General features: G+C 42.5%; 1 long non-coding RNA gene across 1 annotated transcript; it reads right to left on the bottom strand.

Moving 5' to 3' along the window:
- Positions 1-19,678: 19,678 nt before the first annotated feature.
- LOC142036243 (uncharacterized) lies at positions 19,679-43,839 on the bottom strand. Its single transcript, XR_012652125.1, has 5 exons — positions 43,658-43,839; positions 42,747-43,031; positions 36,490-36,591; positions 35,865-36,100; positions 19,679-20,325 (listed from the first exon to the last, which is right to left on the bottom strand). It is a non-coding gene; the product is annotated as an uncharacterized LOC142036243 (long non-coding RNA).
- Positions 43,840-72,089: the final 28,250 nt, after the last annotated feature.

Below are 72,089 nucleotides of genomic sequence, written 5' to 3'. Positions count from 1 at the left end.
TCTGTGCAGGCCAAGTTGTGCAAAAAGCCAAAACAGAAAGCACAGCATCTCTTTGGAGACTCGTTCTCTGGCCTGTAATACGCTGTGACTTGGGAAAAGGAGCTTCTCCACGGATACTCTCTGCTGACAAAACCCTCCCCATAAGTTGCGTTCTGCATAGCATGGAGGAATCCCTAAACACAGTGCCTTGGTTCCCACACAGTGCCTGGACTAAGGGAAACAGGCTTTGTCTAACAAACACCAATGTTTACTTCTCCTCTGTCATTCTGGGCTGGAAAGATTTGGAGGGGCTGATCCGGAGGGTCCCTAACCTGTGTTGTTGGTATCTCACTCACAGCCTGCCCACACTGGGATTGCTCTGGACCAGCCTTCCATCAACGGGAAAAGACAGATATCATATCCAGGTGGACGCCACGCTTATTTTGGAGTCCTTTGAATCAATCACCATCAGGGCTCCCCTGGCCAAGTCGCACCTAAATAAATACGGTGTTAGTGAAGAACTTGGCCCCGTGGCTCTTCAGGAGCTCATGTTTTTAGATTCTGAGCTCTGTTGTCTTGGGCTTGCTGCACGAACAGAGACAAGGGTGGGTTTATGAGGATACTCCCACGAGATGCTGACGTGAAGCAGCCCCACGCTAATCAAACTCGAGATGCACATGGGGTTTGCTCTGGTGCAGCACCAAACAGGTGTGAACTCGCTTTGGTTGTCCAAGCTGGTGCCCCTTTCTGACAAGCACTGTGTTAAGAAAGCTGCCCGGAGAGCTCGGAGTTGCAACGTGTGGCATCGCATGCTGTGTACGTGCTCTGGAAGAGCAGAGGTGTTCAGAGAGCAACTGATGCAGTACCGAAAGACACACAGAAATGGGAACGCTTCTTCTTCGAGCTGGCTCTTTTCAGCTAACCACCGATAGATGTGATAAACTCCCGGTGCTGCTGCTAATAAGTAAAGGAAAGGAAGCCAATGTTCTTTTATACTCTGACACATGGTGCATTTTGGTTTCAGTCAGAGTAGCAAACCTTTCTTTCTCGTAGCAAGTATTATAAATAGGCCCACTTCTTATCAGATCCTCCTCTTAATGTTTTTCATTAGAAAACCACAGTTAATTTTAGATAATTGTTAGAGATAATCTCAAATTTGTGTGTAATGTATGCCCCAGTTCTAAGAAAAACATGACATTGGGGAAGGTACTGCCTGCCTAACAGCTTTTCATTTACAAGACTGGTATGAGATCTCTTGTTCTTGTCAAATGAATTCTAGTGTCTTAGACATTCAGACTCCTATCTCTCAAAGCAGATAAAATTTTAACTTGCTTAGTATTTATTGTCTTCTATATTTTGTAACAGCTTCTGAGCAGTGTGTTCAGGGACTGAGCACATGTCCTGCCAAACAAGAAGAAAAAGGTTTCCAAACAGTCTACGCCAGAATTTGCAATGGCATATCTGACTCTTTAAGCTTTCCTGTGGGAGTCAATTTTACTTTATTTGACAGCGGTGGCATTTGCTGCCAGAAGAATAAAGACAACAGTTGTTTAAAAAAGCACGTGTGTCACCCTGCACTATCAAACAATCTGCTCCACATTGCAAGAGATTTAAGATGAAACGCACAGATGAATTCCCAGGACCAAGGAGAAAAAGTCTTTCTAACACCAAAGGAGGAAGGAGGTTCATCTACCAATAAGAAAGGATTAAAAGCGGGCTGCAAATAGTCCATTAGGCCTTCTGGAAAGGACAAGGAGCAAAACCAAAACATGACGAAAGTTTAGAAAAAAAAAGCATTATGCGTTGCCCGTCCAGTCCAGTTTTCTGTTCAGTATAATTGCCGGATATTTTTTGAATAGCATGAAAATAAATATAAAATATAGTGGTATTTGGGCCTATAATATGCAAGACATCATAAAAATAAACAGAGCAAAAAGCAGTCTCTGATCTTCCACTTTAAGAAAGGCAATGGGGTAATAGAGGTGCAGTGTTTTCTTTGGGATGCCAGAGGATGGTCAGAGAGAAAAGTGAGGGACTTAGATACTGTGGTCTTCCTAGTCCCAAGCAAAAACATCTATTCCCTGAGCAACGTTTACTTTAACAACTAGGGCTGAATGTTGCAAATATTTGTAGCTGAATTATCTCAACATTTTGAAGACTATGTACCTTGAATGTTGTGTTTTTCTGGGAAAATTAGTGGAGAGTTGTTCTTGGCATGCAGAAATGCTAGGAAATTCTAACATCATGCACAAAATTTCAAATCTGCCTTTAGGAAAAGCCAACTTCCTTCATAAATTGGCTCCTTCTCACTGGCAAAGGTGAGTAGGGTCAGGCAAAAAAGCAAACACAAGCTTACTTTTAACTTTGTGAGGAAATTTTAAACCCCATAAATTTCAATACATTTTGCCTTTTATTGTGAAGTCCTGGCATATTTCTAATCACAAGTTTCTTAAACAAAGTTCAGCTCTGCTATTTTATACTCTCTGTTTATGATACGTGTGAATGGATGTGTATCCAAGTTTATAGCTGACAGCCCCATCAGAATGTCAGCCAGTTTAGAAGTCTGCAGATTTTTGGGGTCAGCCCCATTTTTCACTCCCTGTGGTCCACAGAAATCCATAGTTTATAGATCTTAAGATAATAGAGGGACCATGGTGTTTTCACCCAGAGTTAATTGTATTTCAAACCATCAGGCATATACTTTTTACTGTGATACACACCCATAAAAACCATCTCACTTTCATGCTTATTGGTGAGGGAGAATAAACTGAAGGTTGATAGCTTTATTCATACACAATAGCTCTGCTAATAAGCCTCATTTCTTATCTTGCTGTTCCTGTCTGGCACCTCAAATGAACAGAAACTGCTAGTAAGATCAGAAGGTATAGTGTTTTTAATAAAGTGATACATTAAACTCATTTTCACCTGTGATCAGAAGCCTTTCCATGTAGACTTAAAGAAGTTAAAAGTTAATGTATGTATGACACAGATTAGCTAGCCTGGGGTATTGTAGAACAAAACATTCTGCTTTTTAGTGCAGATTATTCTTGTGGCTGCACTAGCAAATTAACAAATGAAGGGAAAATACAAAAAACCACAATGTCATAAACACACTTCATGTTCATTAAAAAATACCTGTTAGATCATAATGTATCTACAGCAAAAATGAGTTTTAAGATTTCACAAGTAGAAACTGCTAGGTTTGCACTAACTCATTGGTTCTTGCTGTCACTGTAGTGCTTTTTAGATCAGCAAGGCTCTGCGGGATAGCTGATGTCATGAGTGTGTCCCTCATCATAAGAAAAGTCATAAAACACACAAAAAAGTCTTTATTTCCTGTTTTAAAACTAGAGGTACTTGTTTGACAGCAAGCTAAGTTTGACCAGAAAGTCCATACTAAAAATCCCCAGGGTGAAATTTAACCCTATATAGCTGATTAACCATTTAATAAACATGCTGGCAAAAAGGCCAAACCACTGTCTGCACTCTTCTGGCCAAGGACAAGGATAACGTTAGCTTGTAAGAGGCACATTTTGTTTGCTGAAGCATGCAGCAAGCTGCCAAAAGGGATCCTCTTATTGGACTGGCTATCACAGGAAGGTTTAGAACTCCCATCTCTTGCCTGCACAAAAATCCAGTAGCAAAAGATAAGTTCACATTTAAGCAGTGTTCTTTTCTTTCAAACACCTACCAAGTGACTTATCTGCAGAAATACAGGTGTGGTCTCCTTTCCCCTCTCCGCTCTTTCCCTCTTGGCCCCATGCTGAATTCAATTCCATCGTAAGGGTGATCCAAGACCACAACCTGCAGTGGGGGTCCACTGCACTGATGGCACTTAGAGGATAAAATTGATCCTCCTGGCCCCAGAAGGTATTTTTCTCCCCCAGCCTCCAGCCTTGCTTCCTATACAGTTGTGAGAGGATGCTAACGCTACCACACTCACTTGCAATTGGTTACGAGCTGCTTTCTTCATTGCATGGGGCTACAGATCAAAGAACCGTGGAAGTCTACACCCAGGTAACACTCCTGAGCAACCTACAGCTGCATGGGACAAGTCTGCATTTCATCGTCCACCTCTAGTGCAATTACAGCACAGTGATGACGATGACCAAAAAATGCATCCCACTTTCCAAGTGCAGCATAGCAGAGAGTGGTTTTGGCTTAGTTGCTCTAAACAAGACACTGATTAGCTAGTAATCAGCAAGCGATTAGCAAAGACAACTGGGTCACTTGGAGTTCAGCGTGTGCATTGTTTGCTGGGAGGCACTGAAATGCCTGTGCTCAGCATGAGCACACATGCTGAGATGATTGTCCACCGCAAACATCCATTCAACAAACTTGATTTGGGAAATCAACTTGCGTCCCATAAAATTTTAAGCATAAATATTGCAAAATAAGAATCATAATACTGGCTAGCTTTATAAAACATTATAAGATGTAGGTTGTTAATGGTTTTGATTAAACAGCTCCAGTATGTAACACATAATCAGGAACACTGTGATATAATGAAGAACCACTTTTTTTTTTTTCCCCCCAAAGATTTTTATAAACAAGCTGTACCATGTTCCATAGCCTAGCCACGATCATTCAGTATCAGATCAGGAGGTACCAAAACCTGCTGATAGCAGCTTTGCAGAAAGGGCAACTAGAGAGCAGCCCTTTCCGAGTACAGGCACACCAAGAGTCACACACAAACCCATAGCTGATCTCAGTTAGAAGGTCTTCATCAGGGGCCAGCTGAAGCCCCTTGTATTTGTAGATCTCCTGCTCCAAGCCAAAGTTTGTATTGATTTTGGTGAGTCAAAGCTACATCCTGTGAAAACCGCGAGTCCTAGTTCAGCATTTTTATTCTGTGTGCCACCTCCTAGATGTCGAGGGAACTATGAAAGAGAGTCATTTCAACCCCTTAAACAACAAGGCTAGACTTGTACCTGAGGCAATTTCATTGTCTCCACATTACCCATTGCATTTAGTTTCTGCTAGACTGAAGTGTATCTTAGTAACTCGTCACTAGATATGTCTGAAATCTTGTTCTTCATGCGTGGAGGTGGTGGAATGGATATGGTCTCACTTTGGGAGAGCGAGGGCAGGCAATCCCCAGACATTTTGGCTATCTGGAAGAAAACAGATTTTTATACCAACACATTTGTCCCTTCCTTGCTAAAACAGTGGATGCCTATTCCTGCCAAAGGAGGATTTTATTAATTGTATGAAAATGCTGTTAATTTTAGGAGTCTCCATCTTCTCTGCCAAAAGAGCTCCACGCAAGGATCATAATCTTGAAACTCAAAATCCAGCAATCCCAATACATCTGTAGAAAAAATTCTTTCTTCACATACTGCCCCTTCCTTCTCCCATTTTCTTTCCCTCTCAATAACAAAACAGAAACAGAATCATCTTGTAACTAGCACGAGCTTCGTGAGCAGTGACGCTGCATTCCCGCTTCCCCAGCACGCTCCTTCCCCTTCGCCTGCAGATAAGGAAGTCACGGTCTTTTCAGGCAAGTCACGATCTTTTCAGGCACTCTTTCCAGTTGACTTTCTCTGCAGCAGGACTCTGTGCAAGGTTAGGGCTGAGTAATGGCTGGGGTGCATGCATGTGTGTGCACACGTGCAATATATACACAAAAATACGTGCCCATATATATATATAAATAACATGATTAATAGTGCCAGAAACTCGACCCTTAAGACTCCAGCTAAGCGCTTTAATACGCTGCTCTACAGCAGGCCTCTTAACTGACTTGCATTTCCTGATAATATTAATTTGAGTGCCATTGGACTTCTATTCCTGCTTCGAACTTGGTTACTGTTGACTTTAACAAAGATTGTAATGTAAACTTTTGAAACTCATATTTTTGCCAGGTTAAAAAAAAAGCAAAAAATTCCCTGTGAATCTGACCTCTTTTTTCTTGCAATGCCTTTCAGTGGGTGTTGTAAGAAAGCAGCTATTCAGTTATTATAAGCAGTGACTGTTTTGCTAAAGCACAATATTTGAAGTAAATAGATACAGCAGAATATGTGTATGTATGTCCCAAAGTTAAGTTGAGCCTAGAAATTGGATGCACTGAATTCAACTAGAGTTAAATTAGGCTGGAACAAATATGGGCAAATCCTCCAGCCAAGAGACAAAATATTTTTTTTGTTTCCAGTCTCTAGGACACTAAAAATATCCTGTCATGGCAACACTATATAATACTTGAAGCCTGATATGCTACAAAACAAAGTCTGAAGATGCTGTCCTGAAGCCACTCCTTGCATCAGCGCTGAATTCGATCCCCAATACTTGACAAGTGTGTGTTTCATCGGGGGGTGACCCCAGCCACCCTTGGACAGGCAACTGCCCGTGCCAGAGGTGGCTTCATCCTCCAGAAGAGTCCCAGCCCAGCGCCATTAGAAGTTCCTAGGCTGTAGAAATGGTGCGTTTGAGACACTGCTGGTCCCACCCTCCCCCTCGATGTCTTTTCCTTCTCGGGGGACGAAGGGGGACAGAAAGCTAAGATGCATCACTTGTGCGTCTGTGACAGAGCACACACACAGAGCTGCTCTGCTGAGGGCAGCGGGAAGAGTTCTGATTTTGTCACATCCAGGCTGTTGTAACCGAATGTGTGTGAAGAAATGCGACATCAGATTACGAAACAGAAATGAGGCGTATGGAGATATTGCAGGAAATAAAGCAAATGGAGAGGAGAAATATCTGAAGGTTTTTTTCCTTGCCAAAATCACAGACATCCATAATGTCAGCATCACACCAGTGCCTGCTCTCAAAATAATGCGTATAGGGCCAAGGGAAAACATCGCTGTAATTATTACAGAATGATTAAAGAATCGTTACTTGAGAAGAAAGCAGGACGGGAACAGCAGGGCTTCTCATCATGACTTAATGGCAAACTGAGTTATAAAAGTGCCTCTATTAGCAAAGACAACGCTCCAGAAGTGGCAAAAAGCACCAGGAGAAAGCAGAGCAGGGCAAGAAGGTGCGACAGCAAAAGGGTGGGTGCAGGAAGCAGGTTTTTGCTGCTTTACAAAACCCACTTGATTTTCTCTTCAAATGGAAGTGGTTAAGGAAAGTAACCCAACTTCTCATTTTTTTCCAAACAAACCCACCCTTATCTAGTGTATGTGGAATGAGGACAAGGCTGATCAACACAGTAACTTCAGCACAAATCACCTTGTGCCCATGAAGAGTATCAACTAAGCTGAGATGGAAAGATATCATAAACCCTTATTGCTTGAGCAGGATGTCTACACTATTAATTGCAAGACATCTGCATCTTGTTGCCATAAAATGGGTGCGCATTTTGAAGACACCCAGGGAGGAAATGAACTCATAAAACAGGAGGATTAAAAAACAAGAGAAACTATTTAGTGGCAGCCTTTCAGGTTGGGGAGTGTCTGGGCTGTGAGATTTTGCCTCAGTCCCCTACTTTTTAAGATCACGTAGACCAGAGAGAGGAATACAGCATGCATGAAACAAGCAAGGGAAAACCAGATCACGTACTGATCCCTGCACCTCACCTCTCTTCCCAACATCTTCAATCCTCGTTCTTTTGTGGATTTCCAAACGGATTATCCTAATCTTTACAACAGAGCTGGTAGGAAACTTTCAGTCTATACGGACCACGGAGCCCTCCGTAACTTTCACCAGGTACCTTCAGGTGAGATAAAACTGTTCTTGATGTTACATCAAAGCTCTGCAAGGAACAACTGGTTTTGGCATTACATTTATTTTTATGTTTTAGCCTAATGTGCCTCTTTTTACCCTTTTGGAGGCTGACATAGGAGCATGTTAAGTTCATGGTCAGAAAACGGAGGCAAAAGAAATCAAGCAGAGCTGCTCTTGCTCCTGGCGATGCACTAACCGTGTGCTCGCTGCTGCACACAGCAAAGCAAGCCGTACTTTCAAAACTTCTTAAGAGGATTTGGATGGCTCTTTTCCCTTAATTCCAGAAAGCAGAAGTGTTTCGGGGTGGTTATGTAATGACCCCGAAGCTGACATAAGTGAAGGAAGAAACGGCAGAAGGGCAGCCACAAAGGGGAATCTTTGCCAGGCTTGAGAGAGACTGGCTTCCTACTGCACTGGGATCAATACTAAGATTTCAGCTTTTGATTACTTACAGTATTAAACAGCTTGATGCATTCTACTGGAAAATATAGCAAACACCAGGCAAAGATGATAATACATGCACGAAGCAAAAGGCAGAGCTTGCATCATTCCTCAGCCTGTTAATTCGTATTTGCCTCATGGCTTTCCTTGCCTGCTGTTGTTAAAATAATCCTAAAATTACAATTGAGCAGATCTATTAAGAAATACAGCCAGAGTATCAGTTTACACTGCGAGAGGTTCCTGTGCAAATAGAAAATGCTGGCTTCTTGGAAACTGGAAATTCCTATCTCCCAGCCTGCAACTCCATACTGACAGTCATGTGTTTCCAGCCCATCAGGGCTAATAGGCTCTACAAAACCTAAGGACTGATTATACTGGGAGCACAACACAGCACTGAGCATTATGTAGCAACTTAGCCGGTATATAATTACTTTTGAGGAAAATGCATTGCAGAACAACATCACTTCTCAAAGATTTAAGTTATTAAGGAAGATTAAGGAATTTCACTCTGGAAAATAGACTTCACTGTGACCTAATTGAAGTTTTTAACATTCTCAGGGGAACTAATAAAAATTGGTTCATGCAAATTCTCCATACTTTCAAAGAACACGAACACAAGAGAACGTTATCTAAAAAAATTAGGAAATTGAGATCAAAAAGAATTTAGGAAAAAAACCCCAAACCAACAGAATAATTTGAATGAGAGGGGACTATTCTACCAGGTCATTTAATCCATCCCCTCCTCCCCTTGAATCACAGAAGGATTGATTTCCTTATCCTTAAATAATCCCTAATAGATGGGTGTCTACTTGAGCCAATGATGACAATTCCACAACCTCTCTTGGCAGCCTGTGCTTTCAGGAGAATAAACATATTGAATAAATTATTAAAAAAGGCCACCGTGGGCAAGGAGAATCAATGAAATCAAGGAAGAACTTGTTAATATAGAGTGGGGGATGAAAGACAGGGAGTAAAAATAAGCTCATTAGATGAATGAAAGATGAAAATGGCAGAAAAGGAACAGAATCTTGTGGTGCGTTTTTTTTATTCTTGTAGTACTGTTTTCACTTACTATTTAAAGAAATTACACAGAAAGAACACCTACACATTTCTCCAAGCATGAAGCAATTTCAAGAACGATCACATGAAAACTGCAGCCAGTGTAGCCTCTGACAAAAGAAAATGAACAAAAGAAATGCCCAGCAGTACATACAGGAACAACTTTCTTACAAACTGAAACCAACACATTTGCAAGAGACAATTTCAGGTAGATTCATAACGCATTCACACACAGGAAAGCATACACAGAAATAAACCACATTAATAAAGTACTTACACGTGAGAGTTAGATTTTCAAGGACACGAGGTACAAATACATAAAGCCCCTCATCCTGCAAGCGCGCATATATTTAACTTCACACATAAGAGCAGTCCTGGTCAACTCATTGGGATCATTCACCTCCACAGAGTGTTTGCCAGATGAAGTCCCCACACCGTGCACAGCTCCTCACCCTGTGGCCACCCCACCAGTTAACTCTGGGAATTTTTTGCTGGTGTCCTTGGTGCAAGACTGTCAACAGAAAACCAAAACCATCACCTAAATACTTCTTGCAGAGACACAGTTGTGATTTCGCATTTTAATTGGGGCTGCAGGTAAATGAAGTGGGTGCCATTACCACCCCTTGCTGCTGGGCAGGAGAGCAGGAGATGGCTTGCCTGTCTTACCAGAAGAAAACCTCCTTAGATTTTTTCACGGCTTTCCCAGGACTGACTCGAGTGTGAAACCATTCAGAAGCTGCAGGACAGCAGGAAAACTCCAGAGGTGGCAGAGTGGGGCTGCTGGAGCCTTCGGAGTTGCTCAGACACGTTGCAAGCAGCGCTCTGTGCTCCAGAGCACAGATCTCTGGGTGTAATTCAGATTCTTCACGTGAACTTTTACATTGGGGTGTCACTGGCTGATGCACTTGCACCAAAATGCCTGGAGACAATTTTTTGTTTTTCTAGAATGGTGTCAAAAGTCACAGCTCCTCCTCTCTTCCCTATCCTTAAAGTGCTCGTGGGGGGTTATCATTAGACATACGTGAGTCTCTGGAGAGGAAAGAGAAGGTTGTGGCTTGATTGCTTTTCTTTGGATGGATTGACTAACTGCTCATGGTTATGTTTGACATTTGGATTATTTTCCTTCATGCATTTTTGGGTTTTGGATTTTGAGTGGGGTTAGAGCACTTCTGATTGATAGACATTTAACAGAGACTGAAAAACACAACAAATAGGAAAGTGGAAAAAATCTTCACTGCCTACAAAGTCCTAAATAAACATGCTGTGATTAAAGAGGGGCAGATGTAACCATCAAACACTTAATTTTTTTTTAGACCCTTTCCAGATTTCTCAGATACTCATATACCATGTCTGCAGTAGGTGTTCACTCACTTGTATACCTGAAACATCAGATCACTTTAATTCTTACTGTCACTCTCCGTTTCCCAGCAATAATGTTTATTTTTCATTAGCATTACTTCTATAACTTCCCTATTTATTCAGGCTATTATGCATAGCACCTCATCATATTCTCTTTACGGATTGTCCATGCAAGGCATTTAAGTGACCGGCAAACTATAATTATAACTGTATAAGCACATTCTGTCACTTTTACTACAAACATTATTGATTCACACAATTACAAGATTGTACCTGCTTTAATTTTAAATGTAGCAAAATTTTCCTTAAAAAGAAAGAACAACTCTGATTTAGGAACTTTTGTGCTAAGTTTAGAATGTATTTGATCAGGCTTTAGCTGTTTGTTCATGTGCAGCCCTTGCTGAGGTGAGTTTATGTCTATGCAATGGATGCAGACCAACTTTTTTGTTCCTGACAGGTAAAACTATACTTCCCTAGGCATTAAGTGCTTTCTCTCTCATGCAGTTTTATAATTTTGTGAACGCCTTTGCTTTTGAGATGTGAATTCTAGTTCTGCCTTGAAATGTATTTTGCACTGCACTTGGACTGGTTAATAAAATCCAAATGACCTCATTTCAGCTTAGGAGACATTGTGGGAAAAAGATGACAATTAAGACATAAAGATTTTGTTTTTCTGCATTTATGTTTTCTTTTTCTCCTAAGAAATATTTAAGTGAAATTGAATTTAACTTAACTTGAGGTTTGTTTAAGCTCAACAGTCATTGGTTTATTGCAGTTACTTTCAGAGAATTTTTATCTTAAAAATCTTTGGCATTAAACCAGAAAACATTCTAACTTTCTTCTCCTTCGTCTTTAAGCTTATGACTTGCTTGTGCAATTGTTGCATGAAAGTAATTCTACATTTTTTTTCTCTTATAGGAAAACAGATGGAGAAGAATTTATCTGCAGTTGGGATTTGCTGCATATAATTTATTTCACAGGATCAAGTAAAAGATAACTGTGAGCTCACACTAGCCAAGCTTCCAGGACGCTGTCACTTCCAAATTATATATTTTTTTTTTGAGATTATAGTTATGGAGACACATGGGTAGAAAGCCATTGAGGCATTTTTCAGATTTCCATGAGAGCTTAATGCTTCTCTGCAGCTATACAGTACATTCCTGGTGCTCCCTCTTGACTGGGTGGCTCCCACGAATAGAAATATATTTCATATTCTGCCTCCTAGCTTTCTGAAGCACTTGGTATAGCAGAAACAGTCTACACACCTAAAAGAGCTGCTCACTTTTCCACGGTGGGCACAAGTTGTGTCACTTTGCCATATGCTCAGATTATGTGAACAGGATGGAAATCATTCTGACATGAGCTTATTACAGAGCCCCATTCCTCAGTGGAAATTTTCTGGTATGTCCTATTGTTTTAGCATTACATTTTATTATTTTTTCGTTAATACGGTAGGAAAATCACATTGCTTCCAGAACACGTTGATGCTAGTCAGGACGCTCTTGAGGCTAACAATGAGTCAGGACTCTGGACTCCTACCAAGCTTTTCTTCCATTGAGCTGTGCTCTTTTTTCTTCCTCCTCAAGGAACTAGCTTTTATTGGCCTCTTTAGCTTTGGATTAACTTACATCATACATTTCATAGTATATATATATTCCAGTAAAAGAATACACAGAGTACCATGCAAATTAACCTCCTAATCAAATTAAAAGGTTGACTGACATATATAGAGCAGTGTGGAAAAGAGGTTCCACACGGTAACGTGATGGTTCGCCTTACCTGCCTTGCAAATCAGGCATCTACAGTGCACTTAAGGGAGTGATAAAGCCAAATTACGCTTGTGAGTCAAACGCTGAAGGAGTCGTGACAGGAAGCTGTGCAGTGAGCAGCCTTTCACTTCCCAATGTGTTTTAACATCGTCAGGCGCGGCACTACGTTAGGGAGGACACGCAGCAGGTCTAAAGGGAGAGCAGGAAAGGTCGTATCCGCTAGGAAAGGAAATAAAAGTGGGTTTCTGTCAAAGGCACAAAGGGACATAAAGGTTCAACTCCTGTTAATTTCCAAAGTACCTTTAAAAACCTCCCTAGGAAAGGTCTAGGAAAGCAGCCACAACCAGGCAATGGATTGCGGAGAGCGGCAGCTGCTGGTGAGCCTTGCCTGCGATTTTGGAGTGTGGGCATCCATGTGCACCTCTTCTCTCCTGGTGGGAAGCTCTCCTACACAAACAGGGTCTGCATTAGGCAAAGGTGTAGGATGAAATAGTGGCAGCATATGTGTTATGGCAGTTTAAAGCCTCTCGATACCACTTTGGTGCCAACAGTGCTGTGATAATTCCTCTCTCCTCCACACCTTCAATTGTTTCACTTCTCAGCAACATATTTTAGCCCTATGGCTCCATTGGCTTTTTTTTTTGCTTTTTTTCCTTCTGTTCCTAAGCATGGGGTCATTGACTGCCTTAATCAAATCTCACACCATAATGAAAAGTAAAAGGCATAATGTAGCATTTAACAGACTGACTATCCCCCGTGCTGACTGGCATATGATTTTTCTCAAAGAATGAATCTTCAGTAAGACCTGAATGGTTCAGTTCAGGAAGAAAGAGAGGCCAAATAGTCTTTCTAATCACAAACCTTTGCCCCATGGGGTCTGAATTCTTGCTTTAAGGACCACATCAGAAGATTTATGAAGTCTGCTGCTTTGTTCCCATTTTTAGGAACCACTCCAAGTCACACTGAAGTCAATAGGAGTCCTTTCATTGACATGATCGGGCTTTGGAGCAGGTCCATAGAGAATGTCACTTTTCTATGATAAAAAGAGAACAGCGCTGAACACTCTCAGCATTTCCACTGATGCTCACGTAGAGTGGAAAGTGTTTCTTTCTGGATGAGTGATCATCCTGCACAGTCTGTAGAAACACTAACCAGACGCAGCACTTGCCCAGTTCATCATCCCAGTTACTCAGAGCAAGGCAGTACAACACTACAGACACAAGCTTTAAGTACACTTTAAGATAAACTTGAATAACCACTGAAATTCTCAGTTTCTCAGCTAGACCCTCACAATGCAGAGCCCAAAGGGACCTAAGAGAAGGCAGCTTCCACTTGGTCAAACCACCAGAGTCTTTATAAAATGAAGCGCTCAAGAATTCATTACAAATTACTGCCATGTTTACCTGGATTTTTATATTCTTTTGTGGCCCAAATATAGCTGACAAAAAAGATTGTGTTAGTGTGTGCCAGTTTGCTAGGTGTGAAAATCAGATCTGTGTAATGCCCCAAAACTCTAGATCCCAGGACCCCAGAAACACGTCAGATGTGATACCTGTGGCATAAGGAGCAAAGCAGATGTATTTGTTGTGTTTTATAACAAACCCTTCAACGCGAGCTCATTGTCATAATTACCAATGTCTTCATTCACTAAATGACAAAAAGTCACCTGTTTCCTACCAAACTTTTTAGTAATGTGAATGCAACTAACATTGCTTCAACTGGGCAGTAGCTTCTGCCTGAACGTGCAGACACTGAAGAGCTCACCCTCTTCACCAGAGGAATCCCAGGCAAAGAAACTCCTTTGGTTATAGCCCAGAAATATTTTGTGTCCTTAGAAGGGGAACCCCAAGTTGGCCAGAAACGAAGCTAGTTGAATTACTGGTGCTTTTACCAACATAATAAAGAACAGAAGATCTTCTTCACTCATGGAGCATCGTGTTACAACAGCAGCAGCTGGGTTCATCTCTTTCTCCAGCGGACAGCAAGCGATTCCACCCTTCTCATTTCAGTGGGGTTTGGGGGTCCAAGACACCCTGGTTTTCACCACACATTGATAAAAAAGATGTCGTTACGAAGAACGTTAACTAATATACAGGGAAGAAAAGAAACAAAGTCGTCCATGGGAACACTGGATTGAATTATCTTGTTCACTCCCAGCTATAGCATGCCATCAGTATTTATTTACTTGCAAGTGGAAGGTGTGCCATTTCAAATACTCTCCCTCTGATGGATGCAGGGCTCTGCTGGATCATGCTGTTTAATTCTCTCTTTGGGGCTGTTTGTCTTTGGTTTTCAACTGTCTTATCATGATATATGTGTATTGTGCATACCATGGCGTGTCAGGCTAGATCAGACTACAACTTGTCACACACAGCAACAAATTAAGGCAGTATGAGTGAGCTGCAGATACATATCACATAGCATTGGGAAGTTAATAAAACTTAGTTTGGTGGAAAATATTTTGGTGTGTAGCAAACATCCTTTGGATCATGCTTCCTTCTCGCGTGGCTGGTTGGAATCTTTTTTTTTTTTCATGTGTACAGTTTGAAACTTAAAAGGTAATTATGCTATTTAGAGGTATATGTTTAAATTTATGTTTTTGTTGTTCCCACTGTTCCCTTAACAGACTAATTGGTTAAAGTCATCTTTGCAAAATTATTCCAACTCATTTTTATTTTATCACTTATTTTGCATTATTAGAAGAAGCTATTAACAGAAGATGGGAAAGCTCTTGGTAATTACGGAAGCTATCTGGGTATTTATTTAAAGGAAGTTATGTTCACAAGAGGAAGAAGAACATTTTAGGCTAATATAAGAACCACTGAAAATTTTAGCCCAGATGTCCGTTTCAAATTCACCCAGGCATTTCTTTCCTTTGCTGCCCGCCATACACACTTCCACAATCTGGGTCATAAGCATTGAAAGCTGCAAAGAAAATACTTCCCCTTTCAGCCCCCATCCTTCCTCCTTAAGCCAGATGTGTTGCTGAGAGCTTGGCAAACCTGGAGGAGAAAAAGGGTCTTGAACTCAGGGCACCAAAGGGGCCAGCCAGGACGCCGGGGCTCTGCGCCGGGCTCTGCCCGTCACCCTGTTTGACTTCTTCTAGTTTGTTTAGGCATCAGTTCAGGGAGACTCAAAGCCACGTGGCTGACTCCCAGCACAGGTAGTTTCACAGGAGTCAACTGAAAACAATAGGGCTGTTAAAGTGTTGGGAGTCGGAGCTGTACGAACGTGTTCCCTTCAGTCTGGTGGCTGAACGGCAAACTGAAAAAGTGATTCAGGTGAGGTTGAACCCAAAACACACAATGTGTTGGTGGAACAGACATAAAAGCCCCCCCCCCCCCAAGTTTAATTTTGGATCAACTCATATTGCTTTGATTGATCTAGAATGGAAGTTTTCATATTGTTTTTAGCCCAAAATTTAAGCAACAAACAGTTCTAGCTGAAAAAAATCCTCCATTTCAAAACATCGAAAGGAAACTTAATGCAGTGACAACTCTTTCTCTTACTGAGAAGTCTAATATTCTATTTATCATATTACTTTCAAAATAATAATGAACAAAAAAGGTTAACTTTGAAAAGTAAGTGGTTTAAGACAGGTCAAAATGACATAGATTTTTTTGAAAATACTGAAATGAAACATTTAAACTTTCCCGAGAAAAGAAATTCCCGATTTTCTTTCTGACAAAACTCTTCATTACATTCAACCTGAATTTGTGAATAGTTTTCCACTTCAAATTGCACTTTTGGCAAACTTAGTCTATCCTGGAAAGATTCCACCAGCTCTGTTGAAACTGGCACATGCTCACATACTTCACTGAATAAGAGATTTCATCCTGTAAAATGGGGATAAGAATAAAACTTCCCCACTGATGGAGAAAAATCTATAGGTTGAGCCGTTAATGCCTGTGAGATATAAATGTCTAAGGCAGACACCAAAGGTTTTGGCTTCCCGAGGTATAACACTTCACAGAGAAAGGAATTCTTTTTGTCTTAATGGGAACTAGATTAGGTCTTCAAAATCTTAACTAGTTAGATGAATAAAGAGCTAAAAGATAACACAAACTTAAGCGCTTTAAAATTATGATATAGAAGGCTTCTAATTTACAGTATTACAATGTAGCTGTTCAGTTTAGTTTGAAGTGATAAATGGACACGGGCAGTCCGCACGTGGCTACGGCAGTGAGGCACATAGGGATTCCCACTGCAGGCATAACACGGGGACCGTGTCCCTTGTCCCGCTGCAAACCACCAGGATAATGCCCCCTACCACTGTCTTCCTTGTCCTCTTCTCTTCCTTACTGGGAGGGGATTTCAGCACGAAAGCCAGTGATCAGAATGTTTTGGGTGGAATTTTCCCGTTTCATTATATGTGACATGTTCGAGACTGAGTTTTGCTGCAGACGCGTAGCCTATGGCGGTGGGCAGGAGAGATGAGGCTTCACTGAAATGTGGAGCAAACGTACGCATAAAGAAGATGGATAAAACATTAAAATGACAGCTTGCTGAGGTGGCTTTTTGTTGGAGTGGCTTTAGAATGATCACAAAGTGATGTGCAGTAGTTGACATCGCTTGCGCCGACGTGGTGAAACAAAATCGATGCTTAGTTTGCCCCACTAGACGAGGATTTGCTACAGGCACAAAATTTCCCAACCGGGCCACAACAGGTGTGCCAACAAAACGATGAACGTACAAAAAGATGTGTCTATGTGTTAGGCTTGAATCAAACTTCTACTCAAACTTTGTCGAGAGGTTTGATCAATGAGATGTGCTCTGCGGCTCAAGTCCATTGTTAATTTTAAAATGCTTTTGCACCCCATGCGATGTGACAGCATAGATACAGAAAATGATGTCAGAGTTTATAAAAAACCCTCAGAGCCAGAAGAAGTGTAAGTGTTTGGGGCAAAATTCCGGCATCAGTAAACTCAATGGCAATACTCCCACTCCCTTCTGCAGTGCCGGAATGTCACCCTTTACCTATAGAAAAGTCAGCAGATACGCAATAATATGAATATCCGCTACACTGGGGTTTATTTTGTAAAAGTTTTGGGTTTAACTTCTGAACATAATTTCCAATGAGCTTTTGTTTAGCTCACTAAGGTCAATTAACGTAATTCCGGAACTTCTGGATCAAGTTTTGTGTAGATCATTCTCTCTAATGCATCCGTCTGTCATGAACTACTCACATCTTCTATTTTCACTTAATTCCCTTTGAAGTTACCTGTATGCCTAAAGTTAAGCCTCTTTTTAAAATCTTTACAGATTCAGGGACATAGTTTTTGTAATTCTCCATTCAGCTGGTGTGGTAAGAGTAATAAAAAAGGGCTGTGATGTATGTAGAATTACATGGTGTGCTCTTCCTCCGAGCTGCTGCATTTCTATAGCAGTACAAAAAAATCCTGTCTGCAGGGAATGTTGTTGTGGTTAAAAATCTATATTTTCCTTTTCTCCATTTGTTCTACAAAACTGAACTAACAGGCACAACAAACATACATACAAATGTGCATACAAATATTTAAGAACAGCAATCATACTGGGGAGGAAAAATATGCACTTGTTTTAAGCACTATAAAAGTATTTCTTTCAAAGACTAAAAATGGAAAATATTCATTTGTTAATTACCACAGGATGTGCAAATATAGGAAGGGGTTTTTTCAATGTGCTTTTAGAACTTATACGAGAAATGTTGTCATTTAATTCACATACAGTACGAAATGTTAGATTTACATTCCTATTGGTTCCAACAAGATTATTTTATCATCTACAGAAAGAAATAATAAATACCTATAAATATAATAAAACCTGCTTGCATAACATGTTATTTTTTAAAAGAAAAAGATAACTTATCCTAACTGCTGCCAAATATTTAAGTCATCTCTGTTTCTAGCATTCACTCAAAGCTCAAGGACTTCAGCTGGGAAAGCTCTTGCGAGCAGCACAAGCGAACACATCCGCACCCGGGTCAGTCTCCCCACGGGAGTGAGACGATACCCACTTTCTGCAGCTGCAAGTATTGATGAAGAGGAAAAAAAAAGGTTTAAATGACAGATGCCAACTTCCCCATCTTTCATCTCGACGGACAATAGGGAAAATTAATCCTCCTCTTTTTACAACTTCCAGTGAAAATTTCCCCAGCTCTTCCCACGCTTTATGTGCATCGCTGGTATGTCGAGGACCTCCTGTTTACCCACAGGCAAGTGTGACACTGCGTTTAACACGGCCTCGGTGGAAAAGTGCACCTTTTGCTCATTTTACAGTTAGGTAGCAAAAAAAGCACAGCTTTCCCTGTTTTGCACGCAAAAGCAAGGCTTCGTGCACACACTGAACCAGGGAGGGAACCCGAGGTGGCCTGGCTGCCGTGTCCACGTGGGGCAGGGGGGACACCCACCTTCTCCCACGCTTTTACCAAACTTGTCCCCCGCTCCTCCCTGTACCGATGCTTTTGAGCACCGGCTTGGAAAGGCCTCATCTGGTGCCTTGCAGAGGCAGTCAGGGCTCTTGTAAATAAATAATAGGCGCTCTGCTTTTCTAGCTCGGGTTATCCTACAGTAGCAGTTGCGATGTAAATCTTCTCCATCACTACTCCTCCTTTTTCAGCCTGCGTTTTTGAAACCCAGTGCTTTATTCTGCTCTTCCAGAATTGCCTGTAACAGCCGAGCCAAGACAGCCCTTTCCAAACGGGCAGTGAAAGAGTTAACAATGCCCTTTCATGCAAAACCACAAACAACTGGGGGGGAAGAAAAGAAAAAGAAGGAGAAAAAAGAGTTTTTAACTGAGAAATGGAAAGGATCCAAATTCTAACCGAGAGTAAAAGCACAGAGAGAGTATGAAACGCACAAATCATCCCAGGGTTCGGAGTTGATAAAGTTATTAAAAAAGAAAAAAGGATGGGGGGGGGGGAGAAAAAAACCCTTTGTTTCTGCCCTATACCTTGAGGCTGTGGGAGCAGAGCAGGAGAGAGAGCAGAACGAGTCAGACAGGAGCCCAGCGCAGAGCCCCATCCATCCCCGCGGGGCTCCGCAGCGGGAGCCGGGCACGGGCTGGTGCTCCCCAGCTCCTCTCTGCTGAGCTCTTGGCATGAGCTGGGTCGGGTTTGCTTGCATAAACTCGGCACTTCTTTGGATTTTTTTTTTTTTTTTTTTTTTAAATTATTATTATTAGCAAGTGGGAGAAGAGAGGCTTTTGATACAGGCGGGCTGGAGCCTGGATCCGGCCGGAGCGCAGGGTGGGGTTTGGAAGGCTATTGGGCCATCCGCTTAGCAACAGCATGGAAAGGGCCAACCCCAGCATTTTTACAGTTGGGCCACCTTCCAAGGATGGGTGCCAAATGCTCCGCTCCTCTGCCAAGAAAACAAACAAGGGCACTTTTAAAAACTCCAGAGTTAAAGAGGTTTTTTTTTTTCCTTCTTTTTTCTTCTCTCCTCCACAAACGCTCCTCGCTGGCAGTTAATGATCTCTTTCCCTTTATTGCAGAAGTTCAAGCTTCAGGGAATTGTCACTTCTGCAGGTTTCAGGAGTCGCTTCCACTTTCCCCGTCTGTGGCAGTCTCCCATCTCTGCAGGCTGGAGCAGGCGCTGGAGTTCAGTCAGCCGATTTCTCTTCAGATGCTGCAGGTTCCCTCTTTTCTTCCTTAACGGTAGAAATCTCTGCCATCCGCATTAGCATTGAAATCTGCTTGCTATTGCCATGCATTTATATAACTTACATAATTTACTACCTATGTCACTCTCTCATCTTTTACCTCTTCATTCATTTCAAGCCTGCTAAAGAAGTGGAATAAGAAGCACAGAAACTTAAAGAGGCAAAAAGTGGCTCATAGCTAGAAACCTTTTTTTCTGCAGAGAAAGAAGAAAGAATTTTGCAATTCTCGCTTCCTTTTATTAAGGACATATTTTTACATTATATTTTTAATGCAGTCTTTCTTATATATTAGTCTTTGTGATTGCTGAAGTTGGGGTAGAGCCAAACGTTTGCTAAGAAGAAATATGGACTATGGTTTTTACCAGCTGAGAAACGTGTAGGTCCATATTGTGACGCCAAACCTCTTCTTTTCCTGTGAAGGAGAAAAGCAGAGAAGTCAGAGCCCATTTTCAAGAAGCACCAAGTGTCTTCAGGTCCCTGTGGCTTAGCGCCTGCCCAGAGAGAGCTCTCGCCTTGGACCTTGGCTCCTATGCACTGGAGGAAAAAAATGAAATTGAGATTTCCGTTGCTGCTGTTGTTGTTGTTGCTGTAAGATGCTTTGGTACGAGGTGAAGCCAAACAGTATTTCTTAGGAAATATTAAACACTACACAGGGACAGGCCTAAAGAGGCCAACACTGCAGCCCTTTTCTCATGCCAGTCATTCCATTAATTTCAGAGACACTGCTCACATGAGTGAGGCTAGCAGGGTCAGGCCTTTATTTGCACACAGTAGCACCTCCGAAGGTTAAAGGATGTCATTTGCAGTCATGATCCTGTTTCACTTCCTACCTCTACCTCTGATTTACTGGGAAACCTCGAGTAAATCACTTAACCTCTCTCAGACCAAGTTTAGCCAAGTGCAAGAACATTCTGAGCCTCCAAGAATATTTGTGAAGTGTTTTGAGGTCCTTGGAGGAAAGATGTACTTGCAAATTAACCGTGTGGCTGCTTTTATGGAAATAAATCTAAGTTTCTGCATTTAAGCACATGTCCCTGCTGTATCCCAATCTCACGTCTGCATAAGAGTGGTTATGCACCAGAATCTACTTGGACTTCATAGGAAAACATGCAGGAAAATGGCTTCAAAGGGCACCTTACTCAATCGCAGCCAGGTCCCTTGATCCAGAGAGCTGGGCTTTGGGCATGCTATATGGTGCACTTCATTCTCAAAACAGTTTTATCTGATATATTGAGGGATATGTTTCTGCAGCTGCATGCTTCAGCTGAAACTGTAGTTCGCTGATGTGGCAGCCATAGTCCATGCACTATTTGCTTTCTCAAACTACCCAAACATCCGTTGTTACAAAAACTGGGCTGGAGAAGATTTTTTTGAATAGCAAAGAGCCAAGATGATGGGAACCCGTGTGGTTGTGGCTGTGTTCCCTGTCCTAGGCAGAACTAGGAAATATAGGAACAACAACAGGAACCATACAAAAAAAGAGTTTGGGTAAAGGTTCACTGTGGGGAGAAAAGGGAAGGGGCTTCCTTTTTATCTGTACTGGTTCTGCTTATCTTTTACTAGAGGTTGTTTTTAGTGATGAGGAAGCAGAATAAGAAATCCATTTGTTTTTCTCATGACACGGCAAAATCCACAACCTAATAACTCAGAATAACATCCCTTCTGCCCTAAAGAAATAATCTGACAAAATTAAACCAAGACTTTATCCAGAGATTGCCCAATTCAATAGTAAATTTCCACTGAAACTGAAAAGGCTTCGGATAAAGCCTTCATGTGGGAATCCAGCAAATTGAAGCAACACCATAAATGCTTGATATTAATTCAGGACTAGGGTCTTAATTATTTTTCATTCATTACTTAGGCGAGCAAAGTGCTACATATTTTGATGGGAATTTACGGGACTACAAAACAGGACAAAATATTGTGGCACAGAAGGACAGCTGGATCAACCTGTAGGCCTTGAGCCAAGAGTCAGCCGATAGGCATTGAAGCACCATTTATCACCATGCTTTCCCCCAGAACGGCTTCCCCTCCTGTGCTGCTGGCTCCAGCGTGTTCAAAATAACACCACCACCCTCTACAGCACGTTTTACAACCACCTGAAATTGTATTTTATTTAAGGGGTACATACATTGTGTTGGTAATTCCTATATACCCATAATTGGTTTTATAACACCTGGTTACAGTAGGCAGTATAATTTGCCAAGAACTTGATATGAATGCATTTCATAACATGCTTTATATAATCCATTATTAGAGAACATTGCTGCATCTGTAATTATGTTTGCAAATGCATTTTATTGAGTTCTACATAAAAGTATGCAGTACTGAAACCAGCTCTTAGGCTGCAGAAGTATATATATACTTTGCTTCCTTCCACATATTTCTTTTTTTCTGTATAGTCAACACTACAAAGGGGAAAGTGCAAAATTTAGCCCAAATTTCCTATCAGATGCCAGCCCCTGATCCAAGCATCCTTGAACCTGGGGACAGTTCAGACCTTCACCGGAATCCTGTCATTTTTATCTGCTTTAGTTCTACACACCAAAAGTGTTTATGTGAGTTCTGGCTTCAGGCTGATCAAATCTTTCAGTGTCTCCTCTGCTGCTGACACCACTGTGAGAGGCACAAACTACATTTGGTACAGGCGTACCTTTACCTGCAGAACCCACACAGGTAACTGAGCTGGAATCGACTACAGCTGGTGCTGGAAATGTTAAATATAGTCTGATTTCCTAGCCTCTTTTTGGCAAGGTATGAGCCAGAGAGAATCTAGGTTGACTGTCACATTCCAGATGGACTTTGAGTGACCAGCAGCTTTGGGAGGGGAGCTGCCTTCGCTGCTCCTGATGATTCCCATTTGGCTAAGTGTAAGCAGTGGAGCCCAGCCTCTTGCCTACAGATTTCCAAGAAAACCTCTCCTTTGCGTTGCTTATTTGCAGGAGTCAGGCAGTTCAGACAGCAGCAGCATCTTTTCTCATACTGCCTTTCCAACAAATGCCCTTTCAGTCGGGGTTGATTATTTCATCTGAAGCTGAAGTCCAAGACCATCACCAGCCCTTACGTATACCGAGCAAACATACTACCATGCTAGCCTGTTGTGAGACAGGTATCTGTTGTGCACTTGAAAAATACAGAACATGTGAGTTTTGGTGCACTTTTTTCTCGTGCATGGAAATACGGTAGAAATGTGGTAAAAAGCTCCGACAAGGTAAATTAATTATAGTTCAAGCCTTTTTCCATTTATGGTGAGCTTTCTCCTTCTTTCCCAGCCCCCCAAGGAATTGCACTGTAAAACACTCTCTCTAATAGGTTTTATCTCATTCTGCCTTGCCTCCATTTTCTCCAGCTCCTCTAGTGAATATTTGTCTTTCCTACCTGCTGCCCAGTTAAATCAGCCTCGGAGGCAGTGACATATGCCAGATCGCGGGGGCTGTCACTTTAATTCCCCGTGCTCATATTTTTCTCCTCCTAGCAGGGCGCTGGGGGCAGATGTTTGGAGAAGGGACCCCTTTGCTGCCTGGCACACTGAAGTCCTGACGTTAGCTGCTAATTATGGGAGTCGAAATCCTGGCCCCGCTTGCAGTACCCAGAGTTAAACAGCCGGCTTCTCCCGAGCGCAGTTGAGTGCAGGTTCTAGACGTTAGACATGAAACCTTACGCTCCACCACGGAGTGCTTCAGGAGCAATTTCTTCCAGTTTCAACTCAACTGTCCTGTCTAATTCCTGCCTGAAGGCAACGGCCTCCCCAAGGCGTGCGTGCTAATGCTGGTTGGCTCCCATCCTTCAGCCTTCCACAAAAAAGCTATTTTCCCATCTGGGAGAAGGCATAAAGAGACCCAAGAAGCTGTGGCCTCCACCCCTGCATTGCACAGATCATGATAGGCTCCAAAGCACCGATGACTCCTGATCGCTCCACTGCAGCACAGCTTGCCCAGGGAAAATGTTGGTGAGACCTCACGAGGGACGATGGCTGGATGGGTAGCACATCCCTTGTAGCTCCCTGCAACGGGCAGCGGTTGATCTGGGGCCACATCACATTGCAGATAAGCCAACAGGTTCATATTCTGCACCTTCTCTCCTCCTCAGAAGGAAAGGGAGTGGATGTCCCCTGCCCCTTTAACACAGATCTGCTGCTCAAATCCACCTAACTCAGGTTTTGAAGAGCCTATGAGATTTTTACCCTACGGGATATATCTCAAAGCCTTCTGAAATCAATGGAAATATCTCCACTGACTTCACATGGCTTCCACGGGAAAGTTGACTTTAAAAATCCCACTGGGCCAAAACTGCAGTCCCCACCTGGCTTCTTAGAGGTGTCAGTAATTTTTCTGCCGATCTGACTATGAGAACCTATTCTTCTGCCGGCAGCTTTTCTCAGGAGTAGAGCGAAACCCTAAAGCTTCTGATGGTTTGCTAAAAATCCCCAGCTACACAAACCTTCTCTCATCTCTGGCACCATATGGAGCACCCTAATCTAAGTCTTCCTCAGGGCAGTGGAAATTTAAGGCCTAACCAGATGAAAGCTTGATAGAACAAAATAACCATGTTTTCTTAGTGGGCTACATTTTGGCGTTTAAACAGAAGTTTATTGGGAAAATACTGGAAGGGAGAAAACAATCAAATCACTGATGAATGCAGGCACAATGGCAAAAGCAGCCAAACTGTAGCTCCTGCCTGGTGGGATAGAATAAAATGGACCATGGCCTGTCATTACCCTGCTGTCCCCCTCCACCCAGATCAGGAGAGACCCTGACACACTGCTGTCCTAAAAAAAAAAAAAGAAAACAAAAAACCAAAACTTTGGTGTTCCTTTCCAGAAAGATACAGTTTCCAACACCACACCTTTCTTTTCCAGCTAGAACTTAACACCATCTCTAAACAGACAATGATATAACACACATTTCCAAGAGCGAGTGTCCAGGGAGTGATAAATTGAAGGTTTGGGGTTTAGTTACATTAATAATGCATACAGAAATGCTATTTGAAAATAAGAAAATGATACAATTTATGCTGTGCAGTTTGGGGGGCAGGAGTGGAAAGAATTACATTCCCTTTGTAGCACCAGGTCAAGGTGACTCCCCGCGTAAGCTGGCACAACCCCACCGGCAACCTCCTACGCACCTACCTAGCGTTGCTCCAGCTCCTCTCCCCAGCTTAGTCATTTCTCCAAGCATATTGTAGGGGGAGAGCTGGGAGAGATAAGGCACAGGATTGCCTATCCCCTCCCTAGGATGGCCTGGCCTGGGGCATGACACGGGGGCTCTTTCCACTCCTTTCGTCCCGTCTCTTGATCAGAGCAAAGGATTTCGGTGGGGAAACTGTGCCTAAGGATGTAGTTGTAAATCATGGAAGCAACGGCTGGAGCAGCGCCTTTCATTTGTTATTACTCAAAAGAAAGCAAGCAAACTGTTTCTACTGAACTTCAACGAGCAGACAAACTTGACACAAAAGCAGCGTGCGAACATTCGCACTGCAGCATGAGTTTGCTCCAGCTGTACCGGTACAAGATGGCAGACCACGGGCGTTTGAATCCTGCACGGTTAGGGAATGCATGCCTGACTCTGCTCGCTGGCTCTGCCTTATTTTATGAGGGCTTGATTCACCCGGCGAACGAAGAGCCCTAGCACGAAGGCAGCCGGGAAATGAACCCAGAGAACGCTGCACCCTTTGCAAGAAGGACTGCTCACACGTACAATTGCTTTTACTGGGGGCTGTCGTGACAGAAAACTGCGCTGATGCACTTGGGGATACTTTCTATGAGACCGGAATGGAGCATTGCTTAACAAAGCAAGGCTACAGGCTTCCCAGCATACCACTGCGCTGGCAATTAAATAAGCCTCTGAGCCACATGTGACTGTGCCTTAAGAAATTAGTGTGATTCAGAATGATTTGGGTAGAGGAAAATATTCCCTGCTTGGGCTCCTCAGTGCATGGAGGGTGGGAGAGGAGAGTTTCCCAGTCCTTGTGCAAAGGTGAACTCTGCCCAGAAAGAAGAAATTCAAGCCCACTGCAGCCACCTAAGGGCATTCCACCAACCAAAATGGAAAATTAATTAAGAGAGTGAATCATTTTCTGAGACTTATTCAGTTTTGTTCAGCTTTAGCGTTCGTCTTTTCTGTCAGTAGAGAAGCTCTTGATCCAACACGGTGTTTATAGCCACGTTTCCATAGAGCCCTGGCGTGCAGAGCCAGCTTGTGCGAATGACCTGCAAGACCTGTTTATAGACCTCCATTACAGAGCCTCTCATTTTCTTGGATGATTATCGTAGGTGTCAAATAAAGCCAGATTACCTGTTTTATGTCTCAGAATGATAAGCAAGCCAAAGCAAGTCATTTGGCTCATGTAGTTATACAGGTATACCTAGATATATGCATACATACATTATTTCAAACACTCAAGGCAATCTTACAGCCTTTCTTGTTGAGATTTCGAAATCTTTTCATTTTACCAAAATGTCCCTCTCGGTAAGGCGATGCTGGAATTTCGGCTTCGCTGGCTGAGCTGCAGAGCTACTTTGCAAGAGTTACCAGCGGATGGCCTGGGCACAGCGGAGTGGTGTCACGGGGGCAAGGAGCCCTTCTCCCAGAAGACTGGTGGAGTCCTCGCCGATGGAACTCCCAGCCGCGACACGGCTTGGCTCAATGGCGGTGCCTGCGATGGCAACAGGAGGTGAAGCATGTGCTGACAGAGCTCATTGCTGGGAAGCTTATGAACGATTCCTGGCACTACAGTTGGCAGTGGCCAGCGTTACCAGTCCTACCATTGCATAACATCTGCGCTTTGCCACAATCGCCAAAAGAATCAAGAAAGAAGAGCATGCTAACGCTTGTTGGAGAATAAACTCGGCAGTCACTCTAATATCACACACTTTTCCAGCTCGCGGCTCCACCTCCTTCTCCTTCCCTGCCTGGGACGAGTGGGCTCCTGCACCGGTCCCCGGAGGCCCCACCTTCCCGGGCGTGGTGGGACCCAGCCCTGCTCCCCTGGGCAGAGATGTGCTCAGGCTTTGGGATGCGCTGACTCAGTGATGCACGGCTGATTGCGAGCGGCAGTTTCAGTCAGCCAGCCAGCTCCGGCTAGTGTATAATATGCATTTACCAACAAACAGACACAACCACAAGCTTCTTTTATAAATGGATTCCAGAGCTGGACGGCAGAGAGCTGGCTCGGGCTGAAGACTCACACAGGGCAAATGAGGGTACGTGGGAGGCCTGCGCAACGATGGCCTTTGCGCTCCCACAGCTTGGGTCAGCTAAATTCTCAGCGAAGCCCCATTCCTCAGCATAATCGAGAGATGCTCGGAGGCTGCTCTAATTAAAAACGATTGCCGTGGCCCTGGGGAGGCTGTTCCATGACATGGACTTTGGTCGGACCTAGGGAAGCTCTAGGAAAAACCCCTTTCTCTTCCACCTATTCTAATATATTCATTTACGCCCTCAAAGGATCCGCTCCTCAAAGGTACACCCTAGAAGCCAACAGGTTCAAGTCCCTGCAGGACGAGCCCTGGACCAAAGTAGCCCTTGCGAGAGTCTCAAGTCCTCACTCGAGAGCAGCTCACTCTCCTTCCCAAAAAACGACGTTCCAGCTGACATGCTGCTCCTCTCAAACGATGAGGCAATGTCCCCTGAGAAGAGAGGGTGTCTCTCACATAGACAAGCTATTCCCAGACCGCTGGGCCTGATCCAAAATCAATTGAAGTACATGGCGAGTCTTTCCACTGATTCCAAAGAGGTTTGAATTAGGCCCAAACGTCAAAGCCAACACCATAAACTCTGCCTGGGAGCCAATACGCAGCCAAGTACCAATTCCTCAGCATCGGTGTCATGTGCTTACAGCGAGATACCCTGCTTATTCAGCAGGATGCTTGCCTTCTGCACCGGCTCCTCATTTCCCAGGGGATTTAGCTCCCTTTACTGCATTGCAGTTCTCAAGTCTTCAGGTGATAAAAACATGCATAACAGCACCAAGGTCCACAGCCACAAGGAAAGGTCACAGCACTCGCCGCCAAGCAGAGGTGCGGGGGGAGAGGACAAAAATCAACAAACTTCCTGTACATAAGGAACGGGGTCTCCCAGCTCTCGGCCAATTATGTTAAATAGTGGAAAATCTTTATTCCCCCACAACCAAATGGAGCAAAATGATGACACAATGGCCTCAGTGCTTTAATCAGCAGGACAAGTCAAGCCTTTTATTCCTTTGTATATTCCAGTCAATGGAAAGTTATTGCTTAATTAACCCCCTTGAATGAATACCTGATAATTAATAAACCCATATACTGTACCCCAAGGCTCTGAGTTTAAGAAATCTCTTCTGTTCAAGTATGAAAAAAGAAAACATGCTGAACTAATGGGAAATAATTCTGGTAGAAGGCAAACCAATTAGGATTAGTGAATTCCATTTCATTTAAAGTTCCAAGATAGAGAAGTAATTTATCTAGTAAATTAATAGTGTTAGTGACTTTCCTAATATATTAGCAAGTCTTTCGTATCATATTAGTGAAAACCAAGCTGGCTAATACAATAAAAGACTTATTATAAAGGTATGAAGGTTACTAATGTGATAAGATTTTTGCATCCAATTAGTATTAAAAGAACGCTGCTCTAAAATGGACTTTTATATTTATTTATATGATTACCCAGGCTACTGTAGAGACCACAACTTTTATCTAAGCAAATTACTAATTCTCCTCCCAAATTTGGAGCTACTGTATGTTACGTTCCTCATTCAAAACTGCATGTGTGTCTGTATCTGCAGATCTGCATGGACAACTGACCCAGATTATTTGGTCTGGCTGCATTGTGTTTAGCACAACACTACAGTGGTTTTGCATTCTCCTAACCTTGGATCAGCTAGAGACTGGTCTAATCAGATACAGCAGCCTAAAGGCAAAACAATTACACTGAAATTATCATATGGAATCAAGCCAATGCTCCATCTTGTCTGGTATCCTGTCTTCATCAGTTACTAGATCCTCCCACCCTTCTCTGGAGCAAGGTGAAAAATACCTGCTGCACCGAGCTGATGGAATAACTTACTTGTACAGGCATTTCTTCAGAGCCTAACCAGGTACTGGCTTCCTGAATGAAACAGCAAGGTTTATGTCCTTTTTAAAATCCTGAATTACAAACCTTATTATTATAATACAAACCCGTGTAACTATCCCTACCTAAGGCTATGCTACTATGCCAGTGAGTTCCAGAGATGACTTTTCAATGGCATGAAAAAGTATCTGCTTTGGTTAATTTTAAAATGTGCTGCCTTTTCCACTGTATTATCAGATATTGTATGAACACAGCTTTTTTTTCCATGAAAGATCTCAGCTACCTCCTAATGCCTTTGCTGTGGGTACAGTAGCAAAAGAGCAGATTTGCCTTCAGTGCCCACTGCAAAATAGGTTGCACATGGCGGCACACAAAACCAGAAAAGACAAGAACCAAAAAGAGGTTTTGCTACATTTATTTGACCCATTGTTGTACAAATGGGTAACATTTTTGGATCTGCATATAGTTAACCTTATTTATTCTTATCGACAGTTCTGGAGTATCTGCCTATAAATATGGCTTTGCAGTGTGTTTATGCACAGTCTTGGGAAAGAAAGTTTTGAGATCATCACAAAATCCCTTCTTATGGGGTTGGCTGTAGAATTGTACAGAATCAGAAATGTACACATGGGTACGTAGAAATCAATTGTATTAGAGAATATAATTGGTGCTATTTTTCATCTTTAAAGTTCCTGCAAGAGTAGTTTCCTTAGGTATATCAAATTAGTAAAGTAGAAACAGATGCAGTCCATTGTCCATCATTCAGGTCGAGGTATGGGTGATAAAGACTGATCACAGTCAGGGGATGTTAATGTGAGAAGATATATTCCTGCACATTCCTCCGAAATCGGAGCTGTGACTGATCTGATTCATCTCGTATCCTTAAATCACTGGAAATTGTCATAGTCTGGATTGCAGACTTATGTCCTACTATTTCACCCCCGTGAAAAGCACAGCATCTTACACATCAGCCTGGAATTTTGCCTAACTTTGCAATACTTACACCTCCGTACCTCCAAGCCAGAGATAATACAGAGCAATCTCAGGTGTGTGCAGGAAAAAGGTGAGCTATATGTCAGGGTTTATACTGATACATGAGTATAAGGAGTTGAAAAGATTAGGATAAATTCCACCTGAGAAGATATCATGCACTTATTTTCTTCAGCCTCCTCGCATAAATTCAGACGAAGGGAATTCCTGGTGAAGTGCAAGGTCAGTCTTTTAAGAACACTGAAAACTGCACGTTTTGCTGCAAGAGTCAGCCTGAGACATCACTGAGACAATTGCTACAGTTAAATTTAATACAGAACCTCTACCTCCCTGAGTGTAGGAAGAATAATTATGCAAGCATAGCAACAGGTATATTTAACTTCATAACTAATGTATTGCCCTTGTGGGGGTGAGAAAGGATCCCACATCATTAAACCATTCTCTAAGCATATAGCTAGCCAAATTTGTGTGCCTCTTTTTGAAATGTCATATCACAGTCACATCTAGATGGAGACCATAGCAAAAAAAAAAAAAAAAGAGTTATTTAAATTATTTCAAGGGTGGAGGCAAAAAGGAGGAAACAGGGACAGTGGAGGAGAGTGAAGAAGTCAGAGAGAAAAACAGGAACGGAGAAGTAAACAGAAGCAGAGAGACAAGCACAAACAAGCACGTTAGGTCCCTTTTAGACGTACGTAGAGACCTTAAGAGGGAGAAGGCATGAGGTAGGGATGGAGGCTCGGGCCAAGGTAACTGAGAGCTGGTGCGCCAGGGTTTGAGCCAAGCCACGGAGCAGACAGCAAAGGAGCAGCGGAGCTGCTGGAAGAGCAACTGCAGAAGGAGGAAGATTACTGGAGAGCAAGGAGTTATGGATGCTGGAGGAAGAAAAACAATGGCTGTCAAACCAGCACATAAAACAAGACAGCTGAAGAGAGAAGTCGTGGGAACAACCTATACCAGGGTGGCTGTGGGGGCTGGGGAAAGAGAGAACAGTCATAGGAAATCAGATGATGATTTGATAAGGGAAATTCAGATTCAGAGGTCAAAGGGGAAAAAGTTGTTGGTGAAAAATAGGTCAAGGGAGCAGCCTGCCTTCGTTATTTTGCTTTTCAAACCTTTAACAGTTGCTAATGACAGACAGTGCACAAAATGACATTTGTATTACCCTCCAACACTGATGTAAAAATAGGCATAATCCTGTTTTTGTGATGATTAATGCAGTGTGAAAAAGATAATTAAACGAGGCCTGGTGTACTTTTGCTTTCTATGCCTCACTGCTACCTTCTGTGGCTCCTGCTCAATCTCCTTGAAAATCTATTAGGCTCTGCTACCACCATTTTATCACTTTTCCTGCGTTAAGTTAGACATGCCCTCCCCGAGCTTTAGACAGGGAGCAATTCCTCAGAGGAGGCAGAGCCGAGCGAGAGCCGCGGTGTGCCAGCATGCTGTCTGCCACCTCCTACTCATGTGATTACCTGACCCTTACATAAATTCTAGCACATAAAGTTTTTACTGGTAATGCTTACTCTTAATTAGCTAGTTCATGTAGTAGTAGCAACTTTTACCCCTTCGCCCGGTTAGAAAAACCTCTGGCAGCCGAGTTCACCATTGAAAGTGATGCACTTTACCAGCTCGCAGTCCGAAATCTCATTTCTGAGAAGCATGGGAGGGGAACACGGGACAGAGGTGTTCTGAAAACATTAAAAATACCCTGTAGAAAATATCTGCATATTTGTAGAAAATAATTTTTTTTAAAGTTCTGCTTTGGAATTTTATCTCTATATTTTTTTATTACCCCAAAAAAATTAAAAATTGAAAAAGGCACCAAATGTCTGAAAAAAGTCTTTCATAATTATTTTCTTTGCTGATGGCCTAGACATTTGCTGGATTTGATCCGAAACAAACTGCAGACAAATGCCAGCCTACTCCTGACATTGTCAGAAATGGATTTTCTTCCTTTGTGCTGCCCCATACATAATCAAATGCAGATTCAAAATACATAATGGTCTGCTAGTTTAGAATTATTGCTTGATCCTATGGCTGTGGAAAAGCAGTGGAGTCAGCCAGTGTTTCTTCGGGGTGCATCAGCGGCAGAGGCAGGACTAGAACTGAAGACACTGCAATACCTCCCTCTTCTCCTTCCAGCTCCCAAAGCAATAAAACGTCTCTATGCTAAATTAGACTATTGATCAGTGGCTACCATTCCTAATGGACATCCTGTCTGTCATGTCTGGGATTAGGATGTTCTTTCTACTGCTGGATAATCTTAGTACTGTACAATTGCTCTTTCTCTGCTAATGACTGACTATAAGAAGAAATATTTCCTGGTTGCGTTTGGTTTTTGTAAAATCTCATCATGCAGGCTCACGTAAGAGGTGCTAGCAACACCGATTTGTGATCTAATGCTATCTGATCACATTCAATCTAACTACCAGGTATGTGTTTTATTTTCTATGAAGGGATGTTACATCATTAAACCACCATCTGCAACGTGTTATAAGATACTTTGATAATTCAAGCTATCAAATCATAATATTCATTAGAAAGAAAAAAAAAAAAAGAAAAAAAAAAAAAAGCCAAACCTTTCTTCCTGTTCTGGTGATGGTCAAATGATAAGCATGAGCTGAAAGTCACATCCGCCGAACTTCTGAAAAAGTACCACAGCCTGAACATCTGCATCAAATACAGCCTATGTGGGTAAGCCTTCAGCTGGGGTAGCCCCAACACAACCAAACTCAAGCTCTCTGTGACTACATGAGAAATAGGGCAAGAGACTCCCTTCCCTGTGACCCAACACCCACACATGCTCTCACACGACCAGATGAACATATGCCACGTGCTCAGCAAATCCTGAGTTTTAGCCCAAAGTGGGCGTGCAGCGAGTGATGATGTGACAAGAGAGTTCACAGAGCAATTTCCCCAGCTCTTGGCCACGTCTGAGGGCTGCCGGGCAAGGAAGATTACGGCAATGGCAAAAGATAGCCTCAATACTTCTCTACCCCTTCCCGACAACATCATTTTAGGGCAGTTCTCACAGATTCTTTATCTTTTGGACAGGGAAGAAGATTGCGTATTGATGAATGTTTTGGTACTTCAGCTCTAATCCTGAACTGAATATATCATTATGGCCAGACTGAGGGCAATTTTAATCCAGTTCATTGAAATCTCCAAAATTTGCACACAACTTTTGTGTGGGCACGCACCTATTCTCTTTTCACCCATCTTTTTCCTAGTCTGAAAACACCCGTTAGCAAGTCAGGCTCCCAGGCTCCATCCCAGTAGCTAACTTGCGTGTCACAGGTTAGCAAAGGGAAAAAAGAACCATGTCTCTGGGAAATGTACCCTAAACTGTAGCGTGCTAAATGTCAAGCAGTGGTGGTGAATTAGCAGCCCTGGCACAAAGCTGGAATAGTGGACATATTTGAGAGAGCTGCGAGTGCTCTCTCTGCCTTCTCTAAGTCCACAACCAGCATCCAAATGGATGTCAAGAGAGGGTCGTTTTTTCTTTAAGTGTAAGCTGTTTTCTATCATATTGTGGCCTGCAACTCAGCATACAAGATGTACTATGGCATTATGAGATAGTGACAGCTGCTGAAGAAATGCTGTGTTCTAAACATGCAATGATGCAGTGAACTGGCAAATCCATATGGCTGGAAAAATGATGAGGAGGAAGAAGAAAAAATTGTTTCGGAGTTTTTGAACAAAATAGATACTCAGTAGTTTGCTTCAGCTTACATGCCCTAATCACAGCTTTTTTCTTTAATGGAAAAAAGGCTTATATACACATATATACAAAAATAAATATATATATTTAAAAAAAATATATATATATAGTATTATCCTAGGGATGATTTACATGTGGCTGGAGAAGCAGAGGTGATATTTTCATATACTACCATATTTCTGCTTCTTATTTCTTTGAGCTCTTTGGCTGAACAACCAGCGTCCTGAATTGTCACAGCACTAACTAACTCCTTCATGCAGCCCCCTAAAACCTATGTGCAGCTCCCCCCTCCCTTTGTCTGTGCAGATGGGTAAGCTCTGCACATATACAGCAGGGAAAGGTCAATCACTCACTTTTGCAGTGTCATCAGTCAGGGGGGATTCTCTGTATGTCAGAATAAATGAGCGTGGACAGGACGGACGGAGGACGTCACTGAGGGAGACCCCAAACCACATGGAAATGTTTATACAGCTTATATATGTCCTCATAATTGATGGATCTCAGCAAGCATACCCATCCATTGCTTTTAAAAATGCTGATAAATCCAAGTCCACGACACATGTTTCTTAGGAAAGCAAGTACTATGGCTTTTTAAAAAACTGAAGGAGGAAATGGAAGCTTGCAGTCATATCAATCCCCATTTTCAAACCTGGTTGCCACAGTTTGCTTTCCATTTCTGAACATAAGTTCCTAACGAAGGTGGCACAGCTTCACGCGCATCGTGTGTTAATGGTGGCAATCCAGCCCTTTCTCAGTCCAGCCATTTGTGCTTGGGGCCCAAGTACAAGATTAAAAATCCCCATTTTGTCACACAGGTTTGAACTTGCAGCCCAAAAGCAGATGGAAACAGAAGCTGAAGCTCGTGAGTCTGCTCTTCTGTGTGGCACTTTTCCATCCACCTTTAATCAATGACGTCTGAGAAATGAGGGCTCAATGAGTATGCAGTCCAGCACTGGCAACATTTCCCAATGCTCCATAATCATCCTCAGATTTTTATGGAGAGTTTTCTCCCCAGTGATTTTTTTTCCTTGTCATTTAGTGCCACTATTTCAGATTTCCTCTTGCTGAACTGCTGGAGTGTCATCAGTGCATCTATATAGAGTATGAGAATATATTTGGAAAGCTTATTTCCAAGGGCCATTGGAGATGACTAACATTTTTACACTGCACAAAAGAAGAGAAAATAAATTTAGGAGTAGCAAATAGAGCCACTGTGTTATTTCCTTCCCTGTAAATAAATAACTGTAACACTTATATTCCAATCGTGGAGCTGGGTATCCAGCATCTTTGTGGGGAAGGCACATTTCAAACAGCCATAAACGTTCACCCAAGACATTGACAATGAAGGCTTAAGACAGCACAAATTATAGGGAACATGAAAGAGGCCCTGCTTCCCTTGAAGACACCACCTGTTTAAGCACCTGGGAAAAATTATTCATAGCACTTTACCACTACACAGACAATAAAGATCCTATGGAAATGTCTTTGTTTAAAATCAACATTTATGGCCCAGATTTCATAGAAGGCTATGTAAATGTTAACTGATGCAACAAATGCAAAATGACATCTTTAAAAACATGGTCCCTGCGCATCAGGCTCCAGCACAAGTCAAACCATTTCAGCTTTAGAATCTCATACGTTAGGAGCTGAGACCTGAAACCAGAATTTTCTTCCTTCTCATCTTCAGTCTGGGTTGCTTCACCTCAGTACATATTTATATAATGAATTTTCCCCTGCACAGAACTGTCCTCCTCAGCTGAATAACTATTAACTGGGAAACAGGAGCAGAACCCATTGGCATTCATCCTAACACTGCTACTCGGTTCTGTGTCCTCGCCCAAGCCACGAGAGATCTGATCCTATAAGAGCAACCAAAACCTCTGTAGTTGGCCTTTTGCTATGCAGATGGATAATCTCTACATGCACCAGGGAAAGGGGGACAGGAGACAGACATCAATTGCATGAGAACCCAGGCAATGTGCGTCCTTATGGCCGTACCTAGGAAACACGTTCAAGCCTTCATCGCTGTGCGTTGTGCCTGATTTACCTATCTGCAGAATGGGAGCCACAGTATTTCACATCATGCTTGATCACGGTTATAATTTAAAACCCTTATGGTGCTTCCACAGAAGTTTAAAATATTATGTTTAACAAGTAGTGCATAATTTAATTTTGAACTATAAATTTTACAGTTACCTTACACTGCTTTGACTTGTTTCTGAATCCAGTTTGAAGATCTCCTGAAACCAATTAATGGGCGTTCTCCAGCAATCTCCTATTGACTCTTTTGTTGCTGGCACCTTCTGTGAATACACATTTCATCAAGGTGAGGAAAGCTTTCAGGTGTATTTGGTCTAAGTCACCACACGGCAGATGTAGCGCATTGTCCAGATGTGTTTGGAAGGTGTCCCGCTGCAGAGGACTGCACACACCTGAGGAGTAAAGGACCCAGGCAGTACTGAGCGGCGGCAGGAGGAATGGAGTCAAGGCACTTCTAACCCTTCCCTGAATCATTTTAGCATCCAACTAGAATTTATCCCTTATACACAGGGAACAGCACCGTGGGGTCAAATGCGGGTAAAGATTTCTTGTCTGCTTGACCGCCGTCATCATGGTACCTTAGACCCGGCCATACAGCATGTGATGGTACTACAGTAGAGTTCACACTTTCCGTAACACTTCTTTTTAGTCACGCAGGAAGCCTGGTAACTCTTCTCTGCTTTCTAAGCTGAGGAAAATACCAGGAACTGTCCTCTCCCCAGCCCCCACTTTCTTTAGAGAAACCCCAACAGTCTTCACAGAAATAGGAAATGACTGTTACCTCCAGGCTTGTGGGTTTTTAGGTTCTAGCCTTCTTTCTTTCCTGTTTAAAAAGTTGACTCTTCCTTCCATTTCTCTCTGTTTGCCTCTCCGTCTTCCAACTCTATTTGCATTCAAATAGAATATATTTGAATATATATTAGAATATACATATTAGAATATATATATTAGAATTATATATATATATATTAAAATATTTGAATCTCCTCTTTTTTTTTTTTTTGGTCCCACTTCTAACCCAAGAGTGCTTCAGTCACCACAAAAGAGATACCAACAGCTAAGACCTCAAAAGAGCCAAAGCAAGGAGTACAGTCAAGTTTCGGTACTTTTATTACCAAAGAAATTTGCTATCGTACCCCTCACAAACATTGCTTCTCCAGAAGATGAAAAGCTGATCAAGGGACAAGGAAAATCTTTCTCTTGGCTAGAGCAAGACTCTGGCCTTTGAGAACAGGTTGAGTGGGTTTGTAGCGGGGCTGAGGAGTTTGTCCCTGGTTTGCTGGAGGATGCAGGGAGGTCACAGGCTCGCGGAGCTCTTGCTACAAAAGCTGCTCCCTTGCCATGTTATAAAGGAGGACTACGTGGCTTCACCAGAGCAGTATTCACAGGGTTAGGCTGCTCATACAAGGAGAAAGTTCCCCTTCACAGTGCCTGCTGTCATTATTTTACACTATGGGAAAGGGACCAAAAAGAGTAATCAAGGCATAAGAAGTTGCAGCATTTTGATTTTTTTTTTCATTACTTTTTTCACTGAGTAAAAACAAGTGCTTAAAATACTATCTAAGAAATCACGCAACCGTTTAATATTACTTGCAGTGGAAGATTTTCATAGTATTTGGTTGAGGATACAATCTGCCCCAGCAACTGTTGTGGCTGGTTATTTTTCCAAGTGAATGAAAACACAGAAACAAGCAGAAGTTATTGCAACCACTGCTGCCTCATTTACCTCTGCTGTCAGGTTGCTACTGGTACAAGTGCTCAGTTTTATACAGGAAATACAATTGCAGGTGCAAAACTTCAAGCTCATGTTTACACCCACCAGCGGGAGGCTCACCTTCTTAAACGCATCTGTCTATGTGCAAAGCGCTGTGGAAATTGCCATAATAATGATACCTTCTCCAGCGCATACATAAATATTACGATGTCCCTTCTGCAGAGAGGAAAGTGCAGGAGTAAAAGTACATAACTTCACGTCACAGCAACGGAACAAAAAAGCCAGGGTTTCCAGGAGTTCCTGCTCCTTAAGACCAAGTCTGCTTCTCCACTTAAACTTGCTTTTAAAAATAATTAAAAGTATTGAGAAACTTTATAAAAACCCACAAGAAGCTTCAGTGAATCTCCTTCATATTTGTTTGTTCTACAGTTGCCAGAAGGTCTTTCGGTCTCCTTGTCATTTTGCACTATATGACCTAAGTAACACTGATATTTATTGCTCATTTTCATTTAGCTCTTTGAAGACCAATCCACTTAATGATCAGAAACCTCACACAATTTAGCAGATAACATCACTGCAGAGACTTGTTGGGAAGCTTTAATAAGTAAAATGAATACTAAGAGGTGGGCTGGGGTGATTGCTGTGTTTTAATCCTAGATGATAAGAATCAGAGTCATACCTGCCCATTCTTGCTCTGCAATTACAGAGACAGAGCAGTTCAAGTGGACACAAATTTTAGGGGATGTTGTTACAGTGACTACCTCAAGCACTTCTAAGATACACATTATGATAATAACGCCTGCCCTTAGTGTCACTTGCATTTACCCACACACAGTTTCTCATGCAGTAGGTGAATCCTGTTACCTCTGATCTGCAGATGGGAAAACCACAGTGACCCCAGTCCCGGCAAGCCCCAGGCAGCCCCAGCCAGGCAGGGCACACGCTGCCAGCAGCCTGGCACCGGTACCCTCCCTCCATCCTCCCCCAGCACCAGTTTGGGGACTGGAGCGCTTTGGGGCAGGTCATTGCATAGGCCACGGCCGGTAGGCAGCTGGCACGGCAGCTAAGGGAACCTGAACAAGGGTGGCTCTTCTGGATATGAAATACTCACTTAGAGTACGAAAGGGAGCATCACGGAGTATGAAAGGGAATCTAATAGAGTTTCACTGCCCGTACACACAGGCAGTGAAACTCAGTAACTTGTTCAAGGTCGTGCAGGAAATCTGTAGGGGAGCAAAGAGGAGAATCTGGTTCCTCCCAGTCCTTAGTTCGTGCCCCAACAGCTGGACGCGGCTCCGCGATATATGGAAATACACCTTTAGTCCCACTGCAAAATGCTTCAAATTACAAACTTCCTACTGTCCTCCAAGAGCGTTCTATTTGTGGAAACGTTAAAAAAACAGTCTCTATATAATAACCATGGAAAGTTGTTTTCTTGTAAAATTGTAAATAAAGCAGTATTTATATTATTGTTATAATCTCTCTGGTCCTCAGTGACAGGGTGACCTCCGTTGGTGTACGGAAATGGAGCAATTAATGAGTAATGGACCGTTTCCTGATATGCATATGCTGCAGCCCATCTTTTGTTCCCAGATCTTCAGGGACTATCTCTTATCACAGGTCTTTTCCCCTATGGAGAAACACTCGGAGGTTGCTTTAGGTAACACAGCAATGGGTAATTTTCAAAGCCAGCTTAAATTAAAGAGTCTTTTCAGCAGTTTTCAGTATGCCATTAGTGGATGACTGCATAGGTAAATGAATTGACTCACCCTCAAAAAGTTTTAGGGTTAGAAATTCTTGGGTTTCAGACCTCTCGTCACGAAATGAAGCAACAGGCACCACCACCTCATTGTCATGAGCGCCTTCAAGTCTCATTTGAAACCACTGAGTTCTGTTCCATAACCTGCGGTCTTTGCAGGAAACATCACTTTGAGGGCTGAATTGTGATTCGTTACCTATCAGAAAAGGCCAAATCCTAGGGGTTTTTGTTCGGTTTTGGGGATGTTCACCTTTACATACAAAGAGATGGCATTGGAACAACAGGTCTCTGTGCATAAGGCAAGGTTTTGTGGATGTGCAGTTCTTCAGTGAGCATAAAACAAAGTAAAACCAGATTGAAAACTTTCATTACCCAGCAATGCAAGTCACAACAGTGGGGTTAAATCTGTTTCTGTTTAGACAATATCTGGAACAGTGTTTTATTATACAGCCTGTAAAGCACTGCCTGTGCATGGGTGGAAAGTACATTGTCTCCTTAAATAAAGAACTGGGGCAGGATTGTTTGGCACTTTCTTTTTTCTTCTTCTTTTTTCTTTGACCATAAATACAAAGTAACCATTTCTCCATAACATTGAACTCTTTGTGGCCTTCCTAGAAACAATTAAAGTATCCAAAAATAAACATCTACTTAGAATAAATATTAACTCAGAGACCTTTAAAATATGAAGAAAATGGTCTCTGCAATATCATCTCTTCCCTGATAATGCAAAAGCCACCCCACGGGGTTTAAAACTGAGGGATTTCAAGGCTTCAGGGTGTCTCATGATGCTCGCTCTGAGCAGGCTGAATGCCAGGCTTTGTGAACGGCTCTGTCTTAAAAGACAGAGTCCTAATCGCTTTCAAGTTTTCTAATTCTTCACATTCCTTCCTAGCAAAATAACTGCCTGCCTTATAATGGCAGAAACATTTGGAGACTAAAAGAAACAAACAAAAAATAATCAATTTTCAAGGTCCACTTGCAGACGGAGGAACTGTTTATGAAACATTTACTGTTCAGTTGCAGGAGAAAATCTCATCTTAATGGCAAAAGGGGAAGCACGGAAATACTGGAGAGAGTTTTGCGGGGGTGGGTGTGGGCATAGAAACTCTCCTACTCTACAATTCAGATGACTGACTTTTCCAGCAAGTAGATCCCACCCGTGCCTCACCCAAGGACACGGGAATTTTCAGCTCTGTGGAGCGAGGAGTGGGTGCTACCACCTCTCACACAAAGCCGAACGTGTTTGCTGCCCTCAAAGGGGTCAGTTGAGCTTGTAAAAACATCCCCGGCTTCAAACTGGCCAAACCCCGACCGCATGAACAGAGCTCACCCCGCTGTCCAAGTGCTTCTCCCGGGACAGTTTTGGTTTCCGAACCAAAAATCTCCTGCTGGGTTGTGACTCACCATATTTTACAGATTTCCCACTGAGAGAGGACAAGAAACTGAAATTTCAAGCCAATCTTTCTACACGAGGCCCGTTCTCAGCTTTCCCCCGCATTTTGCACAAAACTTGGCATGGCTCTTGCAGCAGTGGCTTGTTCACATGGCCCCGCACCACTCCCGGCTCCGCTTGCCCTGTACTCCTCATCGCACAAGACTGTCGCAATGTGGAAACGCTTCTGATTAAAACCTCATGGATTCATCAGACTCCACTGCCCATACTTCTGATCACAGCCAGTCATTTGTCTAAAATGATCTATCTCCTGCCCATGAGGTTAGAGGTTGGGTGTTTTGTTAGCCTTATCGCCTCTCGGATCTGGTTTTGATCTTTATCTTCTATGGTAATACTCTAAGAATTAAAAAAAAAAAAACAACAAAACAACAGCTTTTATTGCCTTAATTTAAAAGTAAGACTTGCTTTTCAATTCCAGTTAAATAATTCATTTAAATCTTGCCAGAGATGTTGAAAAACTAATGTGTACAGATGAGAAGCAACCTTTCTAAAAATATGAATGGAAAACATCCAGTCTTTCCTGTTATGTTTATAGTTTTTCCCTTACAGCATAATATTAAAATTACCAGCTCTTATGTGGTATAATTTGGTTACATCCCCTAAAGACACATGAAAGTAGTCCCAAAGGAACTATTTACTTCAGTGAGAATAGAAGGTGCTGAGTACATCACTCGGGAACATTTTTTTTTTGGTCATTAGCGTGTGGGAATATTGGTTTATTGCCTAAATCTCCCCAGACCTCCCTTCCATACACATCAAGATGGAGCCAGGTGGGGGTGGCCCAGCTCACGTGCCACTCTTACATGGAGGTTTCATGTCTCTAGGTCTTCGGGTCCATCACCTTTGCACACATGGAGGAAACAAGTCGTGAGAGCAAAAATATAGTTGTCTCCAGACTAGCGATGCGGTGAGAGGACTTACACAAATGTAGTACATCCATGAGTGAGCAAAGGTTTGGCAAGAGCCGGGCTGCCCTGCTGCTCTACGCTTGGGTTACCCCACTTGGCTGTGGGCAACAGTTTCTGATGTGCAACAAGAGGAAGAATCCAGAATAAACACATTAAGCATCTTAAATTTGCAAGGCCCTGATACAGTACAACAGATAAGTTCGGTGCTTAATTTTAAACATACAAATAATACCACCGATTTCACTTTAACAAAATTATGTTGCATGCTTAACATTAAGCTTATGCTTAAGCGCCTGACTGATTAATTCTCTCCCTGTGTACTTTAACTCAAGTTTGTTTGGAGTCACTTGATGCCATCTTACACAGCTGCACAAGAGCACATCTTCTCTAAAACAATACACTGGAACCAGTGTCCACACACTGGGAAGCTAGCAGGTAAGTGTCTGAGGAATTGTTTCCCCATTAAATATGACCCCCAATTTCTATCACTACATTTATGGACAGTTTATCACCCAAGAAGCTGAACCTGCAGTTCTCAAGATATCACAGTTTCTGGATGTAACCTCACTGCTCACAGGGTATGGGCCGCATTTCCAGCCCTTAACGGAGAGGCATATACAGCAAGCGTATTTCTGAAAATTTGTGTACACTCCTGCTACAGTTGTTAAACCAAATAGTCAGAGCTAAAAGAGTTATTTTGTCTAGCTGGGTATTACATGTTACACTTTCATGGTCTTCACATTTTAACGGTAAGTTTTGTCAGCTTCATAAATTGGTCCATCATGGGTAGGCAGAAGCCTTGTAGAAAGCAGAAGCTCTTTTGTATTGTCTTCAGGCTTTTGCTGCTACATCTGCATAGATTTGAAATGGGACATGGTACGGCAGAAGTGTGAGCAGATTGTTCTTTATAGATTCTCTCCAACGAGGAGTCAAGGAATTAATTCTCAGTGCAATCACGTGGGTTTTGGTGGGTTGCGCTGCTTTGATGGGGACAAGTTATTCCTAGTGATTCTTTCATTATTTAACATACATCACTTTCCTAGTAATTTTGCTTTAAGGTCACTTCACATTTGTGACTGCACGAGGAACTGGTTTCTAAGTAGTGCCACACTTTTCAAACCACCACCATTACAGAATTTGCACAAGTACCACCAATAACTAGTTTTTGACTTGCACGACCCATGCGAGGGAGTAAGAATCTTACCTACAGCCCGATACGAGCCTGATGAACAAACGTCCCATGTCCAGGGATAAGTCCCATCTCTGTCACCCAGCTTGCTGCTACAGATGAACTGATACAGATGAGCTGCAGATCCTTTCCTCTTGCTGAAGAGAAGAAATTGCGACCCGTGTGGCGATTCTCCTCTTGCCGCGTGGAACCCCTTACCCAGAGCTCGGTAGAAAGGCTCAACCTAATCCTCATAGCTGTTTTTGAAGAGTCACTTATAAAATCCAACAATTAGCTGAAGCAGCTAATTGCTGATATTCCCTTAAATAAAAAGAAAACAAAATGCTTTAATGATCTGTGTTGCGCACTGCTATAAATGTGTATTCAAATAAAGCATATATCTTATTGAACACATCCAATACCGGGCCTTCCAGTTTCAGTATAAATAATTAGACCTGTCTCTCTTTAGGCAAATTATCAGTAGGGAAAGCTTTAAAAATATTTTCTTGTGAAATACAGTGCTATTTCTTTAAATAAAGGGCTCTGGCAGTTCTGTGAGGCAGTTAGCTTAGCACCATTAATACAGAATACAGTCTATCAGCATTTAGTGAACTCTCCATGACCCTGGTGGAAAGTAACTCCTTTAGCTTATACTTATGAAAAATATTATTAAAAAATGCTGTTGAAATGTAAGCATCATTTATAGTCAGTGTTAAACCGGAGTGATATTGCCAGCTCCATCAAGCATTTCAGCAAAGATGGGGACCACTCATCTTCTTTTCTCGGGGATGTAGGGGAACTCTGGGAGCTGGAAATGGGAGCTTCCCAAAACATCTCAGTTGTCTCCTGCTACGTGCATTCATGGGTTTCTCTTTTATTTGCTATGTATTTCACCTTTCAGCAGAAATCTCTCAAAATTGGCCTCTATGGTAAGTTTTTAAATTCACCTGCTTTGCAACAGAGCAACAAATGTGCGCTGTGCGCATGAGGACGTCCTAATGTGCCAAGACATGGACTTTGAAGGTCACGGCTCCTCCCTTGGAGAAGGGCATCTTGGTCAGGAAGGATCTGGGAGAGGAAGCCCAGGGCTGTGTCTGCTCTTCCTGCCTCGCAGAGGAGGAAATTTCAATACTTCTCTGCCAACAAAAGACAGTAAATGACTTCTTTTGGTCATTCGGACACACAGATCTTTGGCTTGCTGAACTAGTATCGGCAGTACTATCCACAGGATTACACTTGTGTGTAACGGCTGTCCACCAAGTAGTACACGAGGTCACGCAAGAATATAAGCCCTTCATAGAAGCAATTTGAGGTGACTTTTTGGCACGAAGTGTAGTTATCTAGGTCCAGATCCATAGCACTACAAGTGCCCAACTCAGATGCCTGTGTTAGGGTATTTGTTATCTTGGGCTCCTTTTTGAGCCAAAGGATGGACAGGCACCCGTAGAGGACAAATGCACTTCCCTGGGGTATCTCTGGGAGTGCCTATCTCTCCCACCTGAATATATAAGGGAGCTGATGTGCCTAATGTAGCCTCCTAATTTAGACATTTCATTTAATCCAGGCCTTAGTCCAAGTTTTGGCAGCTGTGAACTGAACTCAAGGAGCTCTCGCAAGCTTCTTATTTGTGTGACGTTCAGGAGGTACAACTGGCGACAGGGGCTGAGCCCTCAGCCCACAGCTTCGGTGCTTTTGTGGATTGAGCGCGCAAGGATTGCCCGTCTGAACCCTCTATGTCAGAAAAAAGGGGTTTTCCACATTTGGAAGAGGGCCATCACTGGAAGCTGAACCTGGCCAGACCAGTTAGCAACATTTTCATGATAAACAAAGCCGTGCGTTGCTTGGGCCACTGACTGATTATAATAGCTATGAAATTACCCAATTTAGTTCACCACGTCAATAAAATTTATACAAAAATACCACCAGAATCTTGGCTAGCATATGGATAACTGTACGAGAGTTACCCAAGCCAATGTGACAACCATTTAAGAGGACTAACCTCTGTCATACGGTTTTCATTTCATGTGCATGCTATACAAACACAACCACCACAAATATGCATTACAGGCTGCCTGGGACTCACTACTGAGGTGAATTAGCACTGTAGTCTGACCTGTTGAAAAGCTTAACCTTTAACCTGCCAGGCAATGGCGGTTGCAATTTGCAAGCCATTCTTGTGTTGAGTGGCTGAAAACATACTTATTTACTTGTATAAAGCCATAAATGAAATGGGCTGGGTGAGCTCAGCTTACTTCCCAGTTCACAGACCATGTCGCAAAACACTACCACATGTTCAGCAAGTAATTCAGTGTGAGGACTGAACGCTACTGCACTGTGACCCAAATTCACTCTTCAGAGAAAGAAGAGTTTCTTCTAATCTGGAGTGAAAAAGAGAAAATTCAAAGTGACTTTCTTTTTAAGTAACTTCCCACTATGCTTCCAAGAAAAAGAAATTCAAAGAAATTGTTTGAAAATAAGTCATTTACCCTCATGAAAAATCTGCGTAAGCTTATAGTTTGAGAAACTGAAATCCTGCGCAGAACCGCACTGCACTTATCATTAGAAGTACACGTTTCTTCTCGCTGCCCACTGGTGAGTCTCAGCTCTGTAGGGCGAAGCACTCATTCGCTCGCTTTTCCACCTCATCTGCAAAGGCTGCCAGTGGTGCTATTTAGGATTAACTGTAGAGACGGAGTTGGGAGGTGGACAGAAATGTAATTTCCTACTCGCAGGTTTTGCAAGATTTATCACTTATCAGTTTTGTGAAAGATGCATCGTTTCGGGATGTGAAGCTCTCCCATGCTACACCTGCTCTTGTCTATCAAATGAAGCCAAATCAGTAGATAACCCAGGTTTAGCAAACTGGATGTTTTGTAATGGAGATAGCTGGATAATAACTATTTCTAGATCAAAGTCAGTGACTAGGCGTTGCTCTGGGCTTGTTGGCTTTTCTGTCTGACTGTATAACCACAGGTAGGCTTGAGTTGCAAAATTCAGATCAGGATGCAAACTCCATAATTTGGGAAGTGTTTAGTTGCACAGACCTGGTATGGTTCACGGAGAAGTGAGACAGGAATCAGGATGCTCAGAACCAGGTCTGCATATGAATTATGGCCAGCCTGACCACATGGTGCAGTCCTGGTCCATCTTCAATCCCAGAGGAGTTTTCTGATCAGCCTAAAGCCACATTTTGAGGTTTTCCCCCCCCCTGCACTTACACCGACACGTTTGCACAGACAAAACCCCATACCTATTACAAAATTCTTTCATTAAAGCAGGTATTTCCGATTTTTGTTTTCTATTTTGATCTTGTTTGATTATTCCCTTTCATGTCCTACAACAACAAAAGAAAAAAAACACCCCTACGATATATATTTACTATACTTCAGCAAAGACATAGACCAAAAGGTTTACTTCTCTCTTACTTCAGAAGCTTTACATTATCCAGAAAAAGCTCAAAAGCCCTAGATGAGCCAGGAAGGCTTGGGGAGGGATGTGAGGGAACTCCACACTATATGTATATCGCTGCTCTTCACTGCTTTTATATACACACCATAGGCAGCTGCAGCCCTACAAGTTTTAGGTTAAAATGGGACACAAACCCTGGGATATATCAAAGAACATGAAAAGATGACACAGCAAGCAACAGGGATAGAAGAGAATGGAGCAGAACCTGGATGTCCAGGCTTGGTTTACTACAGCTGGAGGCACTATGGAGCGTCCATAGCCCATGCTGGTACTGAGATCCTGCTTTCATGTATTTTCTGAAATTGGGGTAAAATAATAACAGTAGTAGCAATAATAATAGTGATAATAAAAATAGCACCATCATTCCGGGCTGTGTGACAACTTACTTTCTGAATATTGGTGAGAAGCGCAAGATTTGTTTTTAGAAGAAATTTTAATGAAAAACCCAGGGTCTAAAATTGCAGTTTGCAGCAAAACTAATCTTGGATGGGATCCATGTCACATTCTTCCACCATATTTAAAAGTTGGTTTCCGTGGTGAATATCAGCATTTGAAACAATATTACTGTTAATGGTAGGGTCATATTTGTTGATTATGAAGAAGGAAGCAGATTTCCTTCAAAGAGAGGAACCAGTATCCCCCACTGGTCGAGAGCTTGCTACGATAGCTCTGCAGTCAGAGCCTGGCAATAACTACGCCTTGGGTTTTGCGGTCATTTTGGATTGGTGTGAACATGATAAATGACACGTTTTAATTTGAACTATTGCTCAGCAGGCCTGTTCAGGTAGGCAATAATTCACTCGAGCAGGCAATAAACCTGAACAGGTAATAGCCCACACTTTGAAGTATGCCAGCAAACTCTTTAGCAACAAAATAAATATGTACATGAACTTCCGCCATAAATTGTCTTTGGTGAGGCAGACCTAGTAAGAGTTTCAGAGCTGGCTTTTCAGGTACTCATGAGGAGCAGAGTGAGTCAGTGGGCAGATCCTACTACTGCGTTAATTCTTTGAAGCTGGACTAACAAACTGGTCCAACATCCACTGAAGTTAGTAGGAGTCTTCTGTTCAATGAAGGCAGAGTGACTAAGCTGGTAGGGCAGTTTGGTCCTTTTACTAATGTAAGTAAATTGCCTTCCCATGAAACCACGGACTTATAAATAAGCCTATTCCTATGCGGTTGAGCAAACTCCAAAAACGCAGCAACAATGTGCGGAGTAGCTTTGCTACAGCTCGGAAGAGATACAGGAGGGTTCAAACGGCTGATTCTCAATGCTCAGGAAACCTGCTGGCGAAACCATGTTTGCACAGCACTTTTCTTCACAGCATTCCTTTAACTGCTTTTGAACGAGGCTGTTTGTCGGCCATTACATTACTTTTATATTACAAATACAACATTTTCAACCTTTGGGCAAATGCATGCATTGTTTTAGTTACTTACACCACTATGTTTTGTGCAAATTACTCCAGACTTGCTGGTAACGTTTCCATCGCTGTGGGATGCTGTTGTAGAGGAAAGCAGAGGTGCCTTGGTTTCCTTTTCTTTTGGCTGCCAGTCGGTCTTATTTTTATAGGTCGGGACCTATAGTGTTATCACTGATCACCCCAATGCATGCTAACTTGTGATAGGAGAGGAAAAATAATTCAAAGAGTAACGTGACACAAGCCAACTTGTTTGAGGTTGGTGTCTGTGAAACTCTTTTGCCTTCTCCTTTATAATAAACAAGGGAAAGAATTCAAAGCCAGAAGAAAAAACAGCAACAGATTGAATGGAAAAAGACAGTTTATCGTCAACTAGAGATGGCTGTGAGACCCGACTGTTCTGCTGCCCAGCCATGCTTTCAAACCAGACACCCATAGCAGAGGTATTTTGAGATACTTCAGACTCTGAGACTGTGTCTAGCACAGGATGATCCCTCACTTGTTTGCAGAAATGTCTCTATCAAATCACCCTGGAGGACAGGGCAGCACGTGCCACCATCCTCTGGCTGTTGGGAGGAACCTTTCCACGGCAATTCACCGTGCAGGGCACAATGTTGTTTGCCTCGTCATTGACAATCATTTACCTTTAGAAACACACAGAACATGAATTTCTGTGCTGGGCTTTGAATCCAGATTTGCATTCTTTCCTTGCCTGAAGTTGCCTAGCTCTGTCATTCTGGTTTGAACCATCCCAAGAACAAGATCCAGCAGCTTCCTTCAGATGCGAATCTGGACCTGAAAGCCTTCCTTCTCCCTTCCCACACCATCTGGGAGCTGGGATTTTCCATCTTTTGTTAAAATAGTTACTTACAAAAGAAGGAAAGGGTTGAGGGCAGTTCACCACGTTTATTTCACTTGGTATGTGTTTGCCTTTGCTTTAACACAGGCTGTTTTCACGCCAAATGACAGTTCTATTTGTTCCCCCACCCCCTTTTTTTGTGTAGCTTATGTAGAACATCTGGTTTTAAAAGTGTCGCAATTTCTAAACATATTCTAATGCTCTTGGGATCAGAATATCAACAACTGTCTATTGCGGTAAACCGCATGTCTGGAAAACATTCCTGCAAACTGAGTTCTTAAATAAACATAAAGCATCTATAACACATAATGCAAAGCAACATTCACTCGTAAACTCAATATTTAGACCAGATGAGGTGCAAAATACAGTTTTTCTGGACTGAGCCATCACGATTTACAATAACACTGACGGGCTTTCCGTTGTATACAAGAGAGGGCAGAGCTGTGGCATGCAGATTGGAGCCTTTCCTTAAGTGCTCATTCTGCACTTAAGACCCATCTTGTGAGATTTTCTTACTTTGGTTGGAGAAGGAAGACCAGGAGTATGTCCTCTAAAAAATTTCTACTGTTATTAGAAAGTGGGAATCTAAAAGGGAACTGTAAAGGACCACAGATTAGAAATGCCTGTATCTGATAAGCCTGACCATCTTGTGTAATATCTGCATCTATGCTAATTATCTGCATACATGTGTCTGAAATCCAGAGGCAATTCAGAGATTAAATAAACTGAATAAGATGGTGAAAGGAAAATTGCAGTAAATTGGTCTGAGTGGGAAGCTTTTGTTATTTTCAATCACTATTATTATTTATAGGGTGTGGAAAGCGGAACCATAAGCAACTTTATAGAGATATGCAGTCATACTTTAAAAAAAATGGTTTCACTTTGAAAACCCCCTCCACACTGGTTTCAGAAGCATTTGCTCTACACTTAATGAGGAATAGTACCAAAGCGAATAATCACTTCAAATCAGTTTCCAGGAGTATTGGTGGCTGATGAAGTTTGCTGACTGGAAATGGAAAGGCTGAAAACTCATTAAACTATTGCTAAATGCTATAAATGTATTTTGATTATTCTTCCAGATTGTTATTTCTTAAAAATATTACCTTCCTCCCCCTACAAAGAGCACCAAATACTTTCTCCCAACTAATTCTTTAAGAATTTCCACTCTAAACTTAATGCAAAAATGTTTTATAAGGAGAAGAAATGAATATATATGCTCAGGGTGATGTAATTACATCTGAAGGTTACTGAGAAGTCTACCGAATCTACCTCCTGCAGCATCTCAAAGTTAAGGTTTATCAAGAGAAAATTGAAAAATTAAGTCAAGCCTTATCATTTCATTCCCTAATATTAAAAAGGGTTGGATCTTTTTTTTGATGATTAACATCTGGAGTTATGTAAGGTAAGATAAGGGTATTAGAACATCTCACTTCCCTGTATAAAGAAGATCTGAACAGTATGGAAATGAGGGCCTCCACCCTAATACCCCATTATGCAACTGAGAAAATGTTTTGGCCCCAAATCTGCACAGATCAGGATGAAAACACCTCCCCTGCTTGTTCACCACTGGAAATATGTACCACGGGCTGGACCTAAGTGATTACTGGGGGATGGATCCTGCTTGCTTTGAAGACTGAAGACCTCTTTTGAGGTTGGCAAAATTTTTAGGTCTTACAAGGATAAAAGCTTAGGTTCTTTTTTTTTTTTTTCCCCCTCTTCCATAATAAATTCAAGGGTTTGCATTGCTAGTGTGGGTTAGTGGGCTGACCTGGTGTAGCTGAAACTGATTCTCCCTCAAAGCTCAAACAAATGGTTTCTAGAAAGCAGAGCCGTTTTCAGTTTACTGGAAGCAAGTAAAATTTTAACACATCAACCAGAGTGAAAAAGGCCGAGCATTTAGCCGAACATATATCAAGCTTGAAACAACTGTGCTCTAACGCAAAGCAGATTTGTGCTAACCTGCAGGGACTTCTCAGTCACGGCACTCCCTTGGGATTTACCGGTGTGGTGCGCTTTGGGACAACCAAACAGCTCAGCCTCTTGCTTCTGCGAGTGACGCTGGAGGAGCCACGCTCTTAGCAATGACAATTAGCTGGCTGGTGTCATCCATACAAAACAACTGCTTTTTGCCAAGTCTAATCGCTCTACTAGGCACCTCACCTTCTTGAATGAGAGGTCCTCATTCAAGCATGTAGTTTATTCAAAAACACATGCTGCATTCATTATAGCTGAATATTAACGAACACCTTGAATTCTTGGAGCATTATTGGTATCAGGTCTCTTGGCTGCCGCTAGGACAGAATGCCTTATGGGAAGCTTGATGCCCGGCCAGGACTCAGATTACAAAGCATACACATCTTTCTTTCAATATACCGAAGAATCCACTCAACCTTACATATCATCAAAATACTTCCTAAACATATGTGTTTTTCCAAAATGTTTATGTTGCGATTGGAATGACTCTGGAAAATTCCAGCTTTCCTCTTCCAGAAGCTGGAAAACAGGGATTACTCTACTGAAGGTTTTAAAAGGCATAATTGTTTCAAGTAATTTTTTTCTCAGGCTTTTAGCAGTTTTGATAAAATCCTGTAAGAAACCATAAAGAATAAGCTCAGACAAGGACACTTTAGAGCTCAGGTTGCATTGTGTCCTCCTGTTCGCTATTCATCTGAGGTAACGACTAGCGTATTGCCACAAACTCATAACTAGTCGCATTTTCCAGGAATCTGATCTATCCATATGTTTGCGTTACCTTCGCCACTTGAAAACTTTGCAAATTGTTGTGTCTCATCATATAACATTCCTGTGGAGCACAAAAAAGTTTTTCATATTTTTTAAAGGCTGTCAAACTGTCGTAAGGTGTAAATAAAGCGACAGAGGAAGTCTGTGGTTGCGTGACAGCAGAAGGTGGATCACCTGAATACCAGTTCAACATCCTGCCGCCGAGATCACCCTTGCTCTACACACAAAACCACATCTTACTGAGAGACGCTTATTATATTAACATATTTCTTAAAACTGCATCCAATATAATATCGCATTTCTTCAAATACCCTGTTTCTTCAAAGTATTGTGTCATTGGCATCTTCCGTTGAGTAAGCTGGAAATAAATGTTTCTGTTATTACTCCTAAGGCGCAATATTTATTATTTATTCTAAAGGGTCGTGGACATAGACATCTCACACAACCTGGGGCCAGGGTTCTCCCCGTTTCTGTTCCATCCCGTTTCAATTCATTCCCCTGACCTCAAGGATTATCTTGTAGCCTCTGCAAAGAAACCAAACAGGCCCACCAGTAATCCCTCTGGGGTAGCTGTGACCCTCTGAAATAACGATGGAGAGCACTCAAATGAGACGCCCCTTGTGTGTCCCTAGAAGAAGGGGGCAGCACTTCTGACTAGTTCAGATGCTCGCTGTCATGTAAATTCTGCAGTGGAAAGTCTCTCATCCAATTTCCTGGTGTCACTCCAGAGTTTGCATTTGAAGGGAGCCATTTCACAAACTACAACACGTAAAAGCTGGCTAGGATCAACCCAACCCTGCTATTTAACTGAAATGTGCCTTGAGATATAAGTGAGCAGGGGAGGTGCTTCTTTAAAGAAACCAACCCATGGATTTTGGAGAGGATTAGGCACAAATATCCTTCTGCTTTTATAAATATTGACAAAAGGAAACAGGAAGATAGGTCTGTCCATAAAGAGGAGGTCTATTAACCATAATGCTGCTCTATTCGAGTGATAGTTTTATCTTTGTATTAAAACAAAAAGGGTAAGGCTAGATACTACTTTTTTTATACTGATAGTTCCAAACCTCATAAAATATTAGTATCTGTATCAGCTATAAAAATTAACAGCTCCAGATCCTTCAGTGTTGTGCTCTTCAATTTTATTTTATCACCAGTTTTTCAGTTGTCTGTGTGTGTACGTGTGTGCGTGCACACACGCACACATGTCCATTCCTTTCTAAGCTGTTTGGCTGTTGATGAATAGGCTTATAATTGCTCAGTAAGGCTGTCTGGTAGGGTTTGCAAGTGGCACTCCTGATTCCTTTACATCAGAGGTCACTATTGTACAGTGAGATCCTGATAGGAGATAGTGATAACAAGATGCAAAAAAAAAACCAAAACAAAAAACCAGAAGAAAACTCTGGTTTTGATGGCGTGGATTGTTCCCCAGTTAAATAACTTTCTAGGCGCAAAACTAAAAAATTCTGTCAGGCATGTCAGTCCCAAACTGCCCTTTTAAAATGTTTGGGAGCCAATGTAAACACTAAACTCAGTATGATGTTTGTATTCACTTACCCAATCTAACTTTTATTAACAAGTAATCCATCAAATTTCAATGCCTATAAAATCCTCTGAGTCACAAGCCCCTCTGGAAGTCTGTATCTCGAAAACAAAAATTGCAATTACTGGCATTATTTTTTGATGCAGAATCAAATTTAAACTGGTTTTACAAACTGCAGAATTATCTGCATTTCTACTGTCTAAAGGCATCAGATTCCCTTAAAGCTCATATACAGTGTAAATACATAGGAACTACAGGAGGCAGCCAGTACATATGGAACAGATAAAGGCCACATAGTTTATTGAACCTTGTGGCCTGCTGATGTAACAAAATAAGCTTTGCAATGAGCAGTCAGATCTTAACATCAGGTCGCTCTTTCGCTAGAGTGTAATAGATGATAGCTCTCAGAGGGCCAGATTTGGATCCCCATATTTATCAGGAGTCTTACTTCAGGCTCTGGCCCTCAGTACGCTGAATGAGGGATTTAGAAACATTCATTCGTAATATTTTCTTTTCTCTGAGCAAAGTGTGGTGAGAGGCAGCTGGAAGGTTTCATGTTCCAGCAGTTGAGGGGAGAGAGATCCTGAGACCAGCTATATGAAATCTTTCCAGTACTGGTGAGTCCTCCTCTTCCAAACAGGTAAACAGCATTTTGTTGGGGTAAAAGCAACTTGGACTGAACTGTCTCATCACTGCAATAACGCTTTGCTGAAATTTTAAACCAACTAGAGGAGCCAAAGCAAGCAATGTGTGCTATTGCCTTTACCTGCTAGCAGCAAGGAGTTTGTCACTTATGAGAGATACCCAGTTTTCTGTTTCTCTTGCTTTTTTTTTTCCTTAAACTCAGCCTTCCCAGCATTCGAAGTCTAATCACTCTGGGTTCATTACTAATGAAATCAGCCCGTGAGAGTCTGGTGTAAGGGTAAGGGAGAAAGTCCTCGCACACCTTAAATCTGGTGCTAATGGAAATACCCTAAATGCTGCTGCAGACCACAGCACAGCAAGGCTTTGAGGGAAAGTCTAAAGGTATCTCAAGAAGCCAAAGAGCTGTTCCGGTGTGTTTGGGGACTCTTACCTCCTCAGGTGGAAAGAATTCAGCCTCCAGGGGTACAATCCCAACGCTTGTGCCCCAAGCAAACATCCTATGGTCTCTGTGTGTCTGTACAGAGACACTCCTGATTATAAACTGTGGCAGTGAGTTTTGGCTCATAAGGACTGCTTGTTTGCTGGTAGCACATCTATTAAAACACAGAGACTTTGTTGCCTGAGGAGACATTTTTGGAATGGAGACTACGGAGCTGTGAGAAGAACGGGTGACTATTTACTCTTCTGCATTTCCAGCAGTTCTTCCTGCATGTTTTTCTTCCCATGTTTATTCCCATTCTTCTGTTAGGAATTAACTAATACCTTCAAACCCCAGTTTCTAGGAAAATTTAGGCTGGAAGGAACCTCTGGAGAAATACTATTTTGTTCCAGCATCTCAGAGGCCTATCCTGTATTCTGTCCCCATGAGGCACCTACATCCTCCAAGACACTACAAAAGAGCAGGTTAATGTCATTCTTACTATACAAATCCTTTCACAAATATGCATTTGTTAAACATCCATCTTCTGTTCAGTGAAGAACAGAGCATATTCCTAACCTGTTCCTGCTCTGGAGTTGCACTTCTGGTTTACCAGACCACACTCATACATCCATACTGCCCACTGAAACAAAGTGACCAAACCACAGGACAAATTAAATGTAAGTACATTTGAATCCATTCATAATATAGCAGATATCTCCAGAGAGCACCTTCTAATCTGTTTTCAGAAATCTGCAGGGAATGAGAAGTACATTTCAAGATCATGCACAAACTGAAAGCTCTGAAAAACTTGCAAATACTAAAATCGACGTAGATGGCTCTTGTGGGTAGATAACACTACGAAAGAAAAGGCAGCTGCTCACCGGCAGTCACCTAAGGTAAGCAGGGCTGAATGAAAAGGATTCCCAGCCCTGGCAGCCAAAGAAACACAATGAGTCAAACAAGATCTAATGCAGCTCGGGAGTCAAGCAGGTCAGTCTCAAGCCCAGATGAGAATGAAGGGGGTCACGGTCACCAGTGGCATAAGCAGATAAAAAGATCCAACAACAGCACGGAGACATGCCCCCACTGAGTAAACAGAGGAAGGTCACGCAGCTCACAGCTCTCCTGCAGCTCGCAGGGAAGCTGTCTCAGTGCCCTAGACTGGCAAAGAAACCACCAAAGCCCTGACGAAAAGATTACTGCCTGGTGGTGTTCTCCAAATTATCTCCAAAATGTTCTCTCGTCCCGATAAACTGAGAAGAAAATGTGATCTTTTGCCTACAAAGACAAAAGAGGAGCAAACATTCACAATACAATAATGTGTTGATTCACAAATAATAGGAACTTGATTTCATTTTCCACCTCCTTAACATTTTCTGCATTGTGTGGGTAGCAGTCAAGAGCCAATTGTTTCTAAAGTCAGTGTATCTGTTTTGGTTTAGGAGATGAGACTTAAATGGTTCTGGATCAACTGTTATTTTTATCTGTGGGTTTTGGTTTTTTCCAATAACATATGACCTATGAAAATGTCTTCCTAGAACTGTTGAGATACACACGTAGACCAACCATAAAGCTTTCATAAGAGCTTGTGGTCTAACCATGGGGAGCATTGGTTCAGTCCTGATTACCTTTTACCTTTCAAAGGTTAATACACTTCATTCCATTTTGCTCATTATGTTGTGGACCTCTTAAAAGAAAGTCTAAAAGCAAAGGTCCTTTGTGATTCTTGCTCCTAGAATGTAATTTTCCGTGGGCAGATCTCAGCGTAATTCTTCACGTGAGAGAAACGAAGATCTATGCTCGGGGAACAGATATTGGGGAAAAAAAGACCTACAAGAGCATTCTCATCATTCGAAGACATACTGTTATATATTTGATTTTTAAAAAAAATCTGATCCTCCATACTATAGTTCATACACTTTTAAACGAGGTTATATATTTCCCACAGAGCCCTGTGATGATACACTCCCTATTAAGCCTTCATTCTACATCCTGTTCTCTATTTCCATGGCTCCCTTGGATTTGCATTTCAGTGATGCACTTTGGGATCCTCAAGATGAAGCATACTACTGAAATGTTAAAATAGTTTCATAGTCTTTATTTAATATGTTTTTACCATTAAAGGACAGGAATTATATGAGAAGTTTGCAGCCTAACGCATAAGAAAACAATTATTTAGATAAAGGAGATCTGCACGGCTTATTTATTTCTTGTTCTTCAACCTATTACATGACATCATTTTAATATAAAAGTACTTTGTAATTATGATGCCTTTACTGATAATTCTTTGTTGTACACCACTGGATTTTCCTTATCTGAGCCCAGAGATCTTTTGAGAGATTTTATACTCACACCTTAATGAAGTCCCACAAAAAGTCTTTCAACCTTCCCAACCCCTTGCTTTGCTTTTGTGTGTTCGGGACAGCATTTTCTGTAGTTTCCACGTTTTAAGCTTTAATCTTTGCCTAGAGGGCAGCAAAACAGCATCTCCCGAGAACTCCAATACCTAAATCTGCTTCCCTTATTCAGCGAAGGACCACAGTCTCTTCTTCAGTACGTCTAACGCTGTGCTGGAAGGTACAGCCAAAACGTAACCCGTCTTCGCCAGAGTGGCTTGGCATGGGCACGGTGTGGTTAGCCCCGTCTGTCTCCCCACTGACCTAACAAACCGAGCTGGGACCTGCCAGGAAGGAGCCTCCACTAGCCATCCCCAAAGGGTTTTGTCAAACCTGCTGCCAGCGACCCACCAGCTATGAGGTAGTGTCTCCAACTGCTGGGCTGGAGATTGCAGGACTAACTCAATTATTTAATGATGGGGGAGACTTTACTGCTGAGACGAGAACTTGCTGCTCTAGTTTCTGGGCCTAAATGGGGACCGTGAAGAAATGCTGGAAGCCAGACAAGCACACAACTGTTCAGTTGCAAAACCTAAACGTCTGTAAGATTTTCTTCCAGTGAGGTATGCAGCTGAGACACTGCTTCATGGATCAAAAGTCACCTGGCTAGTGGAACGAGAACACAGATAGGCAAGCAGCCTGGGTGTTCTTTCCTTTTTAACTGAAAAAAATTACATATATTCAAAACCAAACAACCTCCAGAAATCTCTCTCCAGATCTCTCGAAGCTCTGAGGAAAGACACATGCCCAATGGGACTTACCCTTCCGTTACCCACCAAAGTATTTGAATTCCACAAGAAAATGCACTTGAAGCAAAAGTGAAGTATTTCCTAGATTAGAGCAGATAACACTGAAGTTGAACATGTTGGACTCAACGGGAACAGGAATGCCCCAACACAGAAAAATATCTGAATAACTGAGCAGTAGGGCTAATAAATCTGGCTTCTCATGGCTTTGGGTGTCTTAACTGGCTCCTCTGATGCCTCGTGAGGGCTCCTGCTGTAGTTTCATCCATTGGGGAAGGCGTGACTGGAGTCTTTCTCTTCCACCTTGCTATCTATTTTCATAAAACTGTATAGGCACATTTTCCCCACGGCACCCCCCCTTTTTTTTTGCCTTCTGTTAAAATTGAGCAAAAGGATTAAAAGTTAGCCAGGGAGGATAAAGATGGACAAAAACAGGATATGATAATAGTCTCTCCCCTCTAGAAAATGAGAAAATGTGCCAGAAAAAAACTAATTACTATTGAAGTTAGCTATTCGGAGATATGAGGGCAGAACACATGCAGGAGTGTCATCCCCTCAGTATTTGGAATTACTTAATCTTGCTGGGAGACAGTAACAAAAATAATAATAAAGACTCACAGCTAGGGTCAATCCCTAGCAGATATTGGCAAATGTTTTCAAGTGTCAGTGCAGAAGGGATAACCCCTGCTTGCAGCCAGAAGAGAGTCACCACTTTCTATCCAGCACTCCCTCTGTCCTGTTTCTTGTGCACAGGTCCGGTTATGGTGAGTCACAAACCATTCTGATTTTCTTTGGGGATGTTTGAACCCCCTCAAAAAGCACAGAAAGCTATCGCAGACCTCAACCAAAATTTACCGGAATTTGAAATTTGCCTGAACTGGTTTGTCTGAGTTCTCTGTTTACACCGATACTGAAAATTCACGGCACAGTCATACCCACACTCACAGGTTGCTCTGAATAACAAATGCAACCTTCCCTTTTATCTCTGGCGAAAATGGAGAAGCAAAGCAAGACAGCTTGTAAAAAACATTTTATATGCAAGACAGATTAGAACATTAGTGGTGTAATAAAGTAAATAAGATGGCAATTGACCTGAGACATGTGGGGTTTACCCCAATTTTTTGTTTATAGTTGAAGGTCATAAGCTATACAAACCTCTATTGATCAGAGTCCTCTTTGTTTAAACAGAACCTACTGTATTTATTTGTGCTGTTCCTCTAAAGTCAAACAAAAGGGGACAGTTTTAAGTAAATCTCTGCATGACACTGCTGCCATGTGGTTCATTCACTCAGTATACAGATGTTTTCAATCTGTACAGTTTGTCTTTCATATCCATATGAGATGAAGCAGGCTTGATTTAGGCTGGGAATGATGCCAAAGAGAGAAGAGACATCATTAACCCTTAATAAACGACTTATGAAGTATCCCTGGTTTATTCATTAAAAGGACTCCATGAAGGATTACCATAACACCTTACGAGCGGTAAGAACCCTTTACTTGTCCATAATACTATGCGACAGGTATTTATATGGAAAATAAAATGCTTGGTGTGGGAGATCCTCCCCTTTCATTCCCTTGCACACTAGTATACAGGCTAAAAATAAGCATCTACCCAAACTTAGCAGTCAGATAACGAACATTGTCAAGAAGTAGAAGGACAGAATTCATTTGGGTTTCACTTTGCAACTGATGCGCTGTGAAATCAGGACTCTGTGTCCTGGGCATCACACGAGTCTTTACAGAATTGGTTCTTGCTTTACCATGTTAGTACATATGACGTGTATATACTTAATACATACTCTGGGCATTTACTCAATACATACTATGTATAAGAGGCAAGATGGTGCTTCTTATTACACGCCTGTGGAACCTAGACAGCAGATTAAGAGACTTTCCCAAGATCACGTGAGAAGGATGTAGCAGAGCCAGGAACCAAACCGAGCTGCTCCAAAACGCAGCCCAGTGAGTTCCTCACGCGACCAACCCTCCTATATTGCTTCCGCTCTGCTTTCCTCAACATCCCTTTCTCCTAACAAACTGTTACAGCTCTTGACAAACATTAGACGTGTGTTACGCGCAGCACTGGGCTCATACTGGATACAGGAATATTAGAAGCAGCTACTGGCTTGGAAGCATTTGGGGAAACAAAGGACACAGCTTTTTTTTCAGACAGTTTACAGGGCTTTGCACGCTGAGTCTATTCTTACTGTATTATTCGGCAAACAATCTGTTGCATCACTACAAAGAAGAAACTGCTGATCTAATGCAACTAATAGACAATCTCATTCAATCAGTTTCTTCCTTTATTAAAACACGCAAAACACAGTAGCGAGTTTAAACCCGCTGTGCCAATAGTAACATCTCTTGATTTTAGCAGGGAACAGTGTGGCTTGGCAAGAAAAAAAAAAAGAAAAAAAATCAGAATTGATTTGTTTTTTCCTTCTACTCCAGCTCAGTTAGAAGGCAGGAATTCACCACACTGCTTAGCTTAAAAAAAAAAATCAGAACTGAAGGCCACTGCTCAGAAGTGTGGGCTGAAAAGGCTGCTCCGTGCAAGAAAGCCTTGTCCCTACAGATTTTATAGCCAGTCCTATGCAGTTAGCAGGAGAAAAAGCCTAAGAAGTTGGAAGATATTCTGCCCCATTTCAGGTTGTGTTTGAAGAAGGGGCTATACATAGTCACATGTATGTTCAATTATTCATTTTCCAGGAGGTGTTTGAGTCAGGGAGAGCAGGCTCAGCACATACCATAAAAATACTTCTGCTCCTTATTCTCAAGATCTGCACTACAGGTCAAACAAGCTACACTCAGTCATGGGACATTAAGTCCCTGGATCTTGAACTCCAGCTGACTGCCTCACCCAAGCTTTTGGGCTAAACGAGCATCTCCCCAGCCTAGATGCTAAACGAAGAAGTCAGCAGGTCAGGCTTCTCTTAACCCCGCTGCCAAGAGAGCTCCTCTCAGGACAGCTTTTGCACAGCCCAAACCCTCCCTAGACAACTGCGCAAGCAAGGAATCACTCAAACACAGGGGTTTTTTTCCACCTCCTTCCCTACCATAAAAACCTAACTCCCCCCCCAGCGCTAATCCCAGTGCTAGAGACACAGCCCTTTTCTAGCTGACTGGGGGGAATTACTTAATTCGGCGCAGCTGGCCCAGCCCAGCTCCCCACGCAGTGCAGGCAGCCAGTGCACGCAGCTGGGAGCCCTGGGCTCAGCCCGCTTTAACCCCCTCCCTCACGGCTGCGGTCGGAGGGGAGCCCCGGCGGAGGGGCACCGAAGGGGAATTGGGGTGCCCGGAGTGGGAAAGCACCTGCTTGGCTGCCATCGGACCGGTTGAACACCTCCGCGTTTAATTGCGGGTGCTAAGCGTGGAGAGAGGGGGGGGCACGTTGCTTCTGCTAGGTCAGACCTCGAAGCTGCCTGGTCCGGTCGTGTCCCCAGATCTGCTCGTGGCCTCTCTGGGAGGTTTCAATTTGCAGCTGGGTGGGAGCCTGGACCCCTCGCAAAGCCAAAAATCAAGAGGTTCACAGGACAGTGATGGATGAGAACTGGAAATACCCAAACCTGAAGGTGGGCGCTTGAAAACAGGTCTCTAAGGAAGGGCTCTGACCCTTGGGCTGTGATATAAAACAGGACACTCATCATCTCTGTGTCATGGTCCTGAAAGTCTTGGACTCTGCTCCGTTCCTTGGAGGAACAGGGTTTGGTGACCCTGCCAGGGAGCGACCAGCATCTCCACATCAAGTGTTCTTCTTTGTTGAAGACAAAATAGGGTGAATCGCAAATGAAGTCAAGTGAAAAATGGTGATTTGCTCCAATTCAAAAACCAAGTCAAGAGCAAAACCAGCCCAGAGCCCAAGTCTGCCGAGTCCCAGTCTTATTCACCAGCTTACACCGCCCCAGCTATGCAACCTCAACCAGATGGAATAGACCTTTTTGGAGAGACAAACTCCCCTTAAAGAAAATAAGAAAAGCAGACTGGTTTATCCATGGTACTTTAACAGAAAGCTTCTTCAGTAAGACTATTTTAAATTCAACTACTCATTTAAATATGGGGCAAGAATCGGGGACTTAGGGGGAGAGAGGGAGCCACAGCTACTGGCCCCTTTTTAGGTTTTAAACCAAACCAGAGACAACAGTCAAACTTGGGACAATCCTGGGTAAACCACAAAAGATGGCAGCACTTCTCATCATCCTAAAACAACAACATTTTTCCAAGTTTTTTCAATCAAAAATGCTAGCAAGGCCACCCTGGAATTTGCTACCATTTTTCCTTACCCAAAGCTATTTTTCAACACAAGTATTGAGTTTACATATTAATATACCACTAAAAACAGGATGAAGAGATTGGAATGTTGGAGTTACTGATTTGTTTGGGATTTTCTAAGAAAAAATAAAATAATTCTGTTCCACCAGTTTTCTTATTTTTTTTCTTTCTTTTCCTTTTTCCCATTAAGTGACTGTTTCAAATTAATAGAAAGAGGATGCAGCATTTCTTGGGTTTTATTTTATGGGTTTTCCCAGCATATGGAATCTTTTTAAACATGAGAAGCTGTGGGTAATATGTTATTATATGCATATTTTAAGTTAACCATTCTTTATATCTTTCTCAAAAGAAAAAGATTTACCATATTTATGTCTGAGAAATATGTTTATTTGGAAGATTTACTCCAACTCTACTTATTTCCTTTACAGGGATGTCAACTGGAAAACTATACTAGCATTTTTTATAATTAAAATTAGGGTGGAGCAGAAAGCAATCATTGCTTGTTGCTTTTCTAGATCATGGAAGCTTTCCATAAATCAGACTTGACAGGTTCAAAACGTTATTTTCTGAGCTTTGTTCCTTTGCCAATAAGGCCATTTTTAGGGTGGTGACAGAAATCCTGACCTGTAATGCCAGAGAGCCCACTGGCACATCTGAGAGATCACAGGAACCCACATTTCCAAAAGTGGTTACTAAACTGAAATACAGCTATCTGGTGAAGGGGGAAAGGAACAAGGAGAGCATTTTTAAACACCAAACTGGCCGAAGGTGATGCCCATTGAAAGCTCCAGGTCTCCCAGGAGCTGCTGAGCACTGCTGAAGAGCAAGAGTCATGGGTGAGCTGAAAAGTGAAAGCAGCTAAAATCAGCAGCCACAGTATGAAAATAGGAAGAAAATGTGTAGGTGACCCTGTTCACCTCTCCTTAAAATAGATGTCAAAACAGGACGTATTACTGGACTGCCATGAACATTAACAAATATTTCTAAAAGCTTCATTAGCAATACTTTGCCTATATACGTTGCCAGCCATAGGTGGTATCCATAAACCTGAGGAAACATCCACCGAATCTAGCACCTCAGCTGATACCGGGCCCAGCTGAAATCTAAGTACACACTTTACTTTTCTCCTTCCCTACTAACCTAAAGTACTTGGATAAGAAACGTGCTACCTCTCAAAATGGGTTTCTCCAAATACAGTTAAAAAAATTACATTCAACTGACAGAAACTAAAGGGAAAAGTAGTTTTATGTAAGACGTGCCTGTTGTAAAGAAAATGTCACTTTTGGCTCAGGAAAGACATTTTAATTACATGGGAAAAATTATATGAAGTTGTTACTAAACGATAACTGGGGAGGCAGGTTTTGGGATTCCAATTTGCGTGACTTTGGGATTTTCTCTGGGTATGTGTTTAGTTTTTCTGTGTATCAGAACTGGCAAGCCATACCGAACATAACATTTATCTCCTCTCTGTGCTGTAATTCAGTGTTGATCTGAGATTTCACAGGAGGGTGACACCAAACTAACAAGGAAGGCTATGATACCTGTTCACGTGGACTGCCCCTTCCTGAACTGCCCGACCCTTGGGGCAAAGGCATAATTCAATTCTGAATTATTGTAGGAAACGGAGCGATTGTGCTCCCCAGGTAAAGAAGTGAACCACAGATGAAGAGTGACCACAGCCTGAAGATATTGGAAAAAAAGGGGGGGGAGTTATATGAGCTCCCAGGGTCGATGCAGGGTGGCAGGACCAGGAAAGCTGATGTCTGGGGGGGGTGGCAGGCAGAGCTGGAGCCTCCAGCATGGAGGGCTCTAAATTTGGCAACTTCTGAGCACCCAGCTGGCCTGTGGGAGCCGTGTGCCAAGCTCGCCGACTCCAAGTTAAACCTAGACTTGCTTCTCCAGACCTTGTTCTGGACTACTGGTCTAAGTGATAAACGCAAGTGGGTCTAACCAGCAGCCTTGGCACTACTCTCCAGTTCTGCACGGGCTCTCCACCACCTCCATTTCACGATGCCACCCACAACACCCCCCTACAGATGTCCTCAGGAGCTGGGCTCCAGCGAGGAGGGCTTCCACATTCTGCTCTTTCAAAGGCAAACCGAGCTCAGCAGGGGGGGTATCACCAAACTGCAACATCAGGTTAAGGCACCACGGATATACCCATATGGCATTTGACACGCCTGGCTCGGCCACGCAAGGAAAGGGGAAAGGCACACGGCCCGCCTGCGTCTCTTTTTCTGAGCAGGGTGTGCAAGGAAGAGGAAAGCGCTGCGGAAGAGGCAGACCGACCCTATCAGATGGGGCTGGGACTGGCCAGACCGCCATGAATCAAGAGCCTGTAGGAAGATCATAGACAACAGTTTCTTTTTGTGCCTCATTTTGTATCTGCTTGAAAAGCCTTTGTTGCTCAACAGTTTGTACATCCGTTTATTTATTTTTTTTTCCCGCAGCTGTCAAACCACATTGATTTCCAGTCATTTTAACCTGGGCAGGATCAGGAAACCTACTCCCCCAGGTGAAAAGCCAGGACTGCAAGGAAACAACTCGAATTGGCTGAATTATCCGATTCTTCTAAGACACAAAGAATCTGTTTGCTTTGCTCATGAGAGCTGAGGGAGGGATGGCACAGAAGGCTAAATCCTCACCGTCCCCCTGGTACGCGCTTCACGCTTCGCTATCGATGCAGGCAGAAATGTTTCCAGGGCTTGCAATGCAGTTGGCAGTGTCTTTTCAGAAAAGGACCTCTACGGAGGAAACTCGTGTCTGAATTACATCTCAGCCCTCGGGAAGATGGTTTCTTCAGTTCCCCTTCAAGGTCAGTTGTGGGGTAACATATGTTATTCGTCTCTCAGTCTTGCTAACAGAAAATCTGACTGAGCGACATGTGGAAACTGGGAAATGAAAATAAACAAAATGAATAAACACATTTAAAGGGCTTGGGGGGAGACAGAATCCCGACCTGCGCGTAACATCCTTACCAACGGGACAATGCTAAATGAAATTTGGGATTTGCATCTTGATGGGTACGTTAAATTTGAACTCTACATGACTCCAGCGCATCTGCTAAGCAAACAGAGCCACTCTTATTACAGATGTACGGCACAGAGTCAGCGTAAGATCTGGTAACCAGCAAGCTCGTTGCATTTGTGAATAGCACGTTTGGAGTTTTTTTGTTCTTTTGCTCGGACATTTCTTTTAATAATCAGCATGGAGCAAGGTCTTGCAGAAATTAGTACATTTAAAGGGTGTTTCAGTCCTTCTTTAACGTGCTGTAGCAGGATGAACTTGTAAAGCCTGCGTGTTCCCAGCTCTGCCTCTCCTCGCTCTCCAACCACGTTTCCAGCTGCCCTTGCCGAAAGCTGGCCAGGCACAGCCGTGAAGCCCACCCCGAGCCCCCGAGGATGGGGGGCACAGCCCTGACAGCCCAAAAGGAGCCCTTCTGCCTGCGTGATGATTCCTCTCCAGGATGGCATGGGCATGAGTTTCAGTGCAGTCTCAGTTGCTCCTACCAGGGATCTGCACTTAGTCAGCACAGCCCGGGGACACGTCAGGAGAGCCCAGACGGTTGTCTCAGCTAGCCGCTACCTTAAAAGACGTTGCTCACGTTACCCGTGTTGCGTGCTAATATCGGGGTGGTTGTAGGCGAAGCGGTCGTATATTCTAGACGTTCAGGGCTGCTCTTTCCTGCATGTAGCAGGTGAAATCAGCCCCCACGGTAGCGTTGTAGCCCTACTCCAGCGGCTCTCATCTGTACAGTCATGTTTGCCATTCCAGCCATGGTAAAGAGTTCCCTCACTGGCTCACCAATGCTTCAGCACACCCACTTCTTTCCTAAGATTTGGCTAAAGATCAGAGCAGCTTGGTTATAATAGCATTTGGCAGTAAAAGTCTACCAAGCAACCTGGCCCGAACAGCTGAAAGGAGAGCAGTGAAGCAAAGTGAGAGATGATTAAAAGAGACTCAAGACTCCAGAAGGAAATTTCTGGGCATCCCTTACAACCACCATATCCTTGAATTTCTATTTTTGTCCTATTCCTCTGTGTAACACTTTTGTTTTTGCTCTTCCTTCCCTTTTTTTCTTACAATCAGCAAGGGAGAGGGGTGAATTGCGAAGCCAGGTTACGAGCATCTGCCTGAGCCTGCGTGTGTGCGTGCAGGCACATGGGCACGGGAGAGCAACCAGCAGCACTGCCAAAGAGATGAGCCAGAGCCAGGCTAGTGAAAAGAAGTAAACGTGAGGATAGTGAGTTATAGGGAAGTGAGTGAGAAAAGTAGAAAAATTATCACAACAATTTCTCTCAGCCAGCTGGCGTAGCTGTTCCGCTAGTGAAAACCTAGAGGCTTTCAGTGCAGTATATTTCGTAAGTGAGGTATTACAACTAAATTCAATTACAAAACATCACACAAAAAGGCATTTTAGCATTTTCTACGGGAGCGCTGATGCTGGAACTGAAGTGCTCTTGAGCTGGAAGCAAAACCCAAAGCCTTTGCTTTGGTTATTCATGTAACAGCATGAGACAGGCTTGGGCTTCCCAGGAGGTGGAGGATACTAGCGTCAAATCTAGGACAAGGAACTCCTCTTCAGGAACTCCCGAGGATCAATCACTGATACAGGCTTCCTGACGGACAAGATTTTGTTTGCAAAGATCCCATGGTTACGGATGTGCTCCCTGAAAAGCAGGTTTTGCAGTGCATCTTGCATCATAGAGGCCAGGTCCTGGACATACATCAAAGCCTTCACCTTATGAGTCGCCGTAGACATCAAGATGTGCTGCCTGCTCTGATCTGCACAGCACCAGCTCTGCCTTCGCAGGGCAGGGTACCACACCTCACACCACCCCGGTGATGTTAGCGGCATCTCAGGAATGGCCCTTGCTCTGAGTAACAGCCTGCTCAGTGATCAGTCCAAGGTGGAAACCAAAGCAGGCAGGTTTTCTACCAAATTATTTCTGTTCTTTGTCGGACTGGTCTGCTGCAGCATATTCACATGGAATTCATTAGCACATCCCTTCTGCTAATCCTCGCTGGGTTTAACACAATGGTATACATTGATTTTTTCCTGGCCTCTAGGACAGCTGTGTCAAGTCAGAAGCATGTGCTTTGGGACAGACTGAACCCAGGAGCTTGGCCCTTAAGAGATTAGAGAAATCAGGGCTCTGAAGGTTCACTCGGAGGTTCAGGTGGAGTGAATTTATGTTATGAGTCAAAGGAAAAATTCCACCCCTTGAGACCCTCTACCCTTGCCACCTCCCACTTTAAATACCAGGATCCACGACTGCTATCCCAAAGGGACTGTCAGACACATCCAGTGCTCTGACCCAAACCACGAAACAACACAGAGCCGGCTCCCAATTTAAAGACACCCCCCTCGCACACACAGACCAAAAAACATGTCTTCAGAGTTTGCTGAACAGGACATCCACTCCGCCATCCCACGAACCCCCAAGAACTCTGAGGTGGTTCAGCAAGCTTGCTGCTGACAGTCTCAGCAGTTGAAGGAAAAAAGATTCTCCTTCTTCTGCCAGCTGTGAAACTGAGTCCCGTCCAAAGAGCCTTGGCTCCAAGGCAGCCACCTAATGATTCCCAGGCTTCATTGAACATCTTTATCCCTCTAAATACCATACGATTTGGGATAGATTCAGTGGCTTTTCTGGACTACCACCACGAATAAACACGAGACACTCCCTGAAGATAAAGGTGGGGGCCATCTGCTGTACACTCAGAAGAGTCCAAACCATCAGAGCAATCGCAAACATGTGAACATCACTTCTTTAAAATGCTGGCATTGCAGCATCAGTCACGTGGTTCAACCACACCAGCGCTGCCAAAACGCTTCATGATATCACGTCGGGAGCCACCCCGCATACGCCTGTCCTCACCCTGGATCGGCAACGTTGCTCAAAGGCACGGCAAAGCCCCGCTGCCACGGAGAAACGCGCGGTGGCAATGGGGGCTACAGCCCCAGCGGGGTAGAGTAGCCTCAGAGGAGGGATACGGGAGAGGGAAAGAGATGGCAATCGAACCTGGAAGAGGTTTAGGGAACAGAAGGAAGGACATGAGCAATAGGAAGCAGACTTACCTCACCTTGCAGAGCTTGACCAGACTTGCACCGAGAGCAATGCAATTTATTTCTCCATCTCTTTAGATGTTAAGTATCCAGTTGCATCCAACGCTGAGTGACAGCCAAAAGCGGATGTAAAAACGTAGATGTACAAGCGTGGATACGTGGAGCTCTTAGGCTTTCCGGAAAAGTTTATTAATATTACAGTGTAGAACCTCAACTGTGCCCTAGTAATTCCCACCAGCTGTGAATTTCATTCTATGCTAAGAGATAAATCTCCAAGCCCATGTGCCCTGTACTGCCAGGCGCTGTCATTGACAATGGTGGAGAATTTGTCCACTTTTTATTGTCTGCATTACATCATTTATTACCTGAAGCATTGGTTCGGCCATGAAATTTTCACTAGGGCTTATTTTGTAATAAATCATTTGTGTAGTAAGTCACACTTCCCAATTTGCAAATTTTCCCTACATGCCTCTCCTTTTTTGTGAATATATTCATTATTCAGAATGATCAGTTGTCTAATGTCGGGTATAATTCTTTGCCCTACCTATCTTATGGGATAGTTGGAGTAAAAATAATTTTGATGTCAAATTAGGGCACAGGTTATGTTCCTGCTCCGTAATTGTATTTTCAAACTCAAGTTCTTAAAGTTGGGCATCTAAGTCTGTATTTAAGCATAAACTAAAAACAATTCGTCGTAAAAAGTGTTATTCATCTGCTTTTCTGACACTTTCAGGAAAGACAAAGCATTTAGGAGAAAGATTTCTAAGAAAAATATTTTAAAATTTCCATGGATTTCAGCATCTCTTCAAATAACAGATGATTATTGTTATTACTACTATTGTGAGGTTTTGGTAATCTCCTAATATCCAGGTCAAGTTATTTCTCATTGCCAGAATTTGCATCTTCAATCTGGGCTAAAAATCATTAAATTAATAATCACACACTTAGCCTGCTCGATTCTGGTGCCTCTCCCCCTTGGCACTCTGTACGTGTGCTGGTAGATAATCTGGGTTTTAAAAGCTGACTCCCTCTTTATCATTATGTGACGCTGGCCTGCAAAGTTCAAGGTAAGGCCATTGTGTCTTCAGTCTATTTTTGTTGTACAAAACACTGGATGGAACTTAATTTTTTTTTTCCATCTGCCAACCATTTCGACTAATTGAACCCTCTGGAGCCAGGAGTCAAGGTTTCCCAATGTAAACCAGACCCTGGAACTCGGCATTAGCAGAAATGCTGAAAAGTCATGAAGGAATTTTTGGTTCTGAGGTTTGGTTCTGTTTTCCAGAGTCTGACCAGGATTCAGAAAAAACCCAAACCCTCTCCTACGTATACATTTTTTTGGGTTCCTTTAGTGTCTCAAATTTTCCAGGCACTAAAACTTCCCATTACCAAAAAAGAAAAAAAAAAAAAAAAAATTGAAGGATATAACTTAAAGCCACAGAAGTATGGAAATTCCCAGCAAAGGCTCAGACTTCCATTATTTTGGCAAAAGCAGAGCATGCTTGGGCAGCATTAAAAATGAAGCATAACTTAATACTGGAGGGTTTCCTGATAAGTGCTCTGTACTGAAGATTGGATTGTTGACAATTCTGCAGTATATTTTAATGTTATTTTCACCAATATTTTTTTTCCCCTTAAGAGGGTAACTGGTGTAGCCAATAAATTCCGTTGCATGTTTTATTTGTTTGATGACCCACAAATAAGTTTCCAACTGCAATAATATTCCATCTCTGATTTCAGCTCAGAATGTGAAAATCTTGGGATTAGTGACTCTTCCAGCAGCAGGAGATCACCAAGGACTGAAAGGTAAGAGGCATTATTTTCCAGCAGTGACTTGTGATACACGTCTGATGAGATCAGGGAACCGCACTTCAGATTCTTCTGCTTGGTAGTGAAGCCTAAATGGATGGCTTGTGCCTCTTAGTTTCAGCTTTCGGTACAATACATCTGCCTTGATTTAGTTCTTTTTAGAACCCGGTATAATTAAGGTGGCATTTCCATGCTGATGACTACTGCTTCATTCGTCTCAGCCTCTTCTGCTATTGATGTTTCTTTCCCCAGTAGTTCCTCAACTTGCCACCAGCATTAATGATATGCCACTAGAGATGCTTCATCCTTTGTTTTTCGTGTCTTTGCTGCCTGGCCATTAGGAAGCAGAAGATTCAATGGCTTCTACCACCACGCTCATTCCCTTTGACAGAAAACTCATTTTACAGCATAGCTGTGTTACTTTGGAAATGCTTCACAGAAATCAGGGATCTGTCTGAAATTCTACACTGGAGGCAAATGAAAATTTTTAATAGATCTGGGTCTTAGTTCCGCTAATTTCAGTGGTTCATTTCGCTGTTCTGGCAGTCAGGATCCATTAGTGGAACAGAAGGAGAAGCATGTATAATGCATGTACAGCAACCACATTCTAATCTGAAATTTCTTTTTTCTTTTAAGTTCTTATTTTTTAAAATAAATATATAATGAGTTACTGACAGTACTTAACAATATCTTATACTAGACACTGTAATACCCCCAATAAATACTTAATTTCTGCTTTCCTGCAACTTCACTAGGATTACACCATGTCAGATTACTCTAAGTCTGCTTTAACCCAGTTTGAAAACACTAGTTATTCAAAGATCTTTACAATTCTTAATTTCATTCCTTGAAATACCTTTTCTTTTGCTTCCTTTATACAGTTTTTCAAGCTTGTGAAGGCCAGAGAGTTGTTGAAGTCAGAACAAGCCTGCAAGGGAGGAAGCTGGGAAAGCATAAATGCTGCTCAGTTGACAACAGAGCTCCCTCCCTTCCCTTCCCACTGGCCAGCAGCACCTCGTTCTGCTGGGTACGGATACAGCTAATTTCTGCACCCAATTCAACCTTCAGACTGTTTGATGTGGTAGCAAACATACTGGTAGTTTCTGTGATGTATAAAGGTATCTACAGAGAATGACACGGCCACCGTGAATTCAGTTCACATAGGGTCCTTACCACCCACGAGATGGCAAGTGGGTTTGATCTATTGACCTGCTCGTAGATCAGAACCACCGAGTAAAGAAGGGAGGTGTGCGCTACCTTTAACCACCCAGTGAAGTCATTAACATGCGCTCCCTACCATGAATTAAATTAGTTTAGATTCTACTGACGATGCAAATAAACTCATGAAGCATAGCTCTATAGGGCTGCAAACTACCCCATTTGAAAAGACTTTCGCTGCTTTTGTTTATCATTCTGTATGATAAACAGCTACCTCCCCAAATTATCTGGAAAAGAAATTTTAACCATTCAGCAAATAACAAAAATTGTTTTAATGATAAATAAAAAGTCACAAAGCTCAGCATGTTCTGCTGAGAACCATTAATGAGGGAAGATGGTGAGGCCTGCGAATTTACCTTCCCTTTTGTTAACAGTCTTTTCCATCTGCAATCCATATACTTGAACAGAACTTAGATGCCTTATATAAAAATCATTAAAAAACCACCCTAGGTTTTGGTGCTTATTGTCTTTCAAATGCTGCCTAATCTTGTGCTGAAGTCTTCTGAAAAGCTGAAGCAACTGAGCTCCTAATCCCACTGTATTTCTTTGAAAATCTGGACCATAATGATGACATTAATTATGGTTGCCTTTGACTTTCCTTCCTTCGAAAATATCAGCTTAAAAACCAACTGTTAAAATAGCCTTCCTGTGGTAGGAAGCACCTTATCTTGTACTTTCGTGTCCCTGTAACATCTGCATATGGTGCTCTGAACTTTGCTGCTGCCCTCAATTAAAAGCAAAACAAAACAAAAAAAACCCCACTTGATAATACTTTGTTGGAAAAGGATCTAAACAATATCCTGCTTATTGCAGAAAACCAACACGGTGTGTTCCTTTAGTGTAGAAAATAGGATGCAGAGCCTTGGGACACAATAAAGCCCACAAAGTGCCCTTCCCTTACCTCTGCCTTCTGATCCCCATCCCTGTGCTCCACGGGCTTTCCAAAGCTCGCAGCACTTGTTTCCTGCTTGGTTATCGAAATGGGAGATACTGCTATCTCCTCGATTTCCAAAAATTTCTGGCAATCCTGTAATGTCTATTTTGAAATGTGTATTTGGAAATACTCTCTCATCCTTTTTTTCACTCTTAAAATGTATTTTAATGACTTAGTTATAAGGGTCTTTAGTGTCTTCTATACAAAAGCTTTAAAATTCACTGTTTACTTGGTTGCATCAATGACATTTTAGATTATTTGGGAATTGCCTCCTCTTGGCTACATGTTTCAGGTATCTATAGCAGACCTGTCCAAATTGCTTTGAATTCAGCTGACAGAGTTAACTGAATAAACAGGTTTATATGACCCTGTCCCAGCACCAAAACCCAAACCATTCAGAGAATGGGACTTAGGCAAGCTAGTACCCAAACTATAGCTAGTCTAAAAATACACACATAAGAGAAAAGCATAAGAAAACAGTGATTCCTTTGGGCCTGAAGTTAGTCACAATTACATCATTTGTGTATAGAGTCCATTTTGTCTGAACCAGCAACACACGTACCGACTGCAGGCTCCCTCTCGTCCCTCCCCCATCAATCCAAGGAGATGTGAGCTCCATTAGATTCCTGCTGCCTGCAAGATGGGACGCTCTAAACACCAAACTGCCGGACAACATAAAACAAAGACCAGACTGATACTAGGACAAATAAGACAAGATACCACCATAAAGTCTCTAGAAACAAGACAACAAGCAGGGACAAACCTGCTTCCCTCGCGTTCTTACATCTGAATGTAGCCAGTTGGCTGTTCATAGTATTTTATGGAGGCAAAAATGCAATAA

Source organism: Buteo buteo, chromosome 11 (genome assembly GCF_964188355.1).
Source record: "Buteo buteo chromosome 11, bButBut1.hap1.1, whole genome shotgun sequence".
NCBI classification, from domain to species: Eukaryota; Metazoa; Chordata; class Aves; order Accipitriformes; family Accipitridae; genus Buteo; species Buteo buteo.
This window is presented reverse-complemented; position numbering and strand designations above follow the sequence as displayed.